Source organism: Rhinichthys klamathensis, unplaced genomic scaffold (assembly GCF_029890125.1).
Source record: "Rhinichthys klamathensis goyatoka isolate OS25496 unplaced genomic scaffold, OSU_Roscu_1.1 h1tg000042l_1, whole genome shotgun sequence".
In the NCBI taxonomy this organism is placed as follows: Eukaryota; Metazoa; Chordata; class Actinopteri; order Cypriniformes; family Leuciscidae; genus Rhinichthys; species Rhinichthys klamathensis.
Window position 1 is genome coordinate 80,057 of NW_026606589.1, and position 72,089 is coordinate 152,145.

Below are 72,089 nucleotides of genomic sequence, written 5' to 3' on the forward strand. Positions count from 1 at the left end.
TTATGTCACATTTCTTTAGAAAAAATAAGCATTTCTATAAATTTTCCACGGAATTATGCGACCATCTGAGGAGGTTTGATCGATCGCTCCCATCTCAGTATACTGTTATCCTTTCGGCCAGAGCAACAGAGGGAGCTCACGGACATAAAACAGGAGTTATATGAGTTACCCGGAGTGCATGTTACTTATGACATATGCGGATGTAGAAATACGGTATCAACAAAGGCACAGGGAAGAGACAGATGAAACATGAAACCAAATAATACACGATTATAATCATACTGTATATGAAGTTTTTCAAGCAGTCTCTGGTATTTTCCATACACTTTTATCATGCCAATGGTTAGCATAAGTAGCCTTTAGCCTAGCATATAAATATATTTCTGCTTTTGTTAATGTTGTGGTTATTTCAGCAAACTATTTACTTCCTACATTCAGGTTAACAGCATTAAAGGTTCTCTAAGCGATCCTGGGTGACGTCACTTCTTGTTGACGTTCGAACTATTGTCAAACAAAACGGAGGCTAGCTAGACCCTCCCTCCTCCTCATCCGCACACTAACCCCCCAAACCACACCCCCAAACCCTTCTTGTCGGTCATTGGCTGGAACAGTTTGTTATGTTTTGGGGAGCGGGTCGCTGCAGTTTGTTTTTGGTGCTGTTTGTGAAGCATGGGCTGTCTACAGAGATCGCGTTTCTTTACAGTGTGTTCAGGGGACAGGCAGCCAGCGGATAGTGAGGAGATGTTTGCTGTATGTGACAAAAAATGTTTTGGCCTAAAAAACACATGACATCGCTTAGAGCACCTTTAAGTTAAAGATGGCAAACTTTATCATTCAACTGAACTGTTCACATGAATTTTAGACATACATTATGTTCTTGCTCCAGTCATGCAAAAAATGCACGTCCTTGAATGAGCTCGTTTTTTTTTAGCATATTTAATTACACTAATCAGGTAATGTCAATGGTATGAAACATTTCAGAAATTTAAAATATTTAGATACAAGTCAGAGCTATAGAAATGTATTTGTATATTTTTATAAGCAAAGCTCTGCAAATAAGCTCACGTTTGCTGTCGCTCTAAACGTTCTGCTCGCTGTACTAATGGAATGGTCCATTGTAATCCATGAATAGGGGGCCCTGTTAATATGATTCATTTGAATAGGTTATTTGATCTATATAGGCTTCTGAGTATTTGATGGAGCCCCCTGATTCCCTGGGGCCCTAAGCGGCCGCTTACCTCTCTTATTGGTTAAGTCCACCCCCTTCCAAGGAAGCCCAGAGAAGGCCCGAGAAATCCCCAGAAGTGACAGTGGAGATGTGTCACACACTAGCACGCTTGCTTTTGGCCTGACAGTAGAAACACAGCTGTTATCACAGAATATGATGTTGAATAGAGGCTTGCAGAATGACGCAAACTGAACAAGGCTGCTGAAAAATCCAGAATTGCTGGTCACCAGCATAATATATGTTTTGAATGTTGCTGGTTACCAAGGAATGGTGATTGCTTGTTTGCTGGTCACCAGCACAGGGATTGGGAGTGCTGGTAGACCATCTACACCAGCTCAGTTTTGCTTGCAGAACAGCATGACTAATGCTGCTCCACCAGCTAGACCAGCACTAGACCTGCTCTAACCAGCATAAATCAGCCTGGACCAACATGCAATTCATGCTGGTTTAGGCTGGAGAGTGGTTGAAAGAGAAGGATTTAAAGTTCCCTTACATTGGTAACAAAAGAGATTGGCTGCATGAATAACATCACAAGGTGCATCCTGCCGTAAGTGAAAAGTAAATAGCCACAAATGTGCAGAACGTAATCTCTAAAGGCAGATAAAAACGATGTGCTTCAGTAGCAAGCATTTCAATGTTTGGTCTTCACAAACAGTTCCTATTATTAACAATTTCAGAATTCCTCTTGCATTCTTCTGGCTTTCTGTGATTGTAGTGTTAGTCTCCAGGATATGTTCCTGCAGCCATGTCTCAGGGAAGCATTGATACTGTGCTCTCTACACTGCCTAACCAGTACTCCCAACAGTTGCCCTCCATAGTAAATATTACAGTCTTGCCATTTCTTCCTCCATTCCAGGACTGATGGCCTCTCACCTCTGAGTTAAGTCAGACAAACTATAGCAATTAGCTGGTCACGTATGTAAACAATATACTCACAATACTCATTGTGGAAGCCTGGAACAGTAGACAGCTAGCAAACCATTATAAACCCCCGGTTGGTGTGATGTTACACTAGATCAGAAGTTTAGATCAGAAGAAAAAAATTGGTGTAGTCATTATATATAAATATATATATATATATATATATAGGGCTTGACATTAACTCCTGCCAAAAGGTGGATTTCAGCAGTGGCGTGTAACGCAGAATCTCGGCGTGGGATTGCGCGTATTGCGCATCATTTGATTAATTCCCGCAGATTTTGTGTTCACACCCAAAGTGCGCGCACAAAAAGCCAAGTATATTGGCTATATAAAACAGTATAATGGGTCTGTGCGTCAGGTCTTAAAGTGACAGCAGCCTAATATACTGGCTGTCAAATTATGATATAATATTACAAATATCTATATGGCAGTTTTTCCTCATGGTATCGGTGTCAAAATTGTGGCCAGTGAAAATGCTGAGTGGCTAGTAACTTTGGAACACCACTAGCCACAGTGTCTGCAGAGCAAAAAAGTGAATGTAAAGCCATGTACACTCACCGGCCACTTTATTAGGTACCCCATGCTAGTAACGGGTTGGACCCCCTTTTGCCTTCAGAACTGCCTCAATTCTTCGTGGCATAGATTCAACAAGGTGCTGGAAGCATTCTTCAGGGAGTTTGGTCCATATTGACATGATGGCATCACACAGTTGCCGCAGATTTGTCGGCTGCACATCCATGATGCGAATCTCCCGTTCCACCACATCCCAAAGATGCTCTATTGGGTTGAGATCTGGTGACTGTGGAGGCTATTTTAGTACAGTGAACTCATTGTCATGTTCAAGAAACCAATTTGAAATGATTAGAGCTTTGTGACATGGTGGAAGTAGCCATCAGAGGATGGGTACATGGTGGCCATAAAGGGATGGACATGGTCAGAAACAATGCTCAGGTAGGCCGTGGCATTTAAACGATGCCCAATTGGCACTAAGGGGCCTAAAGTGTGCCAGGAAAACATCCCCCACACCATTACACCACCACCACCAGCCTGCACAGTGGTAACAAGGCATGATGGTTCCATGTTCTCATTCTGTTTACGTTAAATTCTGACTCTAACATCTGAATGTCTCAACAGAAATCGAGACTCATCAGACCAGGCAACATTTTTCCAGTCTTCAACTGTTCAATTTTGGTGAGCTCTTGCAAATTGTAGCCTCTTTTTCCTATTTGTAGTGGAGATGAGTGGTACCCGGTGGAGTCTTCTGCTGTTTTAGCCCATCCGCCTCAAGGTTGTGCGTGTTGTGGCTTCACAAATGCTTTGCTGCATACCTCGGTTGTAACGAGTGGTTATTTCAGTCACTGTTGCCCTTCTATCAGCTCGAACCAGTCTGGCCATTCTCCTCTGACCTCTGGCATCAACAAGGCATTTCCGCCCACAGAACTGCCGCTCACTGGATGTTTTTTCTTTTTCGGACCATTCTCTGTAAACCCTAGAGATGGTTGTGCGTGAAAATCCCAGTAGACTAGCAGTTTCTGAAATACTCAGACCAGCCCTTCTGGCACCAACAATCATGCCACGTTCAAAGTCACTCAAATCAACTTTCTTCCCCATACTGATGCTCGGTTTGAACTGCAGGAGATTGTCTTGACCATGTCTACATGCCTAAATGCACTGAGTTGCCGCCATGTGATTGGCTGCTTAGAAATTAAGTGTTAACGAGCAGTTGGACAGGTGTACCTAATAAAGTGGCCGGTGAGTGTATATATATATACATACATGTTCTTACTATAGTAATAAAGTAAATTGTGCATAATAACAAGCAACTAACCATAAACCAAACCCTAATCCTAACCGTAATCCTATAGTAAGTACATGTTGTTAATTAATATTACTCCTACTTAATTGTATAATTACACTGTAACAAGGACACCTTAAAATAAAGTGTAACCAAGCCTTTTTAAAGCCGTTTTAGTTTGTTCCAGATTTGTTTTAGATTTAGCTGAACTGGCCTGTCTTACAGCACATGCATTTACCCATAATGCCCTGCTTTTAATCATTGCCTGGTGCAGATGGCCCGACCTAAACCACATGGATGAAAGTCGTTTAGGAGAATATTATACCTGCCCAAAAGCCAGACACACTCGTCTGTTCATGCACGCAGTCACTGTTCCTTGTGGATATATTTATTTTGTTATTTTCGAGGAAGTCTAATATGTTTCGCTGCTTCAAGGGAAATGTAATATTCTGTGTTTTCATCAATAACTAATTCAACTAATTCAGAACTGGCAACATTAAATTATATATATGTTTCTGTTATTTTATCCCATCAGTGGTAATAAATAAATGAAAATGGCAATAATTTAGTTTTCTTTGGCAGAATACATGGGCATGGGACGCTGTTGGAAAGCTGACATGCAGTGTGACATGCTATACTCCATCTAAAATATTTCAAACAAAATATTGCTGATTATTATTATACATGCTGTTTTTACAAACTCATATTAATTAAGTGTACTTTGTCATTTGCCACACCACAGAACTACTTGAAAAGAAATGATGACCGTAATAATTAGATACATTACTGATTCCATGATCAATAATCAAAGAATTTTTAATGAAATTCAGTTTTTCTTTTGCTTTCCTAACTGGAAACAGTGCTGAGATCTGATAATAAGGCATCGTTTGTGATTTTATATAGAAATAAAACCAAAAGGAAACAATGACAATAACTTAAATACTCACGGTGCATCACTATTAAAGCACCGTGCACATATACTGGGCAAGATTGCGGATGGTCAGTGTATAAGAGGCAGGTTTTTGCACTGAAATGATTTTGCAAATGTGCAGCGACTGTGTAATGAATTCAGTCGCTCCTGTGTGTTTTGTACTGTTGTTGTGACCTGTTGTTTTGTGCCTGTGCGTCACACTCTCAGATGTACAAACTGCAGAATGAACCTTCGGAGAAGGTGTGAGATTGTGTGTGTGTTTCTGTTATGTCATGTTATCTCCTGCTTGCTGAGTGTCGACCTCTGATCTCTCCACTCTCCCAGCTCATTACCCACAATGCCGGGCAGCTTTTCCAAAACAATCCAGCTTCAGTAGCAGCAGCTCTCTCGAGTCTATCAAATAACCCTCACAGCCTGCTGTAGAGCAACAGACCACAAACGGACAGATGGCTTTTAATATTTTGTTAAACAATTGTTTACACAATTTACATCTATCAACTCCACACTACACACTCCGAGTTACTCTGTTCACTTAGTATGATCTAATCCATCAACTTCAACAGAACTCAACACCCTTATTTTCCCACATTTTCTTTATATCTTCCACATTCTTCATATATTTGTAAAACATAAAACATGTGGAAACTGCAACCCTCACTGATGCAAGAAATTGGAGATCAAAAGACACAAAATACAAATCGTCTGTCATGACTAGCATGTCTTCTTACAGTTTTTACCTCAATGGAAAATTAATATCATACTGTAGATTCTTAATACTATGTCTATGTGGAATTTTCCTCAATTAAACTACTTATCTTTTACATTTTAGGCTGTCAGTTTGGTATATATATATATATATATATATATATATATATATATATATATAGATAAAGGTTTGGGGTCAGTAAAGTTTGTTTTTAAAGAAACAATTGAAAGAAATTACGTTTATTCAGCAAGATGTCATGGTGTGTCTTATATATAGCAATATTAAGGGTGTGGCCCTTAATACTCAACAATATTATTGATCTGACTGCACTAACACTATTGGATGAGTCACCAGCATAATATATGTTTTGAATGTTGCACTGAGCTGGACGATGACATCACCGTTTTCTGCAGAACTGCTCATAGATGAAATGAACTAATTTAATAATTGATGATCTTTACAACAGAACTGAATCAACACTGAACTGACTTCAGCTGAACAATGACAATATTTTCTTTTAGAGCTGCTGTACAGCCGAAATGAACTGGAAACCATGGATTCTAATAACGACCAACACAGGCAAAACGGGAACAGGGAAAACTAAACCAAAACACAACTAAACAGACTTCAACTTAACCCTGACACAAAGATGCATTAAATTGATAAAAAAATTACAGTAAAGACAATGTTTCAAAAGATTTATATTTCAAATTATTGCTGCTAATTTGAACTTCTATTCATCAAAGGATCCTGAAAAAAAAGTGTATCACGGTTTACACAAAAATATGAAGCACAACAACTGTTTTCAATATTGATAATAATGAGAAATGTTTCTTGAGCATCAGGTCAGCATATTGGAATGATTTCTGAAGGATCAGTGTATTTTTGATCAAATAAATGCAGTCTTGGTGAGCAGAAGAGACTTATTATTTTTTTTTTTTTACATCTTATTAACCCCAAACTTTTGAATAGTACATATAGGCTGATAATTAATTATACAAAACTAACAATATATTGATCATTTCTAGGTGACGCTTTATTGCCAATGATTTCTCATTTTGATTAATAAACAGAGATATTTAACCTTTGTTGTGGTCCAGTGATTGTGCACTTTAAACTTGGATAGAAAAACATCAAAAACACCACATACATCAGCTTTATAGTTTACAACATCGAGTGTCCTGTGACGACCATCATTAGTCATGTTCATCTCCTATAGGCTATGACATTACCGGCAGTGAACAATCCTTCCTAATTCCCACAATGAGTTCACAATGAGTACCTTTACTACACCTTCAATGTCATAAAGTGCTTTAATCACAGCGATAAAGCCACGAGAGGAGCCCAACATCTCAAGATCATTCCAGAAATACTGCCTTTCAGCTGCCCAAATGCTTTTCTCTTGGTTTAATGGTATCAAAGCAAACGTTGACTGCGTCTAATGTGTCTAATTAAGGGGATGTTATCACTAATGGATCTGCCAGGTGCGCAGCAGGACTGATCCATATGTATGACCTGCTCTCACCACTATTTTAATCTCTATTCATAGCGAAGACATGGGCCTTCAGTTCTTCGTTTCTCTTTCAAGTGCCTTGGGTAAAGGGCAGACCTGCAAACTCCTCAGAGTAAAAAAGGTGACAGTGTCGCGCGGGGGGTGGGCTTTGGGTACCCGGCTAACGATAAGCCTAGCTAACGTTACAGGGATATTCCACCATTTGGGGAATTAAGCTCATTTTCCACCTCCCCTCGAGTAAAACAATTGTTTTTTACCGTTTTGGAAACCATTCAGCCGATCTCCGGGTCTGGCAGCACCACTTTTAGCATAGCTTAACGTAATATATAGGTATGACGACAATACTAGGGGTGGAACGGTACACAGAAGTCACGGTTCGGTTCATACCTTGGTTCAGACATCACGGTTCGGTACGATGGAGTGAAAAGCAAAACAAAAATATAGAAGGCATTTTTATAAATGTCTTAAGCCTTGAATTTTTATTAATAAAGGCTTAGAACCAGTTTATTTGTAGTGCACTGACAATAGTTTTATACAATTAGTTTATTAATTAAATTAATAAAACGACAAAAAGACCTTGAGATATGTTTGGTAATTGTACCTGAATGAATTCAAAATTAATTTGCTATATTTCAGATCAATATATTTGTTTTCCTTAATTTTAATTAACCCTAACTTTATTCTCATCTGAATTATAAATAATTGATTTCCGTATAAAATAATACTACCATCAAAAACATCTTTTTTAATCAATGTAGAATGTGCAACTTAAAAATAAACAGATTAGAGCTCTGTTTGAGGACAAGAAATAAAAACCAATGCGATATGATGAATGTCCAAAAAAATGGAACCCACAGACTGTTTTGAAATGGGGTTGGATAAATATGTTTTGCTTTTAAAACTGTGTGTGTGTTTTTGGTTGGGTGACAGGTGTAGGTTACAGTTTGACAAGAGTTTATAGTTTGGAAAAAAGCACAATGTTGTATTTTATTGCGAGTGTACACAAATAAGTAAACACTTTGCAGTTTGAATGATGTCCTGTATTAACAAAATTACAGAGTATGTTTTTATGTTTCCACTGTTCGATCGCGCCCGCGCCTCTCACACTCACTCTCTCACACACACACACACACACACTCCAGTGTTGCAATCTTGACATCGCAGCCTGTTCATTATGCTGCGTTCACACCAAACGTGAATAGAGCGAAATTTATCGCTATCTAGAGTTTTATTTATTTTTATACCGTGTATTCTCTGTGCAAATTCGTCCACCGAACCGTGACGCCCGTACCGTTTCGGTTCAATACGAATAACTTACATGTACCGTTCCACCCCTAGACAATACAATATTATTGTAAATTATATCACATAAAAAGTGGTAGCTAACGTCAATTGAATCAAGCAAATAAATAGCTTTTGTTTTTGCTCCAAAAAGCTTGACTTACCTCGAATTTCACAAAAGATTCCTACACGTTATGAGTTTCCATCAGACTCGCGTGGTGTCTCATCCAATGGCGAGCTCAGTAGACGCTGTGTGCTTCAAGATTCTGACGCAAGTGCTAAGATTCCGATTGGCCAAGAGAAAAAGTGCTAAGATTCCGATTGGCCCAGAGACATGTCAATTATAAGAATTATCCAATAATGTTTCTCAATTCTAGCCTGCATGGCATGCAGATGAAGGGCAGCCTACCAAACACACACAAAAAAAAACTCTCCGGTTCTACGCGATTCACGTAAATGACCCAATTGACCAAGAAAACGGCGATTGTCGCCGAAAAGCGACAAGTTTGCAGGTCTGGTAAAGGGTCATGTCTAGTAGAGGTCTGCTACCCGACCCGAGCCCGACGGGTCCCGAAAAATGTGCGGGTTTCGGGTCGGGTTCGGGTTAATGTTAATGAACAGCCTCGGGTTCGGGTCGGGTTCGGGTTTAACTAAGAAAAACTAAATAGGCTATATATAGTTTGCGTGCCGTGTGCTTTGCCTGCTTGCTGTGTTGTGGTGACCGGCACGCGAGAGAGAGAAAGTATAGGCTACGTGCGCAGATGTGCAATATGTGCGCGATTTTCTCTCTCTCAAATATAATGATATATAAATATAATTTTTTTAATTATTTGTTTTATTTTATCATATCATTTATATCACAAAACTGTTTTGCGCATGTGCTACCGCTCTCGCGCCCTATTTCAGTAACAATACAGACAGCCGACGACAACAAGCAAACCATGAGTCTGATAAAGCAAAAAATTACTTGGTAAGTTTTTTCTCTTACTGCTGTGCTGCCTGCTGATAGGGCCGCTGCGCCTACATGTATTTGTTTAATATGTCAGTCAAGCAATCATTAAATACAACATAGCATATTGCAAAAATGGTATTGCTGTGAGAAACAGAATGGACCTCGGGTTCGGGTCGGGTTCGGGCTTAATATGTAAATGTAATTGTCGGGTCGGGTCGGGTCGGGTTAAATGATCGCGGGTACGGGCCGGGTTCGGGCTTCAGTTTAAAGCCCGTGCAGACCTCTAATGTCTAGCACTGAGAATACACACCGCTCTACATCTCCATTAGCTTACGCAAGAATACTGCTGTACAGTACAATATTCCTCAGAGAGATTTAAGAAGAGTAAAACAAAGTCAATATGAAATCATAATGGACCGTATTTACTTGGCCCACTTTTCACAATACAATTAGGTCACGTTGAAAAGAAAATCAAGATCATTCTGCTTTTTTTTTTCATTTAATATCCTATATCACCATTGCATATGGCAGATTATGAAAGTAAAAAGTTTTTTGTTTCAAGGAGATTCCTGTTCACTTTCAATTGTATGAAGCATATATGGTGCAACAGGGCTAAAGGTGCACAGGGGTAAAAGGCACATTTGACTTGATTCTCTTTTGAACCACTAGATGGCAAAAAAAAAAATTGCTCTGAAGCAAATGAGAACCAATAAAATGATTGGCTGCGTTCCAAACCGCATACTTCCCTACTATTTAGTATGGGAAAAAGAGTAGGCGAGCGAAAAAGTATGTATGAATCCAAAAGAGTAGGCGAGAATTACCTGGGTGACGTACTAATTATCGCGAGATTCGGACTTAAGTGCGTTCGAATATGCCTACTTTCCTACTATATAGTAGGCAAAAACAGTACGTGAAGGAAGCAGTACGTTCGAAACATCAGTATTCATAAAAGAGTAGGGGAGAAGTTCCTGGATGGCTTACTGCTTCCGGCCCGATTTTTGAGTGTTCAACCGATGGATACTCTTCTATCCCAGGAGGCCACGTGAGAGCATACGTCATTATCAATCATCACGGAGATCAGCGACGCCGGGGGTTTTCAAATGTGAGTAAACACGGTTCCTTATGTGTTAAACTACTATAGAGTAAACGTTTTAACTGTTGAAGGTGTAAAGTAGTTAGACAGTATAGTATAGTTGTGATTTTGCTGTAAAAACATGTTTTGTATAGCTAGCTAACAGGGGAGCTCTAAGCACACGTAACGTCTCTAAAGTGGATTTACATAACCATATACATCTTAAACACACTTATTTAAAATGTCTATTTACATCTGAAAGGAAAATATTGTAAGTATTGACATATTGCAGATGAGCACATTACAACATGAAAAAGACATCTGAGTGATGTATGTGTGGCATTATTATAGGATAACGTTAATTCACTGTTGTCAACACTGTTGACATTAGACAAATGTGCTGTAAATAAGGTAAATAAACAAATCTATAAAGTAACTAAACATGTTTTTATTCAGACTGGTGTGAGCACTGAGGATGAGGAGCCCAGAGCTGAATCCTGGAAACGGTGCCATGGATGAGACGCACCATCTCTCCATCTGCCCTTATCGCCTCAGATTGTGGAGCGCAGCGCAACAAGCTCCGGCACGAAGGCACGGTCACCTCTGCTGAATTCATCAGAATAAAGCCGCAGAATGGGAACCGCTGTGTTGAGGGCAGTAGGATGTGGGGTTCAGCGCCTGTAAATACATGCTTGTAGTTTGAATAATTTATTCATGTTTCTTATTGTTGTCAGTATATAAAATATAATTATTTAATGTATGCATTAATTCATTGCTTGACTGACAATTGAGATGTTCACGTGTATTCATGCATAACTCATATGACAAAACAAATTACATTTTGCTTGTTTTATTAAATTATATCATTTTTAGTATATAAAAAAAGTAATATAATTAAGTATTGGTCAGCATTTAATATTATTTTGTTTAAGTTTTGGGGTGGGCTAACAATGCAATTCATTCTGAGGTAATATTAATTTTTAAGGAGCGATACTTACATTTTTCGAGTATAAAGTCAACAGTTCCCTTTCGAGGGAACTCGCGATGCGTCATCGACGCTTTGGGAACGCCCCCAGCGTGAATGCGTCTGAGCATCAATGTCAACTAGTCCAATGGAAAGAATGAGCGTCACGGGCAGGTGACGTCATGACCAGGAAGGCATAAGAGCACATCCGGTGAAACGCGGCATTAGCTTCTGTGTCTCAGCAAGCGATCTGTGTTACTCTGTCTCTGTCTATTTATTGTTGTCTGTTCGATATTATTGGGAAGAGTTATGGCGAAACAACTTTACAAACTCTGTGCTTCTCCCTGCCCACGTTATTTAATGGGTGGGGATACACACGAGCTTTGTGTAGTTTGTTTGGGAGTGGAGCATGCGGTGTCAGCCTTCGAGGGGGCTGATTGCCAGCATTGCGAGATGCTTCCGCTCCGCATGCTCCGCTCTCGCCTGGCGCTTTTCGAGGAAAGTGGCCAGGCTCGCGATCCTCAGGGTGCAGGACCCGCCTCTGCCGAGGCAGCGCGGAGAATGCATTCCTGTGGATCGCAAATAGGATCTCTTTACGGGGTTGGAGACGGGTCCGCGGATCTTATCTCCTCCCTTTCCACGAGGGATCCAGTGCTCTCTCGCCGGTCTCGGAAGCCCGCGCTGCGGTCTCTTCCGCCCGGGGAGAGAAATCAATGCTTCAGTGCTCTACCTCCGAGGAGGTAGATGTGCTGGGCATTGAAAGTGACACAATCATGGGGGAAGTGGATTTGCCATCTCTTCCCCAGCGTATGAGAAATATATATAGCCTATATATATATATATATATATATATATATATATGATAGTTTATATATTATATATAAAATAAAGTGTATATATATAAAGAATGTATATATAAAAAAAAATATATAATAATAAGCTGGTGGAGGTGTTTACTAAGGCTGTAGATAAATTAAATATTTAATGGCCAGCAGAAATAAGGGGGCACTCGTCCTTAAAATAAATTGAACGAGTTTCCTTCCCTCTATTTTTCCACCTCCATCACGGGGCCTTCCATTTTTCCCGATCTGCACAGCGAGCTGTCTAGATCATGGAAAAAGCCTTACTCATTTTTTAGCCCCACATTCATGTATATTCAGATATTTGGGGGTTAAGAGAGTATGGCTATGGGGCAATACCCCGGGTAGAACAGACACTTGCGAGCTATGTCTCCCGGTTCAGTATCGTTCCTGAAGGCGTCGGCTTCTCTCACTAAACCATTAAAGGAAACTATTTTTTAATCTAGTGGGAAAAGCATATATGGCAGTGGGTCTAGGATGAGCCTGCTTGCACACTATAGCAGTGCTGCAAGCATATCAGGCTGACCTGCTGTGGTATTTGGACAGAAGTGAGGGAGTTTGGTCCGATGGGGTTTGAGAACTCCGTCGGGCCTCAGATTTATCTCTCAGGGATGGCAGCCCTTGTGGTCACTGAGAGACACCTCTGGCTCAATTTGATGGGAATCATGGAGAAAGATACAAGATAATCTCTCCCTCGCTATGTCCAACCCCCTGGGGCTGCTGGGCGTGAGCAGCTCCAGCCGGCTAGTTTCTCATACACAACACAGCAGCCAAAGCCTTCAAAGCAGAAGCCGGATCCGAGGACCGTTCTTCATGCTGAGAAGGCTGTGGCTCAAAAGAAAAGGTCTGGCACCACCGGCGTCAGACCGGTGAGGGCAGCCCCAACCGGGGTGGAATGGTGTACACCTCATTATACGGTGCCCTTTCCATCTCTGTGCCCTCAGGGGACCGTTCTGCCAACCCCGCCACCCTTGGTGCTTCGGGGCGCAGCGTTCTCCAGCGAGCTTCTGGCGCAGCGTCAACTCGACGTTGCGTCGGACTCGCGCCCTCTGAGGGGGGTTCGAAAACAGTCAGTTCGGGTGGTTCCTGCCAGTATGTTTCAGGTCCCCGAACTGGCTGTCTTTATTACACCAGAGGCCAGCCTCGAGGGGCTGGTTCCCTTGGTAGATTTTCTGGCAGCGCGGAAGCTACTGCCAGATATATCTCTATGGGTAATGGTAATCTCTTGGGTAATGGAGCAAGGGGTAAAGGCCCTGTTAGCAAAGAAAGCTATAGAGCAGGTGTACTCACCCGACATTGCGTCGGGTCTTTACAGTCGTTATCTCATTGTTCCAAAAAAGGAGTGTTTGGTGCTGGAACTCAAGTCCAAGATGCTGACACTCAAACAGATCGTGACTCAAATCAGATCCGAGGACTGGTTTGTCACGATAGATCTAAAAGACGTATACTTCCATATCTCCATCCTCCCTCAGCACAGGAGGTTCCTGAGGTTTTCTTTGGGGCAAAGAACACCAGTATCAGGCACTTCCTTTCGGTCTAGCTCTATCACCCCGCACATTCACGAAGTGTGTAGACGCAGCTCTGGCCCCGCCAGGCTGCAGTGTATACGCATTTTGAATTGCATAGATGACTGGCTGATTCTAGCGGAATCAGAACAGTTAGCGGTTCGGCACCGAGGTGTCGTTTTCGCTCATATGCAGATGTTGGGGTTGAGGCTCAATGCCAAGAAGAGTGTGCTTTCTCCAGTACAGAGAACCACTTTCCTTGGTGTGGTATGGGATTCAGTGACGATGCGGGCCACTCTGTCGCCCGTCGAGAGACTGTTGGGTCTTGTGGCAGTAGCGTCCAACGGGATACCTTTTGGCCTGCTGTACATGAGACCTTTGCAGTGGTGGCTCAGGACCAGAGGGTTCTCCCCGAGGGGAAACCCACTTCGTATGATCAAGATCACGCGGCGGTGCCTTCGTGCCTTGGTTATATGGAGGAAACACTGGTTCTTAACCCAGGGTCCGGTGTTGGGAGCTCTTTGCCATCGAGTTGCTATCTCGACAGATGCTTCCCTCACCGGCTGGGGAGCGGTATTGGAAGGCCGCTCAGCTCAGGGCTTGGGAGGAGTCATCATCTCGCTTGGCACATGAATTGCCTAGAGATGATGGTCGTCTTCAATGCGTTGAGACATCTCCTCCCAGACCTGAGGGGCCATCATGTGTTGTTCTGAAACAGTGACTGTTGGGCCTCAGGGCAGCAGCGTTCAATGTGATACCCTTTGACCTGCTGTACGTGAGACCTTTACAGTGGTGGCTCAGGACCAGAGGGTTCTCCCTGAGGGGAAACCCACTCCGTACGATCAAGATCACGCGGCAGTATCCCCGCGCCTTGGTTATATGGAGGAAACTCTGGTTCTTGACCCACAGACAACACGTTGGTGGCCTATTATTTTGGTCCCTCAGGAAATTACGCTGTCTGAGGGCAGTGTATATTCCAGGGGGGCCAGAATATTGGAGCAGACACCCTGTCGAGGCAGGGGCTGAGGCCAGGGGACTCCACCCCGAGGCGGTGGAGCAAATATGGGAGTTTTATGGCCAGGCAGAAGTGGATTTGTTCTCGTCTCAGCATACGACGCACTGTCCACTCTGGTTATCCCTCACTCAACCAGTCCCCTCGGGGCTGGTTGCTATGGTGCAGACGTGGCTGAGGCTACGTCTGTACGCATTTCCCCCTGTTGCTCTGCTCCCAGGAGTTCTGGAGTGATTCCGCCAGGATGGAATAAGCCTATTTAGTAGCACCACCCTGGCCGAGCTGAATTTGGTTTACGGACCTAATTTTTCTCCTCGACGGACCTCCCTTGGAGGTCCCGATCAGGAGAGACCTTCTGTCTCAGGCAGGGGATGCAATATTGCACCCCCGGCAGGGGATTTGGAAACTGTGGGTTTGGCCTCTGAGGGGGCCCAACTCATATAGAGTGGTCTCTCAACCGAGGTTGTTGAGACCATTCTAAGCTCCAGAGCTCCCGCTACGAGGAAACTATATTCACTATTTCGAGAGTTTTTCACTTCTTGGTGTTACCAGCGTCAGTGGGATCCGGTTAACTGTTCAGTAAACACAGTATTCGAGTTTCTGCAAGAACGCTTTGTATCAGGTCTATGTCCTTCCACGCTTAAGGTATACGTGGCGGCCATTGCGGCTTTCTACGCCCTGGTGGGTAGTACATTTTTGGGTCGAGACCCCCTGATCACTCGTTTCCTTCGTGGCACTTTGAGGCTGAGGCCTGCAACTTGCACTAGGGTGCTGGCTTGGGACCTTGGAATAGTTCTAGAAGGCCTATCTGGGGCTCCCTTCGAGCCCTTAGATTTGGTCTCAGAGAAGTTCTTTTCTTTTAAGACTATTTTCTGCTAGCTATTTCGTCCCTATTAGAGTCAGACCTTCAGGCCCTTTCGGTCCCCACCTGCCTTGAGTGCACCGGGGATGGCCAAGGCATTCTTACCCGAAACATGGATATGTTCCAAAGGTGCCTACCATTATTCCGAGGCCTATTGTGCTGCAGGTTTCTGTCCTCCTTTTACATCTGCGGACCAGGAAAGGCTGAACCTCTTGTGTCCAGTGCGAGCACTGGATACTTATGTTCATCGGACATCTTCAATGAGGAAGTCCGACCAGTTATTTATTTGCTTTGGATCACCTAAGAAGGGTCTTCCTGCTTCTAAACAGACGGTTAGTAAGTGGATAGTTGAGGCTATTTCACTTGCATACGAGTACTCTGACCAGCCGTGTCCTTTGGTGGTCAGAGCTCACTCTACGAGGGGTATGGCGGCCTCTAAAGCCTTATTATTTGGAGTTTCTCTTCAAGACGTATGTGATGCGGCAGGCTGGTCCTCACCGCTCACATTCGTCAGGTTTTACAGTTTGGACCTGGATGCTGCCCCAGGTTCTCAGGTGCTTAGTGCTTAGTTCCAACAGACTAACACTCAGGTACTTGGAATTCTGGCGTTTTGGGTATTCTCGTTCCCAAAGCGTCGATGACGCATCGCGAGTTCCCTCGAAAGGGAACGTCTCAGGTTACGACTGTAACCATAGTTCCCTGAGAAAGGGAACGAGACGATGCGTCACCCTGCCATACTTCCTGCATCCCTGTGATCGGCTTGCTTCGACTTTTTGAAGCTAATGCCGCGTTTCACCGGATGTGCTCTTATGCCTTCCTGGTCATGACGTCACCCGCCCGTGACGCTCATTCTTTCCATTGGACTAGTTGACATTGATGCTCAGACGCATTCACGCTGGGGGCGTTCCCAAAGCGTCGATGACGCATCGTCTCGTTCCCTTTCTCAGGGAACTATGGTTACAGTCGTAACCTGAGACGTTTTCTCCAAAGGAGATCTTCGAGCAGCGGCCCGTCTCCTTGTACAGACATTACAAACGCCGAGGAAAACTGTTCTAGGTTGTGCTGTCGAGTTACTGATGTTATGAAGTGTTAGTGCACCTGTCGCTCATATAATTTAAACTTATAAACGTATTACATAAAGATCATGGAAAGATACCATAGTTGTATCTAACAATGAACAATCATCAGTGGTGGAGGAAGTACTGAACCTCAGTACTTAAGTAAAAGTACAAATAACCAGAGACATAATTACTTTAGTGAAAGTAGAAGTACCACAATGACAACCCTACTTAAGTAAAAAGTAAAAAGTACCTGATTTTAAATGTACTTTAAGTATTAAAAGTAAAAGTACTTCCATAACAATTTATTCTCTTAATGTCTATATTCTAATGATTAATAAAACAGTTAATCCTAACTCATTCAACCTAATAATCCTATAATGATGTTCAATAATGATGGAAAAGCCGTTATTTTTTAAGATTTTGTCACCATTTCTGAACAAGCTTGCAATTAGGCAATATACACATCAAGCTTAATTTGACGGGGTTTGGCTGTAAACGCGATTACTTTATGGCGTAATTCTGAACCTCTTGGGTTGCCATACTAATCCTAACCAAACGTATAATAGGCTACACACGCACCCCACACCACTACTAAACCTACCCATGCGTATCCTATGCACGTAAAAACAAATTTCCGCGGATAAATTGCACGATAAACACACTGCGTGCTATAGAGACGCATTTAGTGTGACCGGGTTGATATGGCAACCAAACTTCACTGGTGAGACAAACATGCGACGAACGGATGGTCAGGATGACGTTTTGGCAGGGGAAAACTGATCAGAAAATGTAACGAAAATGTAACAGAACGTTGTAGAAATGTAGTGGAGTAGAAAGTATAATAATTGCTGCAAAATGTAACGAAGTAAAAGTAATAAGTATATGCACTATTGATTCTACTTAAGTAAAGTAAAGATATGTGAAAAATGTACTTAAGTAAAGTAACGAAATATTTTTGTACTTCGTTACATTCCACCACTGACAATCATAATGACAAAACAGAAAACATAAAGATCATTGGTTTGTGTACATCATAATATGATATTTATACACAGGAAAAAAAGAACAATAACAAGGCTAAATATCTTTAAATAGTTATTCATAATACATTAAAAATTGTTTTGTTGTTATAGGTCTGAGGGATGAAACGAGAGGTAAATTCATCAAGAAAAGAGGAAAACTTAAAAGAGAAACTTTTTGGGTATAAAATAAAGAAATTAGCAACATATTCAAGAGATGATGATTTTGGGGTTTCTTAAAAAAAAATCGTTATAAGGATAAAACTGTGGGTCACATTAGTAGGGTTTAAAATATAACAACTTAAATCAACCCTAAATGTATTCACAAAATAAATTGGCAGCTGTTTCTTCAACAATACCACAAAATGAGCAAGTTTCATCAATATCAAGATATTTACAGATAGATGAATTAAACGTGTCGTTCAACTTTTAAGTTGTTGCGCTTGTGATAACGCGTCGTAGGTCACATGATAACGTCAACATGGCGGATGATGTCCGGATCGCATTCATACTCAACGAGATTTGGCTATAAAGTATTGACTATTAAGTACCTACTCATTGAGTATGTGGTTTGGAACGCAGCCATTGTGTATATTTTGAGACAAAGGTCTTCTTATTGTTTTTCAGGTTTTAAAGCAACAGTTTTTCAAAAACAGAAGGATATGTACAAGTAGCCTATAGTATTTGGGGTAAAAGTCGCCCCTGCTGTCAGGGCAAAAGGTACAATAATTACCATGATAATAAATAGCTGGCTGACTTTTCCATTTGTTGGCATGACATGATTAGTTTCAGATGGTAAATATATATCAAGTTGGGTGTCCCTTAGAGATTATCACCATATTTATAATGAAACCATCATATTTACAATATGATATTAATCACATCATAAAATATCATTCATCAGTATTTGTTACAACTGTAAAGCTATATTGAATTATTATGGGATCTCATTCAATGCTTTTGGAAGCTTTACTTTAAATAATGTTGCTTCTGTATTTTTAAAATGAATATGTATGACAGTATATTTATTGAACAAAAATGAATTATTTATTTATCAAAATAAACTGAAATAGTACAAACTTTACTAAAGTTTGTACTATTTCAGTTTTGAACAAGTTGTTAACTTAGACATTATTAAAAACATGTTATTTTAGCTAAAGTATTTGTATCAATACTTTGTGCCTTTTACCCCATGTGTGGGCCATGTAAAGGCTCACCTTGCCACCCAATACATTTATAAGAATTTTAAACAAACAAACCACTTTACTTTATTTGTATACAAAATGTGTTGCTCCATCAATATTCAATAAAAACGTATATATTTTCCCTGCTATACCCATGGCTTTTAACTTCCATTTGACTTACATCATTTGAAAACTTGTCTTTTTCTCATTCATAATAATAATAATAATACTTGCCCTGTAACTTAATTTTCTTAGTTTTTACACTCAGTTCATCAAGCTCAACGATTCAACTATTCTACCACAGTTATTGTAAGACAATTGAATGAGCAAAAAGTTTTATTTTTACATCATAATATTTATCAATAACTACAAGCCAACGTCTGTTCCCAAAACTAGCAGCTCTTTTCATTTATTGATAAAGAAACACCTTTAACTACCCACTACCCTTTTTGTACCATGTTAATGAAAATTACTTTGTGCCAGATAGATATGAGCGAATATGAAAAAAACACGAGGTTCGTGTTAGCAAAGGCTTCGTCCCCTGCGGTCAGTGCGAGGTGGGCTGTCCGGCGTTTGGACAGATGTGTTTTTGATTAGTTCACGCTGCACTTCTGTACATCTAATTGAGTTGATTTATCATTATGAGCCCTGCAGCACCATGGAAGTAATTAACAAATGATCTCAATCTCTGTCTGTCGTAAATTGCGAGGTTCGGTGCTGCTGATGTGGTTTGTGTGTCAGCGATTTCGAGTCTGAATACTCAGCTTCTGCCGGACGGAGCGTCTCTTCTGCAAGAAACTCAGTCGACTCTAGGCTGTTTGTGAAGGTGTTTAGATGTTTATCACTCTGAACCCAATCAACATTTGTTTTTTCAAATCCGATCTTTAGGAATGACGATCATTTTGCAAGTGATTAAACTGGATCTGTGTTTTCAGACAGTGCAGTCTATGTCTGTCATGATGCCGAGAACCTTCCTTCAAAACTACAGTGTCTGTCAGTGGGGATGCAAAACATCCAGTTTTCGTTTCAAAACGCTCCCTGAGATGATACAGACAGAACAAGACATAACAATTCTTCTGGCAGGATCATTTTATTTAGCAAAATATCTCACCATTTACTGATGCGTCCAAGGTCGCACTCGCTCACCAGTTTGGTCTAAAACGCAACTGCTATCATGTTTTGCCGCAGGACAGCAAATTTGAGTGAATTTTCTGACATCTTTGCAGGACTGGGATATGAAGAGTGTACAAAGTAACATATTTTAGCTACTGTGTGAAAGTGAATAGCACATAACAGGCACAAGACCAGTATAAACATGAATATCTATGGGTTCAATATGTGTCACATGACCAAACTTACGTCATCATTTTTAAATACCTCCATTTTCACAGTCTACACTACAATGCGAAAAATGGCATTTTCAAACGTATCCACGTTGGAGAGTTTTCAAAAAGCTTTTTCATTGCTAAAAAAGCCATCTCAGTGTGGACGGAAGGCAAAACCGGAGAGAAAAAGATGCATTTTCAAATGAAAAACTTATTAGTGTGGACAAGGCCATAAAGAGCGTCAGACAAACACTGGAAAAAATATTCTTTGGCTAAACTTAAACTCGGTTGCGGACTGAAGAAAATACGTTTTCTGAACAAGTTCGACATGAACATCTTATAGTTACATTTCAACTGCCGTGTATAACATTTGTGAGATATAATCAAATTACAAGATAAAAATGACATTTTCTTACACCTTTTTAAGATAAAGTCATATGGCCAATAATTTGAAAGCATAGCAAGCGAAACATCAGTATATCAAACATGTTTAGAATAGAACTTAATAAAAATTAGAACTAAAACATTGATGTATGAAAAAACTAATTTTCATATTAAAAATAACTCTGTTGCTGGTGGTGTGAATGGTAATGTTCACAAATCAAACAACGTTCCAATGTTTGATATAAGTATGGTCTGTCAGTTTTAGTGACATTTGTTCATGACGTTCTAGGAAAGAAAACAGACAATTATCTAATGATGTATATCAGGGACGGACTGGGACTAAAAAACGGCCCTGGACTTTGACTAGGCCCGGCCCAAAGAAATCGGCGTGCGGAAACTCGACAACAATAACGCCTGCCGTCTGGCATGAGTGTCACATGACTTCAATTGTGGCTCATGATACTACCATCCAAATTATAGCTAACAGCATATTATACAATCTATTCCATGCTGTCTTAAAATGAATTTATTACTTAATAATCTTAATTAATTTATGCAGTAATTAATCTTAGCTACTGCACAAATAATAATACCACATCTAAATGAAAATAGGCTAGGCCCTACACCATTACAAATGTAACTTCTGTATTAAAAATCTTCAAAGTTTGTAAGCATTAACTGTAACGTTACCAACATTTTTAAAAGTAAAAGCACAACATATTTCTTAATATTAGCTACTGCATTTTACAGCTAAAATGTTTAAGTTTAGCTGTTTTAACTACTGTATTCATTAAAAATGTAGCAAGCTGAATATCACTTCCCAGGGTTCTCAAGTCTCACGCATTGGCCGTGAGACACACGCAATTCAACCAGTTCACACGCTCACACGCCACACCGTGTATTTCTCACGCTGAAAAGGCAATGCCAACCAAGTTGTCATGCAAGCTTTACGTTGTATACGAGGCGCAGGCACACAAAGATAAGTTTCCTGCCGCCAGCGCGTCCGCATCTCGGCCAGATTGCGTTCGTTATAGGCAACTTATAGACGCGCGAAGTCCGCGAACACACACGGAAGTTCGGCCACCGCGACATCGCGCGAACACACGTCGTGATGGAGAAAGTAAGTTGGAAGAAAGCTCGCCTAACATTTTTAGACTAGAAGTTCTAGAACATTTAATATATAGCCCATCGTATACATTATTGATGCAGTCAAAAACTCTACAACTGCTTTGCAACCAGGCCAAAAGCTTTGGCTCAGTTTGGCTAAGGAAATGGTATGGGAAGGAATGAAGATGTATTTCTTCAGTTTATTTTAAATTCTATATTATACTGTATTAATAGTATTTCTAGTTAGGCTACATTAAGGCTAAAGCAGAGTGCTCTTGGTAATATTGTATATCCTGTCAAAACATACATTAGCCTAATCATTGCCATTGCATTTGTATTTTTCAAAGATGTCAGGGAAAAATGCAGAAATATTTGTTTTTCCAAACATTTTGGAGCAATTTGTTATATATTTGTAGCCTAATTTTGAAATATAACATTAAAGAGTAGGCCTATATTTGATGTGATGAATTGCTCTGTCATTTATCAGATTTACCAATTGTTATAATTTACATTTTTGCTGGTTAATTATGAACAATGGGTAAAATTGGGGGCGGGGCTCCATTTAGGCTCCTCCCCTAACCGCATGTGATCTCACTCCAAGCTTTTGATAAAACTTGAGAACCCTGACTTCCTAACATCATCCCTAGCAAGTAACTTGCAAATTAATTTCTGATTAATTCGGTTCGGGAGTAGTAAAGATAAAAGCCAGCCCGCACTGGTTGGGTCCTTGTATGCGCTTCGTGAGGCACACACACACACTAGCACACACACGCAAGGTCTCTAGCTCGCTCCCTCTCTCTGCCGTGCGCGCGCTACGCATGCGCGCTCTTCCTCGCTCTAGATTCCGGGAGATTTTAACTAATTTGCGGGCATCAGGGAGCCGCTATTAATATGCGGGAGACTCCCGGAACTTCCGTGAGACTTGGTATGTCTGTGACTGCGTGTGTGGCGGGTGGTGGGCCGGCCCGCCGGCCGTCCTGGAGTACCGGCCGTTCTGTGATTCTCCAGATCACACAGATGGCCAGTCCGCCCCTGATGTATATCCATTGTGGAGGTTTCCCCAATGACATGTTCCTTTAATGTTCGTATAACCAAGCAAAATAAAAACCTTTCCATGTTGTGAACGTTCAGGGAATGTAAAAACAATTATGTTTTCACAACTTAATGGGAAAGTTATCAAAATGTCCTTAGAATGTATTTTTTGTTTATCTGGATAAACATGATCAAGCGCTTTAATACTGCAGTAACTAAATCGCTCAAATTGCAGCTGCAAAGGTGAGTCACTTTTGGATAATTAGCCATTAGCAGGTGCGTTAAAAAAGCCCCGACAGCCTGACGCACCCATGGATGAGTTTACCAGCAAAGCCAGATAGTCGATGGCCAAACATGCAGGTGCATGAAACACACATTCAGCTAAATGAGTTAATGTGTGAACGGGAACGTTTTCAAGAAGAGCGACAGCATGTGCCAAACTCGCACAATTCCATAAAACAAATCAAAGCTCATGCACTGATAGACAGACAACATATGCCTTTGCTGATGAATGCTTCGAATATTGCAACAGAACTTTTGCCATTAAAGCTGTGTGACCAAAATTTCACAAAACTGGAGTTCTGTCTGTTGGTTGTGACCCATCATACAGTAAGTGTTTTCTACTCGTTTGTAACTGGAAGTTTTGTCGATGATGTCCTGATGTGTTGGGTTCATTTCCATCCCATCTCCTTGCGTCTCTCATTTAAAGCGCTGCGGCATTAGCAGAATCTAACAAGATGAAAGCTCATCTGAGAGACGCAAACTCACATTCATTCTTGTCTGTTTCTCTCGCACATTTAGTGCCTCGCTTCATTTCATGCTCTGTGGCTCATGGTGGCCGCAGAAACGGAAACACTCAAACGGCTATAAAAAAAACAAGCCTGACCAATAAAACACGCTGAACTAAGAAATTCAATTAATTTGAGTTGCGTGGTAAAAACATCATCTTGCATTGTGCTTTTGATCCTCGAGCGCTAATTTGATGTCATGCTGTGTTGATTTGATAGTCTTAATAATAAACCCTATCAGTTACACACAAACAGCCTTTAGAAATATCACCTCATCCCATTACAGCAGTTATTTACTTATTTATTTTTATTATTTGATATCTGTTTATTTATTTGTTTGTTTATTTTGCTGGAGGAATGAAATTGCTTTTAGTTAGCTGCAATGTCTTTCTCACCCACATTCGTGTCAGTGTTAACTAGATAAACAACACAGAATCAACTAGACAAAACATTTTGTCAAGAATAACTTTGATGTCTGGCTAGAAAGTAGATTAGAAGTAGACAATAGACAGACATTTCCTAGCTATGTGATTAAATAAATTCAGGGTTTTGTGTTTTTTGGAGACATGAGCACTTTGGGCACTAGTAACAGCGGATTACCACTGTAACTAGGTAACGCTATAAATCCAAATCAGTCACTGAAGTGGTTCCATCTGGTTTATGATGGAAATCATGACTCAGCTGTGTGCATTAATACTTCTGAAAGAAGCAGATATATATATATATATATATATTTTTAATACGAAATAGTGCTGCCAGAAAATGTTGTAAAATAAAAATATCACAAAGAACAGGATTTACATTAGTTCATTAAAATGGGTCTGAACACTGTACATGTGTGTGTCCAAACATAAGCCTATTAAAATATATTCATGTCTTTCTTCTCTTTATATTTCTGTGGGAGACAAACACCTTTTATTTGCGGTGAAGAACAGAGCAGCTGGCGTCGTGAACGCGGGCAAAGCCACCGATCAGAGACAAAGACTGGAACCGTTTGAGCGGAACATAATTACCAATAATTGATTGTGTTGAAGGCCATTTTTATTTTGGCAGGATGAATGAAGCTGGCAGCTTTTTCAAAAGCACCTTGGGTTTTGTGAGGGTCTGTGAGACACGGCGGTCGGGTTTAATTTATATTTCTGTCAAAATGAAGCCGCCCACCACTATTTGCTTCAAGATTTTACAGTCTCCAAAACCACCAAAAGATTATTTACATTGTTTGCACCGAGTGTGTGTGCGTCTGATATTTGAGTGCAAGCTAAAAATATTTCTTTCAAAGCCTTAAAACACTCAAGGTGTGAATGAGTGAGTGAATGAGATGTGTTTGTCATGATAGTTCTAGAAACAAGAACAAATATCTGCCAATGGGGTCAAACAATAATCTTGTTTTCCCTTAATTTGAATTAAGTTCATTTTTATGTCCCCATTGTCATTTTGATTCCAAGTAAATGTATTTTGATTTTAAAAATGTTTCGATATTTTTACTGGAAAACAAGACAAAAATACGGAGGAAGAATATATATATATATATAATTTTAATTTTTTTGCACTGTACTTCCAATTCATTAATCACACCTTAAACCTAATGTCAAGTACAGCGCAATGCATTGTGGGACACAGTATCTCATGCGGTGAATACCAATCTGACAGGGAACGTTCTCATAACTTTGGTTCTCTCAGAGTTATATAAAACACTATTTTCCAGTAACTTCAGAGAACATTCAGAAATAAAATTTTCACAACTAATCGGGGACATTTGCAAAACGTTCTTAGAACATTATTTTGTTAGCTGGGTATGGACAGTTAATAAAACGCTATAGTTCATACAGAAATGTGCATCTACTGCAGAAATAGTAATAACAAAACAACTTGACGTTTATGATGTTAATGAAATATTAGCAGTCTGCCAACCAGCTGAAAATGAAAGCAGACACTGTCCATCATCTGAGCAAACAAACGGAGAACATCTGAACATCTCTCTCGTGTCCTGTTGAAACCAGAACGAGAGATGAGAAGCTCTTTGCCATAAATTCTCGTCTTTAGCAACGGTGTGGGAGGCCGTATAATCCCAATCATAGTTTGTAATAATATGGTTAATTTAATGAGCTGGCAGGGTTCAGGGACACTATGTGGAGTTTGATTAATGATGGAGTTGATGTGTTCAGATGTAATTAGGGGAATTACGACTCCGTTTCCGTCTGAGAGAAAATATTCACCACGGTGCTGTTAGTGAACTTCAAATCACCACTAAAATACTGCAGAAAAATACTCAAACACATTTCTGTTCTTTTTTATTTTAGGCGCATTATTTATTTTTGCAAAGTGACTTTTGGTGAAATGCATCATTAATTACTGTTAACAAGAAATATGGGCCTGATGCATTCAAACATGGTCCATTTAATCATTAAATATTAAAAGACAAATGCACATTGTCCTTAACCCTTTAGAACCGGCTATGTCGTCGTCGACACATACCAACAAGCTGTATTCATTTTACCGTAACTCTTCAACCGTTTGCAATATCAAAACCATTCAAATTGCCCCTGACAGTAGAACTTTTCGGCAATATATGGCTTATTACCGTAATTTCATGCTTTCCATCAGTAAATGACAGCAGCTTTCTGGCAGAGCAGGAAGGAAAGATTTGAACAGAGAGATACGAAGCGCGGCAGGTTAGAGTGTTTTGGATTGCATAAAATAACCGTAATAAGCCGTATATTGCCGAAAAGTTCTACTGTCAGGGGCAATATACGGCTTATTACGGTAATTTCATGCTTTCCATCAGCAAATGAGAGCAGCTTTCTGGCAGAGTGGGAAGGAAAGATTTGAACAGAGAGATACGAAGCGCGGCAGGTTAGAGTGTTTTGGATTGCATAAAATAATAAAAGAAACAAACAAATGCATTGTGAAAGAAGTGGTAGACAGCAGAAGAGGAGATTGGGGTGATTTTTAATTAAACTTGGGAGGCGTTAGTTTATGAAAGTGTTAGTTTATTTCGTTCGTGATTTTTCTGTTTTTTTTCTAAATAAAAATCAGTACATTTATTCTCGTTTTAAATTCTATTTAAAAACTCACCACACACAATAGTGGTCAATAACTGTAATTTGTTGAAAGCTAATCTTTTTCTGAAGAAAATGACACCTTGCACATGAAGATAGCACATTGTTTTAGAATTTTACAGTCAAAAAAATCTAAATATGTGAAAAACACCTATTTTAGCTTCAGGTTCTAAAGGGTTAACCTTAGATAATGAATAATTAAAGATCGTAACATAAGCTAACACTTACTGATGGGTGATGTGATTTTCATTTTGATACCAAGTGCTCATTGTGAACTTCTGTTTTATCAGTTAACAACAACAGAACACAGCCAACATTTGATTTACACTCGCAGATATCACAGAAACATGTAATAATTAGTCATATACTATAGTGAAACTACACTCTAAGTAATTCTTTTTCGAAATTCAAAGAAAATAAAACAAAGATTATTGGAGTGCATTTCACAATTTAATTTCACATTTAATTAAATGTGTTAGTTGCCATTTCTTAATAATGTTTTGTATAGTCTAGCCATTTCTGAGTGATAACTGTTTCAAAGTAAATCATACAGCAATGTTTTTCAGTGTATCTAACTGCTAATAACAAATGATCCAACTCTCTCATTGACCATTTTAACTGAATCACTGAATGGTATGTATATATATATTCCCTAAAACTTACTATATTATGCAGTTCCCTTTCAAAGTGGAACTTCAACACCACATCTGCTACAGACGCTATAGAACTCCATCAATATTACTGGTGTCTGAAGCAAGTATAACAAACACGCCAATTTAATTGTCTGACGACAGTCCATGTCGTCAGCCATGTCAGTATAAAAAGGCTCCTGCAATACACATCATCAGCCTTTTTTGTCTTCAGGAGCCACTTGTTTGTATGCACATGTCAGATAAAAGCTGGGTGAGCTCACTGCTTTGTATTTGCGGTAAGCTCTGTTCTTTGTTAATTCTCTCCCAAGGGATGAGAATATAGCGTTTGCAAGGTGCGCGTTCGTCTCTCTAGGGAATAGGAAGAACTCTTGGCGATGCATTCACGGTAGGAAGTTCTGTTTTTGCTTTATTCTTTCTCGATATAAGAATCTAGCGTATGCATTGAGCACTTTCAGCTCTCGACTTCAATCTATTCATTGTGATATATTCGCTGTGAGAAGCTCTGCCTTTGCTCGACTCTCTCTCGATGAATGAGAGTCTAGCGTTTGCACCTGCAGTTCGGTCCCGCGGCTTCCGAGGGAGCAAGACGGGATCAATTCCAGGGATTGTAGGCAGAGCTTTGGGGGGATTCCCAAGGTTGCAAGGATGCCCCAGTTGAAGAGCTGCTTAAGATATATCTCTCCCCTGGAGTTGTAACCATTGCGAAGGCTCCCATCTTGCCAAAAGAGTGAACACGTTCAGCTCTTGAGGGAGCTGAATATGCTCACTGTTTTGAGTTGCGGAGAGGGAGCTCCCTTAGCACTTGACTTTTTTCTTTTGAAATGGGAGTCAGGTGTTTGCACCTCGCAGTTTAGGCCCCGTGTCTGCTGAAGTAGCCCGGCAGCTTCGATCGTGGGCTCGTAGGTGGGCAGAGTAGAGGCAGATATTATCAATTAAGTCAGATTTTTCTGCTTACCACTTTACGACTCATGGTGGGACATATGCAAAGGCAAGGCAGGCCTGGTGGGCCATGCAGATCATGATTCTGCCCAATCTCTGCTCAGCAGTGCTGACAGAGGGTGGTGTTCTCCCTCCTCTGAAGAGGGTGTTGAGATAAACAGGTGTTGCAAGGGCTCCAGGTCCACCTTTTGAGGCTGGACTGATATAATGTTGAGGACCTCGCAATACGGACCCTACATTATTATTCATGGCCTCCTCCTGAGGGAGGATTTGAAAGCAACCATTGCCAAATTGACACAGGAATGGAGCAGGTTTTTGGTTAAGGTTCTGTTGCTTGCTTCATAGTGTGTGCTAAGGAGTGCTTGATTACTTATGCATGCTGGTGCATGTTTGGCAAGATATTTTCAGATTAGGTTGTAGGATGGCCATATGTCTGAGGACATTCTGCCCCCTTCAGAGTGGCATTAGTTGCTGGCTGTGGATGGAGGTTGATTGTCTCTGGTATTTCTCTTGTTCTGTTCTGATATTTTGAAAGTACCTTTTTTCCAGGGTTGAGCTATATTCTCCCCTATCATAGGGTCTAAATTGGAATTATGCTCCCCTGTGAATGGGTTGCTTGGTAAGTACCCCCTTAGGGTTGATGCAGGGTGAGCAGAGTTATGTAAGGCAGTACAGATTCCCTCTACGTCATTCACCTCCCACCCCAACTACTGTTGGGTCTTGAAGTCGGGATGCTCCCCTTTAGATTGTATTGGGCCATGTATATTCCATCTACTTTGTTCACCTCACTCCCCATCTACTGTTGGGTCTTGAAGTAGGGATATAGCTCCACTTTGGAAGGGTGCTCTACTACCCCTGATTTGACAATGCAAACAATAATAGGAAGTTCGCCTGTGGCCATCCCTCCTTGTTATCTCTCACATTTTATTATTACTCTTTATCTGGACAACTGCATTATGTCCTGCTCTTGTTTGCTTTCCTTTCATGAGTAAGAGTAAGGATGTAGACTCCCCCTTGGGAGAGTGGCAACCCCAAATTCTAATTACTGAGGTTTCATTGCATGCTCCTTTTGTTAAGCTGTTCAAGTACCCCTTAGTGTAGAGCAGGAATGGAATGGAACTACGACGTGCAACTCACAAGACTCCCTCTGTTTCATTACCTCCCTCCCAAAATGGTTGGGTCCTGAAGTAGAGATTTGCCCTTTGTTTGGGTACCACACTCAAGAAGGGCTTGAACACTCTCCCCTAATTGCTCTATGATATTTAAGTAAAGCTGAAGCTCCCTATAGAGGTTGAGTTTTGATGGTGAGAGTCTTTTGCAATTATGTTATGCCACTCTTGTATTTGCATCCCTTCTGATAAAGTTGAAGGATGCATTCTCTCCCTAGAAGTAGTGGTAATATCAAAGGTTGTAGTTGATATTATCCATTTGTTCAGCTACTCCCCAAGTACTTTGTCAAGTTAACCCTCTGGGGTCCGCAATCACGCCGGCGTGATCTGCTCGCTTTTTTTCTTATCAGTGCAAAAGAGACTCAAAATACTCAGTTGATTTTGATCTTACATTTAAGTGTTATACATCATTAGATCCTGTTAAGTTTCTATTTTTTTTGTGGATACTCACAATAAAAACAAAGTGTTGTGCTTTTCACCAAATAAAGAAAAACAAACATGATGCGAGTTCTGCGTTCTCTCTGTCAGTGAAGTCCATTCTGAAACGCGTCCTAAGATTAACTGTAACTCCGCGAATACTTGTCACACAGGCACGAGAGATTTTTCTTTATGAAGCTTGAATTCTCTTCTTTTAAATGAAGTAATTTTTATAAAAAACAAATATTCTCAGTTTATGCAATCTGTATGAAAAGAGAGTGCTGTCAGTATTTTTTCCCCAGCTCATTACACTTCATTACGCGTTAATCTGACACGCCCACGGAGGACGCGCGCTATTCAAACGCAAATGTGAGGCAAGCCATGACAATGCCCACATCAGCCGTTCCACCGCGGCGGTAAAATGTGTGGTGTATTTGCTGCCTTTTACCGCTAAGAGGCGCTACAATCATAAAAGTGTTCGTTTATTCCGGTTTATTCTCCCTAATGCCTAATCTGCTGCCGCACCGCGCTGATTCAGAGCGATTGAAAGCTGGTAGCAGATGAATTCAACAAGTGAAACGTAGCTAAAATAATTCATAATCACAATACTGAAATTAGGCTACTGAAATGTAATTGAATAAATAATGAAAACATTTCAACATAAAACATTGCAATAAAAACATTTAGGCTACATCAATGAGGCTTTACAATTTTAACAGCGTACAGACGGTAGCTCAATGATCAACGCATCAACACGAGCTTCGAGGAGCTTCAATCGACCCGAGATCGAATCTCAATGTAGCATACATGTTGTTAACCGATGTTGTCCTACAGCGTTTATATTTTACCACCTTGATGCTTAAATAGTAACTGTTTATAACTGTTTACTTATTTAAAGTCAAGAGTTTTGTTTAATTATCATTACAACATAAATTTGCTACATTCCTGTAGAACCGCAGCGCTGCACAAACGACAAAAACTGATGAAGGAAGATTGTCAGCCGATTGCATCAGAAAATTGAAATGAAGAAGCTCGTCTTTAGTCTGCTAAATTATTGTGTAATGTAAAAGAACACTAAAATTACTTAAGTTTGAAACCAAGTTCGAACATTTCAAGGTTTAAATAAAGTGTCGGGACAGTTTTTTTAAATTTAAAACAGGGTTGCATCGGGTTTAGAGTTTATTTCTTTTGCGATGCAAAATAAGAAACACTAGGCTAATCTTATTCTTGCGACATTTTAAATTTGTATTGCCAAAGTAATTACAGCTAAATTAAACAATTAAAACAGTACAAAACGAAAATTGTCCAAAGAAACATAATTAAATTAAAAACATGCGTTTCTCTTTGCCTCTCTCGCACTGGATCTCTTTTTAACAAGTTTATTTAGTCTCCCTCGCTGCGCGCGCTGGGTATCTCTCGAAATTAAACATCAGGGTAAAAACACATCATACAGCTGATAATACATATGTCGCTGCGTGTCAGCCATACAAATCACGAAAAAATTATTTAGCCTTTAATTGTTGCTTCAAAGACACAGCATGCCTTGTTGAATTCACCTTACAATAACTTCAATTGAAATTTTGTGTGAAAAAAACTTTAAATAGGCTACAATAAATAAACTACAATATTTATAATTTAATAAGATATGGGGCCTAATACATTTGGACACAGATTTATCCTTACAATAATTTTGCCTGCTCATCAGGCTGGCTATCCGACACTCTCCATATGAAAGAGGAACATTAACACCTTTGTCCAGCAACTGTCCCTCCAACCCCCCACAGGCTATCGGAGTCTGAGGCTGACTTAACACAAAGAGAAGTCGCAATTCACACTTAAATCGCTATTCTAGACAGTGTTGATAATGAAGGAATTAAATGATTTAAGTTACATGTAGCCTAGTGATATTTCTGTCATAAAAGTTTATTACTAAATATTTCATATATTATTTCAATATAAATATAAATATTTCAATAATTGATTAAATAAAACTGGTTTGGGACAGCTTTTTTCCAAGCAAAACTAAATATAATCTGAAAAAACGCTTGTTAATTTGTTGTCATGAACAAAATGTTCAACTCAATATTAAAGTCTACAGGGATCTTTGGATCCTTACAACCAGGCATGCAATTTGTGAATTAAGTTTTTATTTTATTTTGTATTATTCAAATAAACATCGAAACACGGTGCTTCGTGGTAATGCTGCTAAATTAAATAACATTTATATAATAATTATGAACTTAAATGAAACAATATCGCAACATTTCGACAAATACATTATTTGATCTGTTTTTACATTTTAATTCAGGGCGATTTAGCCTACATTTAATTAGAGCGAGATTTTCACCCTTGTCTTGTCATTTTCTCGTTGGGAAGCGCTTACATTAGGCCTACATGTTTGAGTAGCCTAGATCCTCTGTACCTCTCGTTTTCATATGGATTAGCCTACATAATCAGATAACATTTATTAGCCTAAATATTAGCCTATGAATACAAGTTTACAGTTTTGAACGATGTAAGCTACTCTACTCTTATCTGTATGACCAAAAAATTACGGAGTCGCCTATTAAGTTATTTTAGCTGTAATAATGAGAAAAATAAATTAATCTAAATGAACGCGCCGCCGCGTTTGTCGAACACTAACTCACCATGCCAGAATAAAACCCGACTTTAGAAAAAATGCATAGGGCCACTCGGCGTGGTGTGCCAGAACACTTAATTATAAACTTCAATATTTCATTCAAAATAATCTCAACACGCTTTGTGAAATTTTGAAAAGCCGTGCATGCATTAGGGCCACTGGAACTAATGAACAACTGAAACGCTGGTTTTGATTTTATTGTTTGTCGTTTAAACGTGCCTGTTGCATATCTCTATTTTATATATTTGATATTGGTGAAGTAGCCTATAGCATTGGTTAACTGTGGAGGGAGGGGTGTGGGGATTAAAATAATTCAGCAGAAGCAGGGATGTTTAGACCAGAAGGAAATCCCTGTCCCCCCTGGCAAATCACACTTTACTTAAAACCATGTTTTTAAAAACTCTAGGACTAGGTTGTAGGGAACAGACCTCTCTGCCATGCGCGCGCACGGTTTGGAGCACAATATCTGTCTCGCATGCACGCTCGCTCTAGATAGATTACGGGATATTTGAACTAATTTGCGGTATAACTAGTCAATCACGAGTGGCTCAACAGGTAGATCTATAGATAAACTATATCTTTCAGGAATTTGACCGACCGGGTTGACACTTCAGCGTGAGAAATCGGGGGTGTGGCGTGAGAGCCTGGAATCAAATAAAAAAAAATATATAGCCTATATAGGCTATATATAATTTTTTTTTTTACAGAACTGCTTTTTAAATTACGATTGGTAGCCTATTATTATACAGATGCAAAGTCGTTCTGTTGGATACTATTTTGTTCCTTAGTCTAAAATGGAAATGCAATTGTATTTTATAAATATAAGCAAAAAAACTGTATGGTGTAACAGAGTTTTAGAGCTAGACAAATCTAAATAAATATAAAATTTACAGAAGACCATGTTTGTGCGTGATTTGAACCCGTGTCATCTTGGTGATGAACCGTAAGTTCTACCGCTCGGCTATGAATTTTCTCACTGAGAAATACCTAAACGTCTGTTTCTCACATGAGCGAGAAAACGTTTTGTCTTGACTTTAGTCTGTGAGTGTTTAGCCTTTTACAGTTTTAAAAGATTATATCTTATATAGATTATACCAACAATTTGTTGTAGGCTTATTTGGAAATTACCATAACTTGTAGTATTTCATCCTTATAGGCTACTGTTAATAGACATTAGCCCCACTTACGTTTTGCTAAATGTCCCTTTGCGCCACCTGGCGGTCATTTCGCGTACGACTTTGAAATGCGACTGGTTTATTTTTACCGCGGTGGATGGCTAAAAGGTGTGACTAAAAATGTGCTTTTGGCTTTCATTTATATTTTGATTGTTTGTATATATATATATATATATATATATATATATATATATATATATATGTGTGTGTGTGTGTGTGTGTGTGTGTGTGTGTGTATAAATATTTATTTATTTATATATATATATTGCCCTTGCATTCTTTCTTGTGTGACAACCCTGAATGAAAGGCTCATTAGTATGCAGTCTGCTCAGGTGAGAACTGCCTAATTATTCATGAGGGGGTTGGGCCGTTCCGCCCATCCGCATATTGCCTTTGCAAACAAAAAAATGTTTTTCACAATTTAAAACAATCTATTGTTTTATGTGAATGATTAGGCAGAATGATTTTCAGATCAATTTGAAGCAAAAACTCAAGGCGACAACATCCACTAGTCAAAAGTCTTGTGGACAGATATTTAGTATGTTATTTGTGGCCTTATATTAGAAACTTTATTTTTTAGTTTTTTCAATAACCATGCATAAACAATATTCTCTCAAAAATACAAACATGTACATACATGTTGATAACATGTTATGGTAGCCCTATGTGTGCTATATAGAGTGTTATTTCACCTGTGCCATTAATATGTTTATAAGCAACTGAAAAAAGCACAAATGTCAGAGCATGCCAAAACATCTCAAGGACCCCGAAAACACCTCAGACCCCAGAGGGTTAAAGAAGCTGACATACCTGAGCTCTTTTTTCTTAGAGCTCTGCTCTTTGAGCCTTAAAATGCTGATGCTTGTCCCGCAAGGGAGGGATGAAGGTTGTAAAGGCAGGGACTTCCCTTGCTATAGAGCATATAAGCTTGGGAATATTTTCCTTCTATTGGAAGATATTGGCTTAGAGCAGGGGTGGGCAATTAATTTCCCCATGGGGCCACATGAGAAACTGGGGTTGTTGTAGAGGGCCGGACCAATACACTTAACTCAGTTCTGCCCAATATATTATATCTCTTCATAAAAAACAGTAAATGAAATGAAAATGTGCATTTTTTGCAGTGTTTCAACAAGCATCACAACTTTATACAAAAAAAGCAAGTATTTCAAAGACCAGCATCACATTAACTATATAAAAAAGCAATAAATGCCCCCAGTGTTGTTTGTTTGATTGTTTTACCCAAGTTTTTTTTCTTGTTCAGTGAGAAAAAATCTAGCCTGTGTTGGGCTTGAATAAGTGCACTGAAGTCAGGTTGAATATCTGAGGTGGATATGCGAAGGACAGCACACAAGTGATCATCACTGAGAGAGGATCTGTATCTGTATTTGTTAAACTTCATCACTGAGAATGTTTGTTCACAAATGTAGGTAGATCCAAAGAGAACCAACATCCTCTGAGCATGCCTCCTTGTGTGTTGAAAGTTTTCCTCTTTGAGAGAAGAATAAAAATGCAGCAGTGATACTGACTTAAAGTGCTCTGCTAATAGTTTATCAGACTGCAGATCAATGAGTTCAAGCTGAACATCAATGGGTGCATTATCCACACTGCAAGTGAAGGGAGAAGAAATCATGTGCATTTCACCCTCAACTGATTTGAAGTGCAGTGCCCCTAACATGGATGAGTACCTGCGGAGGTGATCAGCTGATGGTGTGACTTCTTTCAATGTTGGCATGTGGGTCAAGTCATCTTCATTTATATAGCGCTTTTAACAATGGAGATTGTTTCAAAGCAGCTTTACAGAGATAAACATACAATTTATGGTAACAGAGATTGTTTTGGCTTCATAGCGATTTTTGAGTCATGTTATTTCCAGCTAAAGTTAGTTGTGATTGATTCACTTCCAGCAAAATTATCATTTGTTATTATATTAGGGGCCACTAAGACGACGGCATTCTCTCTAAACAGACTTTAAACGCGAACCTGTGACCTGATTGCGTTCACATGCGCATTAAAAATTTATTCTATAGTTATATTCGTTTGAATATATGTGCGCAGTAGGGCTATCAACTTTAGTCGTTTAGTCGACTAATCGGTCGATGCCGTCTTGGTCGACTGACATTCTCATTGGTCGACCAGATTCTTTTTTTTTTCTTTTTTTTTACCAATAGAAAGAAATTTTCATTGATTTACTCCTTGATATTTATTCCTTTTATAAGCAGTTATACACTCACCGGCCACTTTATTAGGTACCCCATGCTAGTAACGGGTTGGACCCCCTTTTGCCTTCAGAACTGCCTCAATTCTTCGTGGCATAGATTCAACAAGGTGCTGGAAGCATTCCTCAGGGAGTTTGGTCCATATTGACATGATGGCATCACACAGTTGCCGCAGATTTGTCGGCTGCACATCCATGATGCGAATCTCCCGTTCCACCACATCCCAAAGATGCTCTATTGGGTTGAGATCTGGTGACTGTGGAGGCCATTTTAGTACAGTGAACTCATTGTCATGTTCAAGAAACCAATTTGAAATGATTAGAGCTTTGTGACATGGTGGAAGTAGCCATCAGAGGATGGGTACATGGTGGCCATAAAGGGATGGACATGGTCAGAAACAATGCTCAGGTAGGCCGTGGCATTTAAATGATGCCCAATTGGCACTAAGGGGCCTAAAGTGCGCCAGGAAAACATCCCCCACACCATTACACCACCACCACCAGCCTGCACAGTGGTAACAAGGCATGATGGTTCCATGTTCTCATTCTGTTTACGCCAAATTCTGACTCTAACATCTGAATGTCTCAACAGAAATCGAGACTCATCAGACCAGGCAACATTTTTCCAGTCTTCAACTGTTCAATTTTGGTGAGCTCTTGCAAATTGTAGCCTCTTTTTCCTATTTGTAGTGGAGATGAGTGGTACCCGGTGGAGTCTTCTGCTGTTGTAGCCCATCCGCCTCAAGGTTGTGCGTGTTGTGGCTTCACAAATGCTTTGCTGCATACCTCGGTTGTAACGAGTGGTTATTTCAGTCACTGTTGCCCTTCTATCAGCTCGAACCAGTCTGGCCATTCTCCTCTGACCTCTGGCATCAACAAGGCATTTCCGCCCACAGAACTGCCGCTCACTGGATGTTTTTTCTTTTTCGGACCATTCTCTGTAAACCCTAGAGATGGTTGTGCGTGAAAATCCCAGTAGATTAGCAGTTTCTGAAATACTCAGACCAGCCCTTCTGGCACCAACAATCATGCCACGTTCAAAGTCACTCAAATCAACTTTCTTCCCCATCATGTCTTGACCATGTCTACATGCCTAAATGCACTGAGTTGCCGCCATGTGATTGGCTGCTTAGAAATTAAGTGTTAACGAGCAGTTGGACAGGTGTACCTAATAAAGTGGCCGGTGAGTGTATATTACTGTATTCTAAATATAATTAGCCTATGTTTTATCCCCAACTTTAAATGCTGTAATTTAGGGTATTTTGTAACGGGTAAGAAAGTTGCCCTCCAATTGGCTTGAAAGAAACTTCAACTTTCTCATGAAAGCCATTACTAAGCTGTACATTTCATGTACAAAGAGACCCCAGGGCTCCAGACTAACTTTTTGCCTTGGCTGCACTGGTGCGCCTAACTTTTTTATTTAGGTGCACCAGCACAAAATTTAGGTGCACTAACATTTTTCCTCGTCTCGCATCGCCTTTAACGGCACAATTTCAAGGTCACCTTTTTATCACGCTCCATTCATATATATTATGTAAATGCTTTTAAACAAGAATAAGAATAATAAGGTGTAGTTTTTTTTTTTTGAAGCACAATTATACTGTATATAAAAATATAAATCTTTAAAAAAAATAAAACATTTAAAGTGCTGTTTTTACATTGTTCAAGTTAGGGCAGGGTATTGACACAAATTTCACAATTCGATTCAATATTGATTATTTTGGATATCAGGTGCAATACATGACAAATTTTCTCAAGGAAAACAAATCTCTTAACTAATGCTGTAAATTGGGAGTCAGTTGTAGCCCACTATGCTTCATTAGCCTACTATAATATTGAAGGTAAAATTACCTGATTTGTACACAAACACTTAAATTACACTTTTATTTATTTTTATAATAATAAAGTTATATGAAATATAAACATTTAAATGGTGGCTGCATAAAAACTTGCCAGATTTTTTCAAAGAACATGCATTAAATATTAAAAAAAACATTACAAATTATAATGAATATGTAATATGGTGCATATATTAGGCAAAATGCTCCTCTAGAGTTAATTTTTCTAGCTAGCTAACGAGTTTATGGTCACTGGATATGTTTTTTCTGAGGTAAATGTGACGTCACATTACATTGTTTACAAGCGTTTTACTGACGTCTTTCCACGGTTGAAACACTGATTGAGCGATTCCATGTGAAAGATACGGATTTCGATAAGTTGTACTCTATCTTTTAGCACACTTTCAGATGCTCGTTCATGTTTATTTCGCGCTGTAACTGATATTATTAAGGCGGAAGAGGAGATCATGTGCTGCTGCTTCTCTTGAGCTGAGCTGAGCCAGAGCGATCTCACACCACAGCGTCAAAACACTATTTATGTTTTTGAATTTCGTAAGAAAATGGACCTAATTTTAAATCTGAGACTTTGTTTCATATCAATAGTAACAAAGCACAAAGATTATTGCGATTTATTGGATGGGATGAGCGCTACAATGTTCCATTCATTCATCAAATGAAAACAGCATACCCCAACGGTTCCTAAAAATGAGAATCGATTAAAATCGCGAAATCAATATTTTTCACCAAGCCCTAGTTCAAGTAGCCTACATTTTTAAAAGTTTCTTCGTCGTCTGTTTTCTTGCGTTTATTTAGCTGATGCTGCTGATTGCCGTAACTGATTCTCTGGTGCTCACGTCACAATTTATTTCAATCACACAGTCAGCACGGAGCATTTTAGTCCTACAGGAATATCTGAACCACAGCCAATCAGAGGCAAAGACCCGCCCAATCTCTATCTCTGATTGGTTTAGACCACGTTATGATCCAACCATGCGTGCAAGGAGAACAAAAGACTCGTTTGTGGAGAGGCAGCGGATGCGATCATGCGAGAACGTTAGGTGCACTGGTGCGACCTAGGAAAAATTTTTGTCGCACCCTTACAAATTTTGGTTGCATGTGCGACCAAATTGGTCGCACTCTAGAGCCCTGGACCCTTACCTTGCAGCTTAGTATTTAGTTCATTCATTAATGCAGTCACATCAACAGCAAAAGACAGATCTGCCATCCAGTCTGCATCTGAGAGCTCTGGGGTGTCCCTGCATTTCATCTCACAAAACTCCTGAATTTCTGCTCTCAAGTCCCATACTCTTTTAAGCACTTTGCCCAGGCTGAGCCATCTTGTGTGGTAGCCTATGTCACTATGTTCACTTTCATACTCCTCCAAAAGTGCAACAAACTCTCTATAATTCAGTGATCTTGCCCTGATGAAGTTAACTATTTTAGTTACAACATCAATAACATGGTTGATTTTTAGCACTGACTTGCACAACACCTCCTGATGAATAATGCAATGCAAAAATGTCAATTTCTGTTCTGGATTTCATTCAGTCACTTTATCTTGCATCCGGTTCAAAAGTCCGATATTTTTCCCTGTCAGATATGGACAACCATCGGTTGTAACACTTGTCAGTTTGTCCCATTTTAGTCCCAGTTTTTTCATGGATAAATTTACCTCTGTAAACAAATCACTCCCCGCCGTAGTCCCTTTCATTGACCGCATAGCTGCTAGCTCCTACGTCATCTCAAAGTCTTCCGTTATCCCACGTACAAAGATAAGTAACTGGGCTGTGTCGCGGACATCACAGCTCTCATCCAGAGCCAATGAGAAAAAGTCAAAATTGTCCGTTTTGTTTTACAGCTGAAGCTCTAGATTTCCCGCGATGTCCTCGACTCGTCTCATTACGGTTCGCCTAGAGAGGGACGCATTCGCAAATGCGTCTTTTTTCTCAGGGCATATTAGCGCTGCAGAGTCCACCAAACATTCTTTGATAAACTCCCCATCAGAGAATGGCTTACTGTTTTTTGCGATTTTGTAGGATATCACAAAGCTGGTCTTGACTGCTGCATCCCTGGATCCGTGAAGCTTGGTAAAAAGTCCTTGCTGCTTTTGCAGCTTAGCTAGCTATGCTTCAAATGTCCGTGCCAGCTCTGCATCCATCAAATTCTTGTATTTCTCTGCATGTTTAGTCACCTAACCCTTACCGTTAGCTAACATGTTTAAGGGCTAACGGCAAACTCACATTTCTTGAAAGCTGTCCTGCATGATCGCGAACACATTTGAGTGAAGTGGCACACACTGTGACTGATATATGTAAATTTAAATAAAAAAAACCTGTTGCCTTGACTTTTAAAGCAGCAGTCCATAAGTTTTGGCACTCTAGCGGTTAATAAACAGAACTGCGTGCATCTTGCGGAAGAACATTGCAGCCGGAGCTACTTCTCTATTATGTCTGTGATGAGTTACACAGGTACTGTGCTACTCCGCAGTGGTAGCCTACGACCCGACCGACCTAAGTCTGATACAGTGGCGGGCGGTGCATTTCACACCTAGGCCTTCTGTCCTACCTGAATTAATAACTTTTAATAGTGTAGCAGCGCAAAGACTCTCTATAATTGTTGTTTTTATTTTGCACCGGCAGTTATAGGGTTAATGCGGTGAGTTCGGGAAAGGCCGGTAGAGAGAATCGAGCGCGTGAGTTCGGCTGGTGCGTTTGTGTACAATGGTTCTTGCGTTCCGATTATAAGTTTAAAACGCTATCGAAACGGAGCCTCCCTTATCTTGTCGTTCAAGGATTACAATAGTCTCTTTTCAGACGTTACAATAGTATGAATGTTTGAAAAAAAAAAGTTTCGATCATTAATTTAAAAGAAAAATTAAGAAGAAAATCATATTCACCACGGGGGAAAAAGCATTATACTCACCAAAACTACTGATTATTTTTTACACAAAATTCATCCTTATTTCTTTCCTCAAGACTTCAATAACCCTGTTGTACAGGTTATCTAACTGCGTTTCAGTTCCAACAATGTCATGTCTGTCCCGTCATATTTCTAGCATAAGTTTTAATTTGCTTTAGAGAGTGTCTGCTCGACAGAAGCAGTGGACACAGTCACCGCAACACATGACGATGTGTACAGCTGCCCCATGCTCTCACACAGAGTTTTGAACGAAATCAATGAGATCAGCGGGACTTTTGCCTTCAAAATCATTCGTGGCATAACTTACATTAGTCAGTTCTGTTTTTACCCGGACAGATCGAGCAGTGTTCCGTGACTCTGCGTTAAGCTCAGGCTGAATAAGGGATTTTCCCGGTAGGTTTGAACCTGCTGGGGGTCGAGGAGGGAAAGAAACATTAATTTGTGTGGGTTGAAAAACTATTAAATCTACAGGAATATATTTTAGTTTACGCAGTTCGCTACAGATGCGGATACTACTGACTACCAGTAACAGTACGCGCTCTGAGCATCCAATCAAAGAACGAGAAAATGCCGACGTTATTGTATGCCTGCTAGATGGCCCGACGTTATTGTATGCCTGCTAGATGGCCCCGCTGCAGTCAAATCGAAATCTGATTGGCTGATTAAATCTGACTGCTTATCTGATTGGTTAAAGCAACGTTTTCATTGCCATTCATTGTAAGCTACAGGCGCCCGCACTGTCGATTCTGAAGGCCTCCAGGCAGATTTATTTGGCCATGGCAACGCATGATGGCTGAAATATGATTGGATAAAAGCTCTAACATAAATATACAATACTGGAAGCAGTGCAACCAAGAGAAAAGCTATGAAATTAAGAGAATGAACTATTGGGAATAATTTAATACTCATTCATGGAAAAAATATATTCAAGTGCAAGTCAGTGATTCTGATATTGTTTAGGCCAGCAGAGAAGGCCTTGCTGGACCTGACGGCCCACCACTGAGTCTGAATATAAACAATGATTATAGGTGTTCCATAGTGATTCAGGAAAAGACAAAAAACACTGTTTGGAAAATTGATTCATGATGTACTCGCTCAATATATAATTTTTGTACATTTTGAACACACCAAAAAAGTTACGGTCTCCAGCTTTAATTTACCAATTACCTCACGTGGGCCGGTCAAAGATAGCCAGAGGGCCTGATGTGGCCCGGGGGCCGTACAATTCCCAGGTCTGGCTTAGAGAGTGGTCTATAGCCTACTCAGGAAACCAGGGTTACATATAACCTAGACATTTTGCTTCTCGAGTAAAGTTATTGTGTATTAAGGATTGAAGATAAAACCACAGATTAAGATAATGTCTTTTGCAGTGCACATACATATTTTGCTCATAGACAACAGTGAATTCACTGCAACAAAAAATATTTTACATTACATTCAGTTCACTCCTAATTGACTGTTCACTGTCTTGTCAGGTTCTTGAAGTGATGCTGTTAGTGTTACTGTCCCCTAACTCTGAAATGAGTCAAAATGTTTGACCCTGATTTAAACCGTCACGCTTCAAACCTTTGAGCGGCTGTTAAAATTAATATTTACAGTGATTATCTCTCATACACTGATGCTGGATTCAGTAATCTCATGTGAGAGATCTTGTCAAGCAGAAAAAATGTATCAGGGTCTGTTTTTCAGTGGTGTAGTGCAGCGGCACAGCTTGCAGACATCAGCCCTCAGATACAGTAACACTAATAGTGTCTGTGAGCAACAGACGCGCTTCACACGCGTAACACACACAAACACTACATAACACTGCTTTCACACTTGATTTGATTGCTTGGGTTAAACTAAGAGTCCGATTACTCCCGTCCTGCCCGTTGGTCTCTTTTCACATTTCTTATAGATACAGCTTGATAACAAACTTTGATGTTGGCTTAACAAAGCCTGGACTAATAGTGTGAAATAGTATGAAATAGTTTCAAGGTTTTATTGTCAGGTACACATAAGATAGCAAAATGAAAACATCAAATTTATTCATAACCCTTACAAAACATAAGTATAATTCAAGTTCATTCATAAGTATAATTCAAGTTCATTCATAAGTATACTTAAGTAAAGTTCAAGTATATTTTAAAGTATACTTTATGTAGTTATGATGTTAGAGAGTATATGAAATATGTCCATAAAAGCGTAAAACATGCTCACTCTGGTCTGGATATGAACTGTAATCTGCACTGCGAGTTTTGTTAAACTCATTATCAGTGGTGTTCAGTGCAGAAAACGCTCTCATGCTCGTTCCGTGTGTGTATGTAACGGAGGCCAGCTAGTAAGAGCTAACTCACTACCTCACTGCCCTCAAGAGGCACACTAGTGACTGACCTTAGAGGCTGCAGTCTTTAGCGTCCTTGCTAGCGCCATGTGTAAACTTCTTTTTTGTAAGGATAAGATCACTAAGAAATCATATTCGGCCATTTCTAGGCATTGCTAGCATGTTTCTAATAGTTTGAATTCTTAAAGACTGTTGCTATGCATTTAACATTTTAGCATTTTAACATGCCAGCTCGTTTTAGCATGTTGCAAGCACAATGCTAGCATGTATTAACACAGTGTTTACATGTGTTATGCTAAGCATTGCTAACACATTGTAACAGCATTTTAAAACATTTCTAGCCATTTTTAGTAAGCTGTTAACAAGTTTTGACATTTTGCTAGCATGTTTTAACACAGAGTATGTTATGATGCTAAGTATTGCTAACATATTGTAACATTTTTCTAACATACTTGACAGCATGTTTTAACACACGCACACACATCACATCAATAAAACGAACTAAACTCTGACGTCAATGTCACAGTGTCTGGTTGTTCCCTGGGTTAAACACTAGAGGTCCTCAGTTTTCACGGTGTCATTCACATTAGACTATATTTCCCAGCATTCTGTTCTGCCACTCATCTGATCATTGCACACAGCTGTTTCCCGTCACCTTGTTAGTTCTGTGTGTATATATATCCTGTCTGTTTCAGTGTTTGTCACGGAGTCCTTGTTTATAGTCACCACACTTCGGTTGTTCTCGTTCTGTCTACCTTGTGTTTTGTTTCTTGTTTTGGACTGCTTGCCTGGATTTTGACCGCTGCCTGAACTAGTTTGTGAGTACGGATTACCCCTAAATAAAGTCATTGCATTTGGATCTCTCTCCCCAGTGTGTGTTCCGTGACAGAAGGACTCCGTCACCTAAGAGATCCAGCATGATGGGGTTCCGTATCCTCCCTCCCACCACGGAGAAAGAGAGGATGGGGCGTGTCCAAAATTTGATGAGCTTTCGTCAGCAGGGCCTGCCGGTGGGTTGCATAGCTCAGTCATTTTGGACGCTCTCGAGGGGAATGGGATACAATGAGGCAGCATTAAAAGACATTTTTAATACCTGTCTTGATGACCCATTGCCGGGGTGGGAAATAAAGGGTCTGGAAGTCTTGGACTTTTGGGGTTTTACCAGATACCTTGAGCATCGGAGTCAGTGGGATACAGCAGTCACGTCTGGGTCTCCTGAGAAGATGACCGGCACACCTGAGCCGGTGAGTGGAACTTCCCCTGAGGCGGTGGGCTCGATGCTACCGTCTTGCCATCATAGGCGGAGAAGGAGGAAGAAGGTCACGTCGGCCGATCAAGAGACTGTTCACGTCACGTCTGCCGATCCAGAGACCGTTCACGTCACGTCTGCCGATCCAGAGACCGTTCACGTCACGTCTGCCGATCCAGAGACCATTCACGTCACGTCTGCCGATCCAGAGACCGTTCACGTCACGTCTGCCGATCCAGAGACCGTTCACGTCACGTCTGCCGATCCAGAGACCCTTCACGTCACGCCTGCCGATCCAGAGACCGTTCACGTCACGCCTGCCGATCCAGAGACCATTCACGTCACGTCTGCCGATCCAGAGACCGTTCACGTCACGTCTGCCGATCCAGAGACTGTTCACGTCATGGAGGTCGTCCCTGAGCAACCTGATCTGCCGGCCCCGCCAGAGCTGCTCGCCCTGCCGGCCCCGCCCGAGCTGCTCGCCCTGCCGGCCCCGCCCGAGCTGCTCGCCCTGCCGGCCCCGCCCGAGCTGCTCGCCCTGCCGGCCCCGCCCGAGCTGCTCGCCCTGGTTCCTGTGCCGGAGCCAGTGTCTGCTGTTCCTGTGCCGGAGCCAGGGTCTGCTGTTCCTGTGCCGGAGCCAGTGTCTGCTGTTCCTGTGCCGGAGCCAGTGTCTGCTGTTCCTGTGCCGGAGCCAGTGTCTGCTGTTCCTGTGCCGGAGCCAGTGTCTGCTGTTCCTGAGCCGGAGCCAGTGTCTGCTGTTCCTGAGCCCTGGCCGCCCGAGGGGTCTTCACCGCCCTGGCCGCCCGAGGGGTCTTCACCGCCCTGGCCGCCCGAGGGGTCTTCACCGCCCTGGCCGCCCGAGGGGTCTTCACCGCCCTGGCCGCCCGAGGGGTCTTCACCGCCCTGGCCGCCCGAGGGGTCTTCACCGCCCTGGCCGCCCGAGGGGTCTTCACCGCCCTGGCCGCCCGAGGGATCTTCACCGCCCTGGCCGCCCGATGGGTCGTCTGCTCTGCCCTGGCCGCCCGATGGGTCGTCTGCTCTGCCCTGGCCGCCCGATGGGTCGTCTGCTCTGCCCTGGCCGCCCGATGGGTCGTCTGCTTTGCCCTGGCCGCCCGATGGGTCGTCTGCTTTGCCCTGGCCGCCCGATGGACTTCCTGCTCCGCCCAGACCGCCCGATGAACTACCTGTCCCGCCCAGGTCGCCTGAAGGGTCGTCTCCGCCCAGGCCGCCCGATGAACTGTCATCCCCTGGTTCCATTCCCTTCCATGGACCTGGCCCCCCATCCCTCCCCCTGATCCTCCACCGTTTCACCTCCCTCCTGGACTCTTGTTTTGTTTGTTTGTTGTGGGTCTTGGAGCGTCTGGTAGCCGCTCCGTAGAGGGGGGGTTATGTCACAGTGTCTGGTTGTTCCCTGGGTTAAACACTAGAGGTCCTCAGTTTTCACGGTGTCATTCACATTAGACTATATTTCCCAGCATTCTGTTCTGCCACTCATCTGATCATTGCACACAGCTGTTTCCCGTCACCTTGTTAGTTCTGTGTGTATATATATATCCTGTCTGTTTCAGTGTTTGTCACGGAGTCCTTGTTTATAGTCACCACACTTCGGTTGTTCTCGTTCTGTCTACCTTGTGTTTTGTTTCTTGTTTTGGACTGCTTGCCTGGATTTTGACCGCTGCCTGAACTAGTTTGTGAGTACGGATTACCCCTAAATAAAGTCATTGCATTTGGATCTCTCTCCCCAGTGTGTGTTCCGTGACAGTCAAACTCATGAAATTGCCCTGAAAATCTGAACGTGAGCTGATTACTACAGACAGAAAGACAGAAGTGGCAAAATTGAGCAAAAGCAGACAATGTTGTGTCTAAAATATAACACAATATTAACTTCTTATTTATTGAACTGTTGTATAAAATCAATATCACATTTGCACTCGTGCTATTTGGGACAGAAACACGGACTAACACACATCACATCAGTAAAACAAACTAAACTCTGACGTCAAACTCATGAAAGTGCCCTGAATCCGAGCTGATTACTACAGACAGAAAGATAGAAGCGGCGTAAGGAGATTCACATTACCCAGAAACACCCTCGAACGGTTCCTCTCGGAGTTGAACGAGACCTACAGGCTCATGGCAAGAGATTCTGATGCTTATCGCTGATGTTTGCTTCAGTTTATGAGTGTTAGAGTCTCATATCATGAGGAACTATATATGTCAGGGTCCTGCCCTGACAGTCTTGTCTGTTTTGTCTTTGTTTAATGTTTCCTAGTTTGTCTTGTGCTTGAGCACATGGCTCTGTCTTTGTTTGTGTTGGCCATGTGCTCCTCTCATCCCGCCTCCTTGTTTCCCTTTACCACACTTCCTTGTTTAGACCTTGTCTGGTCCTTGTTGGCCCAATTGTGTTCACCTGTTCCTCGTGTGCTCTGCTCTCTTTATATTGTGTTCCTTTCCATCATGTCTTTGCTGGTTTGTTTTATGCCTTGTGTGCATTCATTGTGTGCGTGCATTCTCGCTCATCTTGTCAGTTAGTGCTAGATTTAGTTTCTTTGTCAGTTTCTAGCTTTGTATTTGTTTAGCAATTTTTTCCCCCCTGATTTTTAGTCTAGTCAAGTTCTAGTCTTTATTTTGCTCTAGTTCTCCCAAGCTTTGTTTTTGGTTTCTATCTTGTTTTTGATTTCATTGTTAACTAATCTTTTATTTATTTTCTCTCTAGTTCCCTGCAAGGTTGCAGTCCTTTATTTTTCTTTTTTTTTCAGTTATCTATTTCTAGTTATTTATGTATCTCTTTATTTCTTTTTTTTTCTGTTTACTTATTTTGCTAGATCATGTTATTACAGTATTTACAGTCTGGTGCTACGTCCAGTCTCATCACCAACTGTCAAGCCTCTAGTTCCCTGAGCTGCTGCCTTGTCTCCATCTTTGGCCGTCACATCTTTGCTGCCTCATCTCCGACCAACCTGTTCTCCAGTTGTGTGCCCTTGACCAACCTGTTCTCCAGTTCTGTGCCCTGCCTTATTGTTTGGACTGTTCCTACCTCACCTATCTTGTGCTGTTACTTTTGTTGTCAATAAATAACACCCCTTGCTTATTCTGCATCTGGGTCCTCCTTCTCAGAGTTCCTGACTATATTTATTATTTTATAGTAATATTGATATTTAATCACTAAAAATCTTAATTTTTTCCCCAAATTGCACTAATTGCCAGTGTCAGATGCAAAATGTGCAAGAAAAAATGTATTACATTTTGAAATGTGATTGCGTTCTAAATGGACCTTAGAGTAATATATGATTTGACTAGTTTAAAGCATGAACCCACCACCATCTCGTCTGTGTGACCTCATGCCCATGGTGGGTGACCTGCATCTGCTCAGAGTGGCACTCGCTGGCACACAGTGACTCTCACAGGAGCTCAGACACTCAGAGTCGATGCAGACAGATGCACGCTGTCACGGTGGCTGCAGTCAGTCATAACACACGTAGTTTGACGTGAGTGAACGGCCGCAGGAAAAACACACACATTCTGCAGGACACAATTTTTGCTTTTGTAGTGGTCTGAATGTGATTCAACTTCCCTTTGCTAAATCACAGTATTTAAATAGACACGCTGCGGACTGTGCCTGCTCAGTCTACTGCTTACAGGATACTTTTGTGAGGAACAGAAGTACATAAATGATATTTAGACTTATTTCCAGCTTTGATGGACTGGCCATCTGTCCTGCAGCCCGAGACGCTGGGATCGGCTCCACTACAACCCTTCAGAGGACAAGCTGTTTTAGGGAATATATAAACAACATATATATATATATAGGGAATATAAGGACATATATATTAACAAAGTTTATTTTCATAAACTCCTTTGACATTTTTTATTATTATTATTTTAAGCATAATCTATGTGAAGTTTGATTATGGCTCTATGAGATAAGAACAATACATTTTATTCATTTTTGGTGAACTATTCCTTTAAAGGGGTCATATAATGGTGCATGCACTTTTACAAGTTGATTGTACTGAAATGTGTGTTGGCAGTGTCTGTACACAACCATCATATAATGATAAAAATCCATCCAGTGGTTATGTTTTAATCTCCTTATATGTTTTCCCCTGCCTCAAATCGAGCCGTTCGACCGTGTGACGTCACACGCTCGGAAGCCCCTCCCACGATTGTTGATTGACAGGAGCGTCTCAACACAGACCCGCCCTCGCGGGTGAGATCAGCTCCATGAGAGAGCTGTCAATCATAGTCTGCGCGGACCGGCGCGGTCATTGTTGATATGCTGGAGCACTGTCTATGAGCAGAATGGCGTCTAAGCGATTGAAGTTCTTGGGTGTAATAACGAACACAGCAGTCATTTTAATGTTCCTAAATCCGAACCGCTGAAGACGCAGTGGCTGTGTTTGTTTTCGAAGGGAATATTCCCCACGAGCAACGTCAATGCGTTCATGTTTGCGCGAATCATTTCTCACCAGACTGCTTTATAGACGAGGATCAGTATAAAGCTGGATTTGCTAAGAAGCTGCTCATGAAAAAAGGATCGGTACCAGATATTCGTGTTCCTGCTGAATCTCCAGAAGAACGGAAGTGAGTGTAACGTTTTATTAAACTTTATATTAATATATTAATCTTTGCAAATCGCTAGCTGCACGCTTCACAATGAATTTAAGGTTTACACTCAGGGTACATAACGGCATGTTTTCTATGTATGACGTTCTCAATATAATTCATAATCCCACGTTTATACTGAACAACGCGTTATGGTTATTGAGTTACAAATGGTGTACGCCAGAGCTCTGGTGTACGCATAGAACAGAGAGGCTGAGTCAGCAAAGCTCATGATCATTTAAAGTCATATGCACTGAAACGGCGTGCTGAAAACAGAGCTGTTTTTGACCAGGTAAAATAAGTGTTTTCTTACAATACTAATGAGAATTTTTAATTAAAGTATATTACAAACTTTTAATTTAGACCCTAAAGAATCATATTAGCTTGTACAAAAATGGCATTATATGACCCCTTTAAAGGGTTAGTTCACCCAAAAATAAAAAATTATGTCATTAATGACTCACCCTCATGTCGTTCCAAGCCCGTAAGACCTCCGTTCATCTTCGGAACACAGTTTAAGATATTTTAGATTTAGTCCGAGAGTTTTCTGTCCCTCCATTGAAAATGTATACACGGTATACTGTCCTTGTCCAGAAAGGAAATAAAGACATCATCAAAGTAGTCCATGTGACATCAGTGGGTTTTTTGAAGCATCGAAAATACATTTTGGTCCAAAAATAACAAAAACTACGACTTTATTCAGCATTGTATTCTCTTCCGGTTCTGTTGTCAAGCCGCGTTCAGTGACGCTGCTGACGGGTTATCAGTGCGCCCGAGCTTCGTTTACAGTCTGAGGGAGACGCACGCTGTAAACAAAACAATCTTCGCAAACATGTCTAAGGATTTCGACACAGAGGAAGACTTGCATTTTTTTGCCCAGCCATATTTATTTGAACCCGAATACACGGACACACCAGATACACGTCAGCAGCGTCTTACGTCATCAGTGTCACTGCGGACTCATGAACGCGGCTTGACAACAGAACCGGAAGAGAATACAATGCTGAATAAAGTCGTAGTTTTTGTTATTTTTGGACCAAAATGTATTTTCGATGCTTCAAAAAACCCACTGATGTCACATGGACTACTTTGATGATGTCTTTATTTCCTTTCTGGACAAGGACAGTATACCGTGATACATTTTCAATAGAGGGACAGAAAACTCTCGGACTAAATCTAAAATATCTTAAACTGTGTTCCGAAGATGAACGGAGGTCTTACGGGCTTGGGACGACATGAGAGTCATTAATGACATCATTTTCATTTTTGGGTGAACTAACCCTTTAATGTTATAATGGCTGATTCATTCAGGAATTAAGTAAATCTGTCTTTATGAATGGGCCATTGAATCATTGGTTCACCCGATTGATTCGCTCAAAACGCGAATTCATTCATAAACGAAACAAAGCTATGTGTTGCTTCGGAGACGCACAACAGTTCTGCTCTGGCTTTACAGGTAGTATTTTCGTTGGCAAAATTGAGCAAAAGCAGACAGTATTGCATCTAAAATATAACACAATATTAACTTCTTATTTATTGAACTGTTGTATAAAATCTAAATCACATTTGCACTATTCAGGACAAAAACAGCACTCGTGTGATATTGCTTAACCATGTCCTATGATATAAATACGAGACAAAAACTCATACACTGGCATTTTTGCCCTAATATCTTGAATTTTAGGGACATTCTAATGGCATTTTATAGGCTACATAAAAGTTGCCCTGTTTCATGTTTGTCACCAATCAACTATAAGAAATGTATGACCTACGTAGGTCTGGGGCGAGGTGGGTGCGTTAACGTCTCAGGTTCGGGCAGATAATTCATGTTGATGTGTCGGGTTACATCGGGTCCGGACTTTAAAAGCCACGGGCCGGGTCGGGTCGGCTTATAATTTTCAGGCCCGTTGAGAACTCTACAACTCAGGACAAAATAACTTGGGACCCCGGAGTGACCGGAAGGTCCAGGCTATAAAACGTTGGAATGCTGAGCTTTAAATTGATGCCAAACTTGTGCTTAGTGGAAACTCCAGTCATCGAGAAGCGAGCAGAGAAAAACGTCAGAAAACGTACAAATAAAGATAATATTAGATGTTTAATTGCCATTTGGAGCATTGGGATCACTAGACCAGGGCTTAATGAACTAATTTGTGTGAATACCTCAAATTCATGACATTTTTCACTTGTTTTGCCTGTAGCTCGTAATTAGCCTGTGTGCATTCCAACTCGTTTTGCCAGCACAGGTCACATTTAGAGTTTTGAAAAAGGACATAATGCAGACTTTTAAACAAAGACGCAACTAAGGATGGATCCCATTTTCAGCAAACTTTCATGTGATCAGTAGTGATGGGCTTCAGACAGTCCAAACTGCATTTAAAGAACTGGCTGTGTAAAAGCATTCATATTTCATATTTGTCTCGCTTCTAAACTTGAGCTCATGAATACATATTACAGGATATGGAAAATTCAACTCAGCAAAGTCCAATGCGTAATATTGCCGTTTCTTATCAAAGCCGTCTGGAAGCCTAAATTATTGTCATCAAAGTGAAACGGTTTTGGGCACCTCCAGCGCTGAGAGCTAAACGCTTTTACACAAACCCCATTAGAAGCTCATTGTGCGCAGATAGCAGCTCTGAGTCGGAGAAAAACATGATGCAAGTCCTTTCGGCCGGCTTGCTCTTTCTTTCACAAACGTGACACCTCTTATTAAAGTGATAAATGGCCTCTACCGATGGGCAGATTTCAGGTGTCAAGAGTTGCGCGGCATTCTGGCCCGACCGTTCCGGGCCAAACTGGAACTCTGTGACAGAAAAAAAAAAGCTGATAGAAGCGCTTTCGCTCTCTCTGTCCGTCTGTCTTGCCGTCTGTCCGTCTTTCTAAAGCTATTAAAGGGCTACTTCAGTTCTTTATTTACAGTTTCCTGTGAAGGAAAAGTGTTTACCTGAGGTTCATGTCACATTGAGACTCAGAAGTGAAGAATTAGTCTCAAAGCGGACTGAACTCGACATGCTTGTGCTTCTCCTGCAGTTTGTGAGACAGATCGATACGAGTGTTTGGGGCGATACGTCACTGTCAATCTGGGAATTGTGGGTAAACTTCCTGCTCTCTCTTCAGAGGGCTGGACACATATCTTGGCATACAGATGGATCGTCACTAGACAGCAGAAGCAGCTGAAGAACTGAGATTGTGTGTAACCTTCATTACTGTACGGTCTTTGGGCGAATTTGCTTGACAGTTGCAGTATTCTGTACATGCTACTTGAAATTGAAAAGTTTTATTTCAGTTAATGTTTATTTATTTCATCTGATGATAATGTCTGTAATTACACTGCTATGTTTCCATTTCTGTAGACAGTTGCACTAGTTTTGCACATGCTACCTCCTGTTTAACCAGGCGCTAAATATTTTTCCCTTTAACGTAGATGAAAAACAGTATGTTGCAATAGTAGTTTGTCCGAATTTGTAGTGTTAATAAAAGTAGTAGGATAAAAGTACGAATGGACACTTTACTATCCCATGAGGCCATGGACAGCTGTAAAGTGATCCAATTGACGCTGCATCTGAAAACTTTTGAACAGGATGAAGATGCTGTGTATGAGTCCCTCATTTGTCCTCTGCGTGAAAAAGATGGATCTCAAAATCGTACAGTCACTCACTGCTGGAAAGGGTTCAAATATGCAAAAGATGCTGGAAAACCAAGTAATTTGCGGGACCTGGAAAATAATAAACGAATAAACAACTATCACAAAAAAACAACAATAAAAAACATGAATCATCCTGGTAACGGCACACAGTATTAAGAATCAAGCGTAAGAATCAAGCAGTGTTGTATAAAGTATCCAAACATCATACTCAAGTAAAAGTACAGATGCCATTATGGAAATTGACCTGAGTAAAAGTTAGTCATAAGAAAAATACTAAAGTAAAAGTATAAAAGCAACTGATATTAAAAGTTATTGATTATTCTAAAAGGTATTGATAATGTACTGATATTAAATTATTAAAAGGATTGTAAACACACAAATTAAATTCTATCATTTATTGACCCTCATTTATTGTTCCAAACCCGTATGACTTTCTTCTTCTGCAGAACATGTAATAAGTTATAAAAACTTTAAAAAAAATATATATATATAAATAAAATAAAAATTTCCATACAATGAAAGTGAAAGGGGTCCAAAACAACACTGAACCCCATTGACTTTTATTGTATTGACCAACAAAACTATATATATTTATACATATACAACTATATATATATTTTTTTTAATATATTATTTTATTTTCCATAAAGAAATGGATACATGTTGGGAACAAGATGAGGGTAAGTAAATAACAGAATTTTGGTTACTATACACCACTAAAATCAAAAGTATGTAAACTTTTGAACAGGGTCATTATATTTTATATAATTCCACAAAAAAAACAATGACGAGCTGGCATGAACTTAATGACTAATGTCACATGGAAACCAGACCCTTCAGAGTTTCTGTTAGCATAATCACATTACTGTTCAATAATAATTTGTAGATAATTAGCATGGCTTGATTAAAATGAAGCTGTTCTCTTTTAGCTGTGTTTTACTCCACATTAAATCATTCTCTAATTCTTCTCTTTTCCTGCATCTGATGCCCTGATACCCGAGGCAGAGACATCCTCAAACAGCCTCTTAATGTATGTGTGTGTGTGTGTGTGTGTGTGTATGTTCTTAAATAGCCTACATTTACCTTTGCTGCTCATCCAATCTGCTTATTCAAACATCATTATCACTGTTAATATCTGGTTTGCACAAGAGCAATCTCCTGATCTCCCTCCATTTACAACCGTTCAGTTTAGATTTCTGTTTGGTCAATTTTCTTTTTCTCTTAAACTGCATGTTTCTCTTTCCCGCTGGCTGAAGATCTCTGAAACCACTGAGGCAGAAAACACACACACACACACACACACACACACACACACACACACACACACACACACACACACACACACACACACACACACACACACACACACACACACACACACACACACACACACACACACACACACACACACACACACACACACACAAACAAACAAACATGTTTGTTTTTCAATTATGGTGGGGCTTTACATTGACTACTATTGTTTTATCTTGAGCTAATGTTATTTTCTAAGCTCTAAACACTCCCACACACACACACACACACACATACTGCATTTCTGCACTTTGTAAAATTTTCATTAGGATGACATTTAGTATGTTTATTATTATTTCCTCATAGGAATGTTGGCTGCTAGTTAATTTCCAGTTTTACTTGTGAAGAAAGCATTTGGCCAACAGAGGTAAATCCTGATCCACACACACAGAATTTGCTGCTAATGTCACTGCATGTTACAGTTCATGCCGCATTAAAGTCAGCATGAAACGGAAGTTGAAATCATCTTTTCTTATATTGTGATGTTTATCTGAGTGAAACGGCTTCTGTTCAAATAATTGATAATAAATATTGCAACATTTCATTAGAAATGCACAATAACAATGTTATTTATTGCGAATAATGTGCACTGATGAATCATTTGCAGTAAGACAAGATGTCAGTGTGACTCTATGTATTTAGGGAATCAATTTGGATGTCAATTCAATCACAGTAGTTGTGCACCATGCTGTCTTCTGTTCTATCTTATATACCTGTATTACATGCTGCATTATGGCATTAAGAACATAAAATGACTGTAATATAAATATGATTCAGCACATAATTACATTTCATAACTGAAAAGGGGTGTCCCAGGGGAACATTCTCAGAACTTTGGTTAACGTTCTGGCAAGGTTCTCTCAAAGTTACGAACAAACGTTTTTCCACTTGTAAGCCCGTCTAAATCGGTCCAATGGCGGTATCCCATAGAACGGGTGTGTCACACACCTCAATGGCACTACACTTCCCTGCATCCCTCATGTCCCCCACCTGCACACTATCGGCCATCTCCTGATCACCGATCACCTGCACGTCCTCAATCACCATGGACACTAATGATCATCCCAGCTGTCTGTCATTGTCTTGTTATCATCTGTGTATTTAGTTCCATTCTGTTCAGTCAGTCTTCGTCCGATCTCTGTCCTACTAAGTGTCTGTGAACCTTCTGCCTGTCTGTACCTGTTTATATTATATTGTTAGTAAAAGTTTGCATTGGAACTTGTATTCTCCCTCGTCTTCCTCTGGCTGCACCGCACCGTGACAGGGTGAAGGTCTCTGTGCGTTACTGTCTTCCCTTTCACGCAACACAAGATTACATGAAATACATTTTCTCATATGTATTACCTCGTTATTTCATAAATGAAAAAGGTTTTAATGATATCCGGGCATCATTAAATGTGAGCGAATGTTTGATTATTCCTTTAAACTCTTTACTTATATTTACCCGTTCATATTAGGAAGCTATAGCCCTATTCGCACGGGATTAGTACTATCTGGGGACCTCATGTGATTTAGAAATTACCCCACCACATCTGAATTTCGTTTGGCGCAATCGCACGGGATAAGCGAAGCCTGTGATTTTACTCAAAATTACTGACTTCGCGCTCTCCTGGTACATCTGCTTCCTTGTTTCTCAACATGGCTGCTAGTGCTAAGAAGAAAACCCGACATTGGACGCGGGGAGAGACACTCTGTTTAATCGATGTTTGGGGTGAACCACGTTACCAAAGGCAATTTGAACAAATGGTGCACAACCACACCGTTTGGGAAAATATTCACAAAGACCTCGTCGTCCGGTGCCCGTCTATACAGGACTTTGGAGATTGGACCAAGTGTAAAGAAAGGTTGGACTACCTGCGACGAAAGTACCGTGATAGCCTCAAAAACAACAAGAAGACCGGATCAAACCCCATTAAATGTCCTTATTTTGATGAACTGGACGCTGTTCTCGGTAAGATTAATCAACATTTCCCTTCTAACGTTACCTAACATATGGTACAGTAATAGCCAGTTTAGCCGCTATAAACGTTTCTCCATTTCAGCAGCTAACGTAAGTTACTGTAACGTTAATGTAATACAAACATATGCTACAGTAAAAGCCAGTTTAACAGTAACGTACAACGGCTAACGTACAGTAACGTTAACTTTATGCTAACTTTAGTAATGCCACACAATTTAGTCAACTACTTGCCAATTGTTCCACAGCAAATCACATTAGTTTGACATTACCTTTCGGTTACACTTTATTTTAAGGTGTCATTGTTACAGTGTAATTATATATTTAAGTACTGAGTAATAGTAATGAACTACATGTATTTGCTATAGGGTTAGATTAGGATTTGGTTGAGGGTTAGTTGCATGCACTTATGCATAATTTACTGTTATTACTATGATAAGTACATGTAACATATGTAACAAGGACACTGTCAAATAAAGTGGTACCTACTTTTCTATTGTTTTTTGTTTCAGTTTTCATTTTTTTTTAACAGGTTGCCGTCCTATGAACAACCCTGAAGACATAAGGATGGATAACGGGGGGAGTTCAGATGAGGAATCTGACTGTGGTAAGCAGCCTACACTAGCCTGTACACTGCATAATACTGTAACGCTATATTGTGTTGTTAATTTATATGTAGACAGACATTGTATCTTCTCTATAATTAAATAAAGAAATAAGTAGAACAATAGTAAATCATTACTGAGTGAACCTGTTTGATTTTCTTTTGTTGTCAGCAGGTTCATCTGAGAGCCCTAATGATCACAACACATCTAGGGAAAATGATGCAGAGGCTGAGGCATCCAGTCATGGCTCAGCCTCCAAAGCACCAACACCCCCACCTCCTCCTTCTGCTGAACCCAAACCTCAAGGTGGGCTCTCAGGTTGGTAATAGTTTTCAATAAGGTACACAAATGTAGGTAGTTACTTAGGAGCGAATGGATGATATGGTTAGCTTTACTATTATACTTAAAAGTATCAATATTTTGTGAATGTACCTTAGGGCAATACTTGTTTTGGCTACATACGTGTGTCGGAGGCAACAACACTACCACACACTAGGTTCAGTTGAGTGATGTAACTGCTACCACCAGGAAATTGTATTTTATCTCCAATAATCACTTTCATTTTTTTTTTCATTTACAGTGATGCTTTGTTGTGTGTGCACTTTCATGTATGAATAGTGAAACGAGGCTTGTCTGGTCTATGTTGTGGTGGACTGCAATAAACCTGCACTTAGAAAATCCCAGGACAGTCTCCCTCACCCTGCTTATAGTAGCCTACCACCATTACAGCATAATATACAGACCACACATCACAGCATGACTTTAATTGAGAATAAAAATATAAGGAATTATGAGAGCTCAAATACATAATTTTCTTAACAGGTGCATCACTCAACTGAACTTTGGCACATTGCGTGGGGCACTGACATTGCCAGGCACACAGATGTAACCAAAACAAATGTCCCAAAGGTGTATTCACAAACCATTGACCATTACATAGTTCTTACCAAAGGGATTTAAATTAATAACTGTAGCATTGAATGTTCCCGTTATTTATACGTTTTAACATCGGAATTTGCTGAAATAAATGTTTTGTCTTTGCAGCACATCGCCGAAGAAAGGGCCGAAAAACACAAATAATGGAGGCAATGGACAAGGTTCTGGACTGTCTCCTGCAAAATGAAAATACCCGTGACTACGACAGAGAGCGGTTTGAATGGGAGAAAGAGATGGAGAGAAATAGAATGGAGCTGGAAAGGAAACGTCTTGATTTTGAAATGAAGAAGATGGAAGCTGATGAAAAGAGAGCAGAAGAGAACAGGTCGTTAATGCTCCAGATGTTTCAGTGCTTCAGGCCCCAGTCCCACCATTCACCATTTTCAGCTCCACATTACTACCCTTATACACCACCTCCCCAACGCCCATCAGCTGAGAGCATGGACTTTCCATCCACAACCCCTGGACCCCCTGCCCCAGCAGCATATCAAGTGCACTACTACAATGACACACCCAAATAGCTTTTTGTGCCTTAACATCTTGCAGGAAAGCATTATTTGTTCTTAGGCCTTTTAGATTTAGTGTGTTTAGAAGGTCTGGCAGTTCACCATTTTATTTATTTCACTTTACTTTGATTTTTGTATGGTTTGGGTGCTTCCTACAGAAAGCAGTATTTTGCACATTTTACAGTATGTAGGGAAAAAGGTGTGTAATTTTTTTTTTGAAATTTAGACAACTTCGTCTGGACAAATTCCGAATGTGCCTTTTTCTTATAGGAAAGCAATATTTGCACATTTCTTTTATATTTTGTAACAATTGTTTATTTTATATCAAAACACTGGAGAAAAAGAAGTTAAACAAAAGTTCAAACTTATGTGAATTGCCAAGTTCAGAAATGAAGGATGCTCTGCACTATAAATAAATGTTTGATTTCAATTTCACGTGCGTCTTGACTGCATAGTTTGTGTATGAGCTTCCAAAGCTTCTCTGCACTTTACTGATTTGTATTAATATAAGCTACTAAGGCCTCCCGGATGTGCTCTGCTGGGGAGAGAGCAGGTACATCATGCTGCTCTGGTCCTGGCTGATCCAACACATCTTCCTGGGGTTCCTGGTAAGCAACTTTCTGCTTTTCACAGAAGTTGTGCAACACTACACAAGCAGACACAACATACTTCACATTTTGGGTTTGACAGTCATTTCTTTTCATAATGCATCTTCAACGCCCCTTGAGGCGACCAAATGCGTGTTCAACATGGATACGAGCACGGCTCAGGGAGGGGTTGTAGGCTGCCTTGGGACCCCTCGCTGTACCTTCCGGGAATGGCTTCATTATGTTGCTAGTCAAGCTATAGGCCGAATCGGCCACAATCAGGACAGGTATGTCGACCCCTTGGATGTTCCTGCTGACTGGAGGGAAAAAGGTACCCTCCTCCAGCTTGCGACACAGACGTGAACACTCAAAAACGTATGCATCGTGGCACTTCCCAGGCCAACCAACATCAAAATCAAGGAAGCTGTAAGTGTGGTCTACAAGTCCTTGAAGAAGAACACTGTACCATCCTTTTCGGTTGTAATAGTCGGTGGGATAGCTCGCTGGGGCAATGATTGGGATGTGTGTGCCATCCAAAGCCCCAGCACACATGGGGAATCCCGTCTTCCTCTCAAATCCTGTGATGATGGCTTGGACTTCAGGGGACAGTTTTAGGCCTCTTCACAAAAACACTCCTGAGTTTACTCAGTGTCTCACACACCTCCCAGAAGATATTACATGCGGTGCTGGTTCCAATACCAAACAGGTTGGCAACATCGTGGAACTCAACATTACTGGCAAGCTTGTAGATGGTAACTGCTACCCTCTTCTCTAGAGGGACTGGATCCAACATGTTGGTAGTTTGAGGGTTGATGTATGGCCGCAGCTGGTCACAAAGGATATTGAAGGCCTCTTTGGGCATTCTGAAGTTGAGGTACCAATCATTGTCTTGAAAATTCTGGAGCACCTCTGTTTCCCAAAAGGAAGGGCCTCGCTCCCGTGTTGTTCTCTCATTGTACCATGATTTTGCTATAAAAGAGAGAAGGCGGTCAGTACACATTGTCAGTTTGCAGTGTTAATATTCATCACAGATGTTTAATTAATAAAAATCAGGGGAAGGCCTACATTTTATTACAAATTTAAGAACCTAAACTACAGAAAACGATTCGCATGAGAACAGTGACATCAAAAGTATTAAGAAATTTAAGAATGACATTTTGATTTTCAGGTAATATAAAAAAAAGTTAATACCTAAACCCAGCCCTGACTGACTACACTGCATAACTATACAAGAAGAACACCAGAAAAAAACAACAGCCAACATTGCTTGCATTTGTGTATCACATTTTTATTACATATACTGTAGTCTGTATTCTTCACTGTATTTTTACAGTTTACATATGGTCTAGCAAGATTGATATAGTTTTTTTTAAATAACTGTTATTTAAATGTGCCATGTAGGCTATTGATAGCAATGATAAATAAACAAAAATACTAATAATAAAATAAACTATAACCATATAAAAATAGTTTATACCCATATTATATTTCTTGTAGCCCAGTGGAAATATGTTTTCAATGGGCGACTATATGGCACTGTACACTGTGCGTATGGTTGAGGGTCCGGTTAGATGGATAAAAAAAACATTTCACCAGGTTAAAATCTATTAGCTCAAGCTTGCTTGATTTATTTGTAACATTAACCTCTAATTATGATGTGAACCCCCTCGCTTAAATTGTGCATTATTTTTGATAAGCTATTGCTTGGAAATGTCTTGTCGTTATCTCTAGATGTATGATACAAACAAAAGAATGTTACTTACCGCATGCTGCTATACATGTCATCCATCTCCATCTAATCATTCTTTTTGTCTTAGCACTTGTGGTGGTTTTCAGTTTTTTCTTTCTGCAAATTGTATATGGTGTATAGCGATATGACCCAGCGCCCAAAACACTGTCAAAACACTCCAACGCAACCTCCATTCTTCGCGAAAGTTAAAAGGCGCAAAAAAAGAAATACCTTGAGAAAAAAAAAAATCCCCGCCAAATCCTGGCCAAATCACAGAGATGCCGATTCGCACGGGACTAATATTATCATAGGACCTACGTTTTCGGCGAAATATAGTAGGTCATTTGCGGGGGAATTATTACTTTACAAATTACAGACATGGCCGATTCGCACGGGATTAAGATCTCAGACAATCTCCGCAATTATTACAAATGACTAGAGGTCACCAGGTAATACTAATCCAGTGCGAATAGGGCTTATGTCGCTCTGATGTCCTCAAGCCTTCTGCTTAACGCGGGTCTCACGATCACAAGCTCGTCAGTTTCGGTCACCAGACAGAGGTAATTGGCTATATACCTGAGATTGGTCACATTCATGCTTACACAATCAAAGATACTTTGGTATAGCCCCCGTGATTGCATACACTTGAAATGAAAGTAACGTTTACTTCAGGCAGAGGTATGGCCACTATTACAGATATAAGTTGACCAACATTACTTGTTTTATAATAGCTTTGGATTGGCTGTAGAGTACCTAGTCAGGTTTTTGGGGAATATGTATTCAATAATTAATAATTCATAATTAATAATTATTCATACGGGTTTGGACCAGATAACCCTACATTTTTAAATCGCCCAAAGAGGGCGTTATGTATATTACCTGCATCTGTATTCATAGATGTACACAGACAATTAACCACAAAGGATTATCATTAACTGTATATGTACACATATTTTACAGACAGGTTAAAATGAGCTCAATTGTATATCAGTACTCAATCAAAACGGGTTATGATTAAAATATGAACATATCAATTGTCTAGTATAAATAACTTCTAATGGAATTAATCAACTACCAAATAATCTGTTCGCCAGCGAACTGACCGTACGGTATTCTATCAATCCTCACAAAAGTTATCCTTGTAGAAGGACAAGAAAGGCAATTTCTCAGGCCTCGGGAAACAACCTCACTTTTCCATAAACAAGATACTGTTTAAGGTATCTTTAATTTGTAAGCTAGTAGCTAAGATCTTTAACCCTCTGGGGTCTGAGGTGTTTTCGGGGTCCTTGAGATGTTTTGGCATGCTCTGACATTTGTGCTTTTTTCAGTTGCTTATAAACATATTAATGGCACAGGTGAAAGTACACTCTATATAGCACACACAGGGCTACCATAATATGTGAGCAACATGTATGTACATGTTTGTATTTTTGAGAGAATATTGTTTATGCGTGGTTATTGAAAAAACTAAAAAATAAAGTTTCTAATATAAGGCCACAAATAACATACTAAATATCTGTCCACAAGACTTTTGACTAGTGGATGTTGTCGCCTAGAGTTTTTGCTTCAAATTGATCTGAAAATCATTCTGCCTAATCATTCACATAAAACAATAGATTGTTTTAAATTGTGAAAAACATTTTTTTGTTTGCAAAGGCAATATGCGGATGGGCGGAACGGCCCAACCCCCTCATGAATAATTAGGCAGTTCTCACCTGAGCAGACTGCATACTAATGAGCCTTTCATTCAGGGGTGTCACACAAGAAAGAATGCAAGGACAATATATATATATAAATAAATAAATAAATATTTATACACACACAATAAAGTTTCTAATATAAGGCCACAAATAACATACTAAATATCTGTCCACAAGACTTTTGACTAGTGGATGTTGTCGCCTAGAGTTTTTGCTTCAAATTGATCTGAAAATCATTCTGCCTAATCATTCACATAAAACAATAGATTGTTTTAAATTGTGAAAAACATTTTTTTGTTTGCAAAGGCAATATGCGGATGGGCGGAACGGCCCAACCCCCTCATGAATAATTAGGCAGTTCTCACCTGAGCAGACTGCATACTAATGAGCCTTTCATTCAGGGGTGTCACACAAGAAAGAATGCAAGGACAATATATATATAAATAAATAAATATTTATACACACACACACACACACACACACACACATATACACTACCGTTCAAAAGTTTGGGGTCAGTGAGAATTTTATTTTTATTTTTTGGAGGAAAGAAATCAATACTTTTATTTATCAAGGAATAATTAATTTGATCGAAAGCGACAGTAAAGACATTTATAATGTTACAAAAGTCTTTTGAACTTCCTATTCATCAAAGAATCCAAAAAAAAAAAAAAAAAAAACTGTACAACTGACAGACCAACAACTGTTTCAACATTGATAATAATAATAAATGTTTTTTGAGCATCAAATCCTCATATTATACTGATTTGTGAAGGATCATTTGACACTGAAGACACTGACACTGGTGATGCTGAAAATTCAGCTTTGATCACAGGAATAAATTACACTTTACTATATATTCACACAGAAAACAGCTGATTTACACTGGAATAATATTTAATACTATAACTGATTTTTGTTGTATTTTTAATCAAATAAGCGCAGCCATGAATTCTTCGGCAGAAGAGAATTCTTTTAAAAGTATTTAAAATCGTACCGACCCCAAACTTTTGAACGGTAGTGTATACAGTATATATATATATATATATATATATATATATATATACAAACAATCAAAATATAAATGAAAGCCAAAAGCACATTTTTAGTCACACCTTTTAGCCATCCACATACCATTTTTAGCCATCCACCGCGGTAAAAATAAACCAGTCGCATTTCAAAGTCGTTCGCGAAATGACCGCCAGGTGGCGCAAAGGGACATTTAGCAAAACGTAAGTGGGGCTAATGTCTGTAGCCTAAGGATGAAATACTACAAGTTATGGTAATTTCCAAATAAGCCTACAACAAACATGTATAGCCTACTCCGTAAGTGTTGGTCATACAGATAAGATATAATCTTTTAAAACTGTAAAAGGCTAAAGTATAGGCCTACACTCACAGGCTAAAGACAAAACGTTTTCTCGCTCATGTCAGAAACAGACATTTGGGTATTTTTCATTGAGAAAATTCATAGCCGAGCGGTAGAACTTACGGTTCATCCTCAAGATGACACGTGTTCAAATCCCGCACCAACATGGTCTGTTGTAAGTTTTATATTTATTTAGATTTGTCTAGCTCTAAAACTCTGTTACACCATACAGTTTTTTGGCTTATATTAATAAAATACAATTATCATGCATTTCCATTTTACACTAAGGAACAAAATAGTATCCAACAGAACGACTTTGCATCTGTATAATAATAGGCTACCAATCGTAATTTCAAAAGCAGTTCTGTAAAAAATAAATTATATATAGCCTATATATATATATATACTATTTTTTTTTTTCAGGGCTGCCAACTCTCACGCATTGAGCGTGAGACTCACGCAATTGACCCAAATCTCACGCTCTCACGCCACACCCCCGATTTCTCAAGCTGAAGTGTCAACCCGGTCGGTCAAATTCCTAAAAGATATAGTTTATCTATAGATCTACCTGTTGAGCTACTCGTGATCGACTAGTTATACCGCAAATTAGTTAAAATATCCCGTAATCTATCTAGAGCGAGCGTGCATGCGAGACAGATATTGTGCTCTAAACCGTGCGCGCGCTTGGCAGAGAGGTCTGTTCCCTACAACCTAGAGTTTTTAAAAACATGGTTTTAAGTAAAGTGTGATTTGCCAGGGGGGACTGGGATTTCCTTCTCGTCTAAACATCCCTGCTTCTGCTGAATTATTTTAATCCCCACACCCCTCCCTCCACAGCTAATCAATGCTATAGGCTACTTCACCAATATCAAATATATAAAATAGAGATATGCCACAGGCACGTTTAAACGACAAACAATAAAATCAAAACCAGCGTTTCAGTTGTTCATTAGTTCCAGTGGCCCTAATGCATGCACGGCTTTTCAAAATTTCACAAAGCGTGTTGAGATTATTTTGAATGAAATATTGAAGTTTATAATTAAGTGTTTTGGCACACCACGCCGAGTGGCCCTATGCATTTTTCTAAAGTCGGGTTTTATTCTGGCATGGTGAGTTAGTGTTCGACAAACACGGCGGCGCGTTCATTTAGATTAATTTATTTTTCTCATTATTACAGCTAAAATAACTTAATAGGCGACTCTGTAATTTTTTGGTCATACAGATAAGAGTAGAGTAGCTTACATCGTTCAAAACTGTAAACTTGTATTCATATTAGGCTAACGACAAAAACAGTATATCTGTCGTCTCTGTCTCCGGGAACTGCGCGTCACAAAAATGAACCGAAAGCCACTTCAGCTCAGTCACGATAAGAAATCGGCTATGTCTAAAGCCTTTAAATGTCTAAATATTTAGGCTAATAAATGTTATCTGATTATGTAGGCTAATCCATATGACAACGAGAGGTACAGAGGATCTACTCAAACATGTAATGTAAGCGCTTCCCAATGAGAAAATGACAAGACAAGGGTGAAAATCTCGCTCTAATTAAATGTAGGCTAAATCGCCCTGAATTAAAATGTAAAAACAGATCAAATAATGTATTTGTCGAAATGTTGTGATATTGTTTCATTTAAGTTCATAATTATTCTATAAATGTTATTTAATTTAGCAGCATTACCACGAAGCACCGTGTTTCGATATTTATTTGAATAATACAAAAAATAAAAACTTAATTCACAAATTGCATGCCTGGTTGTAAGGATCCAAAGATCCCTGTAGACTTTAATATTGAGTTGAACATTTTGTTCATGACAACAAATTAACATGCGTTTTTTCAGATTATATTTAGTTTTGCTTGGAAAAAGCTGGCCCAAACCAGTTTTATTTCATCAATTATTGAAATAATGAAATATTTAGTAATAAACTTTTATGACAGAAATATCACTAGGCTACATGTAACTTAAATAATTTAATTCCTTCATTATCAACACTGTCTAGAATAGCGATTTAAGTGTGAATTGCGACTTCTCTTTGTGTTAAGTCAGCCTCAGACTCCGATAGCCTGTGGGGGGTTGGAGGGACAGTTGCTGGACAAAGGTGTTAATGTTCCTCTTTCATATGGAGAGTGTCGGATAGCCAGCCTGATGAGCAGGCAAAATTATTGTAAGGATAAATCTGTGTCTAAATGTAGCCCCCATATCTTATTAAATTATAAATATTGTAGTTTATTTATTGTAGCCTATTTCAAGTTTTTTTCACACAAAATTTCAATTGAAGTTATTGTAAGGTGAATTCAACAAGGCATGCTGTGTCTTTGAAGCAACAATTAAAGGCTAAATAATTTTTTCGTGATTTGTATGGCTGACACGCAGCGACATATACAGTATTATCAGCTGTATGATGTGTTTTTACCCTGAAATGTTAAATTTCGAGAGAGACCCGGCGCGCGCAGCGAGGGAGACTAAATAAACTTGTTAAAAAGAGATCCAGCGCGAGAGAGGCAAAGAGAAACGCATGTTTTTAATTTAATTATGTTTCTTTGGACAATTTTCGTTTTGTACTGTTTTAATTGTTTAATTTAGCTGTAATTTCTTTGGCAATACAAATTTAAAATGTCGCAAGAATAAGATTAGCCTAGTGTTTCTTATTTTGCATCGCAAAAGAAATAAACTCTAAACCCGATGCAACCCTGTTTTAAATTTTAAAAAACTGTCCCGACACTTTATTTAAACCTTGAAATGTTCGAACTTGGTTTCAAACTTAAGTAATTTTAGTGTTCTTTTACATTACACAATAATTTAGCAGACTAAAGACGAGCTTCTTCATTTTCATTTTCTGATGCAATCGGCTGACAATCTTCCTTCATCAGTTTTTGTCGTTTGTGCAGCGGCTGCGGTTCTACAGGAATGTAGCAAATTTATGTTGTAATGATAATTAAACAAAACTCTTGACTTTAAATAAGTAAACAGTTATAAACAGTTACTTATTTAAGCATCAAGGTGGTAAAATATAAACGCTGTAGGACAACATCGGTTAACAACATGTATGCTACATTGAGATTCGATCTCGGGTCGATTGAAGCTCCTCGAAGCTCGTGTTGTTGCGTTGATCACTGAGCTATACCGTGTGTACGCTGTTAAAATTGTAAAGCCTCATTGATGTAGCCTAAATGTTTTTATTGCAATGTTTTATGTTGAAATGTTTTCATTATTTACTCAATTACATTTCAGTAGCCTAATTTCAGTATTGTGATTATGAATTATTTTAACTACGTTTCACTTGTTGAATTCATCTGCTACCAGCTTTCAATCGCTCTGAATCAGCCGCGGTGCGGTAGCAGATTACGCATTAGAGAGAATAAACCGGAATAAACTAACACTTTTCAGAGTCTATGATTGTAGCGCCTCTTAGCGGTAAAAGGCAGCAAATACACCACACATTTTACCGCCGCGGTGGAACGGCTGATGTGGGCATTGTCATGGCTTGCCTCGACATTTGCGTTTGAATAGCGCGCGTCCTCCGTGGGCGTGTCAGATTAACGCGTAATGAAGTGTAATGAGCTGGGAAAAAAAATACTGACAGCACTCTCTTTTCATACAGATTGCATAAACTGAGAATATTTGTTTTTTATATAAATTACTTCATTTAAAAGAAGAGAATTCAAGCTTCATAAAGAAAAATCTCTCGTGCCTGTGTGACAAGTAATCGCGGAGTTACAGTTAATCTTAGGACGCGTTTCAGAATGGACTTCACTGACAGAGAGAACGCAGAACTCGCATCATGTTTGTTTATCTTTATTTGGTGAAAAGCACAACACTTTGTTTTTATTGTGAGTATCCACAAAAAAAAAAGAAACTTAACAGGTTCTAATGATGTATCACACTTATATGTAAGATCAAAATCAACCGAGTATTTTGAGTCTCTTTTGCACTGATAAGAAAAAAAGCGAGACAATCACGCCGGCGCGATAGCCGACCCCAGGGGGTTAACCCTCTGGGGACCAAGGTGTTTTTGGGGTCCTTGAGATGTTTTGACATGCCCTGACATTTGTGCTTTTTTCAGTTGCTTATAAACATATTACTGGCACAGGTGAAATTACACTCTATTTAGCACAAACAGGGCTACCATAATATGTGAGCAACATGTATGTACATGTTTGTATTTTTGAGAGAATATTGTTTATGCTTGTTTATTGATAAAACTAAAAATTAAAGTTTCTGAAATAAGGCCACAAAACACATACTAAATATGTGTCCACAAGACTTTTGACTAATGGATGTTGTGGCCTAGAGTATTTGCTTCAAAATGATCTGAAAATCATCCTTTCTAATCATTCACATAAAACCATAGATTGCTTTAAATTGTGAAAAACATTTTTTTGTTTGAAAGGCAATATGCGAATGGGCGTGAACGGCCCAACCCCCTCATGTATAATTAGGTGATTCTCACCTGAGAAGACAAAGATGCATTACACATACACAGACATACATATATATATATATATATATATATATATATATATATATATATATATATATATATATATATATATATATATATAAAATAATCTAAATATAAATGAAAGTCAAAAGCACATTTTTTGTCATACCTGGAAACAAATCCTGTGCAAATAGGTTATATGGGCCATTCAATAGAATTGGTTCAAAGTTAGAGTTGGAAACATCTTGAAAAGAAAATTGTCTTTTTCCATAAATCTCTTATAAAGTATTATTTTTTTAAAGTATGCAAATACATTTTATTATACATATTTCAAAGTTAAGGATTCATTATTTTGATATAGCCTAGCTGGAACAAACACTATTTGATAAGTTTATTTTTGACAAAACATACTATATATTTAACATATGAGCAGAAACTGCTAACAAAAGCTTATTTGATGTCTTTTTTAGAGTTAAAACTTTATAATCTATCCTAAACTAGTCACACACACACACACAAACACACACACACACACACACACACACACACACACACACACAGAAACATGATTCAAATTTAAACAGTAGGCTATTTTTGCGTTTACAGACACTAACGTTATTCATCGCGATTAGAACAAAGCACAAGAATAAAACACTTACAGCTCAGCTCGCTCCTCGAAGTGAAAATAAACCAGCACTTGTTCTGAGGTAGGTAAATGGCCCAGGATTATTCCTCACAGCCGCGCAAGACGACAGTACATTAATCTGACTAAATATAGTGTGTTTACAGAGTTTATATGCGCGTTTACACGTCTCAATGTGTTGCTTCAGATCATTAGCGTTTGAATAGCGCGCGCTCTCCGTGGGCGTGTCACATTAGCGGAATAATGAGATGCGAGAAAGATAATGAGAAGGCTGATACCTCTCTCTTTTTATATAGATTACATAAACAGGGAATATTTATTTTATTTTTAAATTATATCATTTAAAAATATATTGCTCATGTCTGGGTGAATAGTGTTAGCTGAGTTTTTTTTAAGTTTAGAGACGTGCTCCAGAAAAAAAGTTCACGGACACGGAGAGGCAGAACGCACACCCTGTTTATTTTCTTTATTTTACAAAAGCACAATATTTTAATTCGATTGTAGGTGGGCACATAAAAAAGTAGACATTTAACAGTTTTTTTTAATATGTTTCATAACTCTGTATGACCAGAAATGATGGAGTAGTTTAAGTCTATTTTTCTGCTATGTGAAAAAAATCTGCCAAAACGCAAGGGTGCGTTATTGGTCCCCAGAGGGTTAACAAAGTGACTTGTATATGAGCAAGCAACGCATTCTCACCCCAAGGCGTCACTAAAATGACAATTTTGACCATGCTTCAATATTCGACGCTTTAGGCACCCTTTAGCGTCAGTTACATGACGCGATCCTAGGGCGTCATCTTACTGACGCTTTACCTAAGCGTCAGTTAGATGACGCGGGTAGGTTTAGGTCTGGGGTAGGGTTAGGATTAGATAGCGTCATCTAACTGACGTTAAAGGTAAAGCGTCAGCAAGATGACGCCCTAGGATCGCGTCATGTAACTGACGCTAAAGGGTGCCTAAAGCGTCGAATATTGAAGCATGGTCAAAATGATTCCCAAGGCGTCAGTTTCATGACGTTTAGGGATGAGAATGGGCTGGAGCAAGAGACAGAATCAATAAAATGAATAATGTATTTAATAAAGCAGTACACTACGTATACGGTTATTAACGTTACAGGAATAAAATTTACATACAGACAATAACACAACGACAATGAACAAAACACTAAAAGGATCTGAGAGTGAAAGAAACAAGGAGAGAGTGAATGAGAGAGAGAGAGAGGGAGAGAGACTGGAGGTATCAGTGGCAAATTACAGACTTTAAACCCTTTGAGAGAACACACGGAAAAACACCATCTTAATGTTCTGAGAACTCGCTAAACGAGTATACTTGCATGGTCCTTATGTTGCTGACACGGCTGCGTGAGTATGCAAAATCTGGAACATTAACCCATTAGAGTTTACAAGAACATAGACCAAACACATACAGGAAAATCATGAGATGGGACATCAGATAAATGTTAATACTGTTATCACATGGTTATATATATCTAGAATATATATAGGATTACACAGGGTTCATTTCTCCTTCTCAGCAAGAATTAGGAGAAATCACACTCTCTGGGACATTCCAAGGGGGTAATAAAACTCAGTCTTGTTAGAGAACACCCCGTTCTGTGTGTGTGTGTGAGTCTGTGTGTGTGTGTGTACGCACGTTCTTTCTTGCCGGAAAGGGGGAAGGTTGGGGAGTCAACTGACACTGTCCAGACTCTACATGGCCATGCCGTGGTTTCCCACGTACATTTATCTAAAGACATTTATCTTAACATTAAATTAAAATAGAGGTAAGACACACCCACATTTAGATTGGTCAAGCAGCATTTTTGCTGTTCTAAACGGAAAATCACTTCTTGTCTTTGCGAACCACGTACACTTGAATTAGTGCCAAATATTAGTCGTTACTGACGCAAAACTTGCGGTAACATACGAATCCGTTTAATACTTGGGAAAACAATTTCAGAGTCAGTCGGAATAAAATCAAATGTAACAATTTATTATGTCAGGTAAAATGTATCATGCCAATTTCATAATCAGTTCAAAGATAATAAATACAAAACATCAAATGCTCTGGAATAAAGAGAGAAGATGCGAACCTGACATTATAAAATACATGATGCGGAGTGTCTTGCATACACTAATTTGAGCCACTAATCCGGGCTAATTTGAGTTACTAATCGCCCTGAGCCTCTTTGCTGCATTTCTTTATATAGGCAGAAATATCCATTATTTCACATGGAAACATTTGTTAACAATGGAAATTTGCATTCAGAGTTTACACCTTTTGGGAGCATAATGCCATTTGCCTGGAAGACACACCCTCATCTGTGTGCAAGTTATCTCTAAACTCTTAAGAACTGTATCTTTTGGTTTACTTCTTTGGCAATGAGACATTTGTACCAGTCACACTGAGACATTTCAACATGATACCAAACATGTATAATACTGTATGATAATTATTCACATTAAACCATATATATTTTTGGGTGAATTTTGGTGATCTCAGCATGAGAGAGAGAAGGAATTGGGGAAGAGGGAAAGATATGTAAATTTGGATGATGCTAACTTCACAAGAGAGAGTTAATTTCCTTTGTTTTCTCCGAGAGTTGCCCTCTCTTCCAGTTCTTCTAGTTTTTCCAGTCTTACACAGTAACATGAACAGAACAGTTTTGCAATGTTATCTGCCATTTAATAATTTCCTCTAAATATTATTTATACATTGTCCATGGAACACTTTTTGGTTACACTTTTTTTGAAGGTGTCATTGTTACAGTGTACTTATTTTAAATAGTCTTTAAGTACTGAGTAATATTAAATAACAACATGTACATACTATAGAGTTAGGCTAGGATTATTTAGTTGCATGTAATTATGCATAATTTACTCTTACTACTATCATAAGTACAGTATGTGGTGAAGTGGCGCTTTAAGCATGACTCCGCCCCATGTATATTTACAGAGCCTTATTTAGAGTATATAAAGGGCAGCCCCAGAGTAGCGGGATATTGCGTCATCATTGTGTCACCTGGGCGTCATGGTTGCCGGTGCTCGACAGCTCTGAGTGTGAGGTGGGTGTTTGTTTGCCATAGCTATGGTTTGGCGACTAGATTGTTTACTGACTTTTCTGCTCAGCTGGTGTCTGTTCGGAGGTACTGATCGTACCGCTCGAGAGGGTGTTTCCTCTGCATCATTGCTGTAGTTCCAGTTTAAGAGCGATCGTACGTAGAACACGGCGTGCTGTGAGTGACTGCTGCCCTTCTGCTTGGTAGGTCCATTGTATTGTGTATCTTCGAGTGTGGGGCTGCGTTTATTTTGCGTATGTATGACGCGTGATTTTCTCTGTGTAGTAAATGGTATGAGAGAATGGTCTGCCGGATGTTTGAACGGAAGTCCCGCTGATCGGTATGTAAACCCACTCATGTCTTTGTCCACTTTAAAGTAACGTTAAAAGTATGTTTTTAACTCTGTTCCTTGTGTATTTTAGGCCGTGAAAGTGGCCGGTTGATCGCAACACTGATTAGCCTTGACGCTGCTGTTTTGCTTGGGTGTTTTTTTTTTTGCTTTTTCATATTGTAATATTTGGTTTCTATTTGGAGAGTAATTGATTATTCGTTTTTTGTGTGTTCTTTTGTTTTTATTTTATTAAGTGACAGTACATTCTTTTCATGTTTATTTTGTGTTAATTGTTTTTGGCTGGCAACCTTAACAATTAATGCTGTTTTTTGTATCAATTGGTTTTCTTTCTTTTCTTTCTAGGAGCAGGGGTGACCCAAAAGTGGGCAGGCTAGCCATCCTGTGCATGGTGAATGGAAACTCCTTTTAAGAGTGCGGTGTAGGGTTTCTTGCAGTGGATTTCACTGGAGTGTGTGCTTTGGAAGTTTTGGGGCACGGTGTACTTATTGTGGGCTGATTCGAAGCCCACCGCTCAGCCTGCCCAGCTAATGGTGCGCCCCAGCTC